The sequence below is a fragment of the Odontesthes bonariensis genome, chromosome 7, assembly GCF_027942865.1.
Source record: "Odontesthes bonariensis isolate fOdoBon6 chromosome 7, fOdoBon6.hap1, whole genome shotgun sequence".
Lineage (NCBI taxonomy): Eukaryota > Metazoa > Chordata > Actinopteri > Atheriniformes > Atherinopsidae > Odontesthes > Odontesthes bonariensis.
Window position 1 is genome coordinate 18,146,892 of NC_134512.1, and position 72,089 is coordinate 18,218,980.

The window sequence follows — 72,089 nt, forward strand, 5'->3', positions numbered from 1 at the left end:
TAACCGAAAATTCTTTAGGGTTTAGTCTGGGAACATCGTCTACTACATGCTGCAGACTTTTAGCAAATTAGAATACAGTGCAACGGTCTGGAGCCCATGATTTGTTCTTCTCTCTAAGTGCACACAAGTGCAGCGGTTTACTGAAATATGTGCGAACATGAATGGAAATACAGTATATTAGGCAAAAATAGATTTTGTGCAATTATAATAAGAGCGAGAGTCAATATTTGATATGATCACCATTAGATTCAACACAGCCTGAATCTTCTTCGACTAAATTTACTGTAGTTTCTTTCAACAGTTTCCAGGAATAGTTTTCCAGGCTTCTTGAAGGACATCCCAAAGTTCTTCTTTGGATGTTGGCTGCCTTTTCTTCTGTTCTCTGTCACGATGATCCCACACTGCTTCAGTGAAGTTGAGGTCCGGGCTCGGGGGACGACTCATCACCCCATAAGACCTGTTGCAACTGATTTTCAGTCCACTTCTCGTTTCATTTGGAATACTTTGTCCTTTTCTCCCCGTTTCCCTTCCTTAAGAATGGCTTCTCGACAGCGGGTGGGGCTTCAGTGATGAGGCGGATGAAACTGAAGAAAGGGGAACAATTTAGCAGCTTTGCAACAAGCTGCTAGTAACAAAGACACAATGTACAGTTGGTTCTTTGCTAAGTTGTCTCATGTAAAGACATAATACTGGTTAATTCCCATGGTTAGATGTCTTTTTTTTAATGCTTGAGGGATTAGTTTAATCAATTTGATTCAATTCTTGTTTAATCAAACTCCTTCAAATACAGTGTTTTTTTGTTTGTTTTTATTTCGCTCATAAACCTTTTACATTTTCTCTTGATCCACTCTTTGTTTTATAAAGTAAACCCCACTGTGCTCTTGCCAGATCAATTCAACCCCAATAAAACAACATTAGTAATCATTCTGGCTTACTTTACAAACTGCAGCTTTTTCAAAAATATGAGAAAACATCAACACTCTGTAACAAAGGTTCTCCGCAGAAACATGCCACTTTACTTTCTCTAGATCACCCTTTAAAACATCTCAACTTGTCTCCTCGCGAATCGTCTATAAGTCAGAAAATCCGACAGCTAAATGAGAAAATTCGGGTTTCTTGTACTCATCCAAATGGGAGCTCTCTGAGCCAGAGTGGTCCATTAATTCCTCACACCCATAAAAACAATCAACCGAGCAGCACAATGTTGAGAATCTGTACTTGGCCGTGAATATAAAGCAGCAAGTGAGAATTTTCATCTCTGTGGTGCTTCAACTTGAATGAGAATGTTTAGATGCTGTTTGAAATATTAAAATACACACATATGAAAGCCTTAGTCTGGGGGTATTCAACATGGGAATCTAATATTTGCTGATGTATTATTTTTTACACCATATAATACATACAAAACTTGTACGTATCATAAAATGTAGGTTTGGACTGCTGTCCCTGAATAAAGGCAAAAAGCTGTTTTAGCGGTGACCGTTTCCGCTTTGAACGACAGCGTTTGTGACGGCGGGCTGTCACCTTTAATGACCGAATGGGAGCAGGCCAAAGACAATCTATCAACACTGGACACAGGAGCATTGTCGAAAATGATGAAAATTTGCAACCGCAAAATAATTTCCTGAAAAATTATTTATTTCCAGAGTAAAATAAACGATATGTTGCCATACAAAAAGTGTAAGAAAAGGGACAATAAGTCAAAACTGTGACTGCAGAGAAATCGGTAGAGTGACATGACGTGCGCGGAGTCATTTTAAAATACAGGAATCAAGCCAGTGCTCTTCATTTTCTCTCCCGTTTTTGTGTCTGCAACCTTTAAGTCAATCATACGGCCTAGTCTGAAGACAGAGTTTCTTTTTTCGCTCTGCCCACAATGATGCAACACTCTCCTCAATATGAATATTCCAAAAATCCTCTGTGACATCAGACGCACACATAAAAATCCCAGACAATTAGATTAAAGATAATTTATACAGTCCTTTCAAGCACAATCTAATGAAAACATCCTGGGCCTAATGAAACAAAACATATTACTCCTAATCTCATTCACATGAATGTTGGAGCATAAAAAAAATATATATATTTTTTTCTTTACTCCTCCACTCAGTGTAGAAGCAAGAGGTAAAAAGAAAAAAAAAGAAAAAAATTGGATTCGGTTAATCCCTTATTAAGACATATTAGGCTGGGTGCACTCTGCATATGCAAAAAACAAACGTGGAAATGAAACAAATTGCTACAGTGAAAATCAAACCTGCAGTCTGACACATTTCTGACGAGTCATAAACACGGACATTTCAGACACGAATTGCACGTTTGCACCTATGAGACGAGACCTCACAGTCTAGTCTAAGCAAGTATCAAAAACAGTGTCTACAATCCAGCAAGAGAACGAGAAAAAGAAACATCTAATAGGCCACTATTATAACCCAGTTGGGGCGCTTCTGGTCTCGCTTTATGAGAAACCTTTCTGCATTGAAGTGAAAATGCAGTGGCTGACCAACTACTAGTTTGTAAACACTTGGCAACTTTTAAACAACTGAAGAATCACTCAAACATTTTTTGCTGTATACCATAAAAGTCCCCCATTTCTTTTGAGATGGACAGACGGAACGCACAGTGCTGACTGAGGGGACCCTGCCACGGCTCACACACAGTGATGACAGACCTAAAAGAATATGGCAACTATAGCTGTGGTACCGTCACGTCCGTTAGCGAACAACCAGGAGTGGAGCCACACTGGACTGTAGTCGTCTTCTACCACCGAGTCAACACAGGAATTCACCGGCAACACTGGACGACACCTCGCTGATAAACAACTACAATGGACCCTTTGGAAAAGCAGGTGGAGCACAGTGCAGGGCACGTCTCCTGTGGCCTGAAAAGGCCATCATTCTTTCAAGAAAAGAAGAATAAAATACACCTTGGAGAGGATATGAATGTCCACATCGTCCTCATAAAACGGACTCCATGTTTTCGCAAACCTCGTGGTCCTCTAGGTTGTATATAAATTTTGTCCTGTCCACGAGTTTGGGGCCGTCGGTGAGAGACGGGTAAAACTCGGTGGAAGTCATGTAGCCCTCGTGGCCCTTGATGTATTTCTTGTAGTTCCTGCGCAAGCAATACCACGTGGTGCAGTAGAGGAGGAAGGCCACGCCCTTGAGAATGATGGCGAGGCTGACGTAGAGATGCCTGTAGGCTACGTTGTCGTACAGCAGGCAGGCGCCTCGATCGCCACAATCTGAGCTCCAGAAAAGGCAAGTGGAGTCAATCCCAGCACCGAAGATCAGGGGAGGGGGGATGAATCCTGGAAAACAGAAATACTAAATGAACCAGTGAACTCCCAGGTAACCAGATTGAGATTTTAGAATTGCATTACTTTTCTCCGCTGCTCAATTTACAGAGTCATAAAAGGTAATGGTGTACGGCTGATCGGATTTATTCGTCATCAATGAGGAAATACATACGCTAACAAAACACACGAGGTTGTGTAATCTGGATGACCTTATCAACTGAGTGCCACGGCGAGCTCCGGACTTAACCGGAACTCTGTTTGTGTGAGAAACAGCATCTAAATTTGTTGTGTAATCTGATAAAAAAATAAAATCCAAAATGAATCTTACCGAGGAGTCGAAGCAAAAGGAACAGAACTCCAAGAGCGTACGATTTCAGTTCAGGGCTCACGGACCTTCAGGAGAAGCAGAAGGGGAAAAAATACGATTAAAAAAAAAAGAAAGAAAAAAAGAAACGTTTGAAATGCCCAGCGTGACTGATCTCGCTAAATCCGATACCTGATAAGGACGATGACTGAGGGAGTCTGGGCCATGGCTCCCACCAGGCTGCAGACACAGATCACACACAGGAAGATGAGGAAAGCCTCCTGGCAGCCCGGCGTGGGACATTTCCCCGGAACCGCAGTGGCCTGCTCGCTTTCAGCAGATACACACGCGCATCCTGTCAGGTTCTGAGAACAGAAAAAGATTAGATTATGTTGTGCTCTGTTACGTGACTGTATATCTGCACTTGAAAATGACAGCTGTGTCTGTGAGTCAGCAGTAAAACGATAAACTGAGCTGAGAGCAATTCTCTCTCAATGTAACATGAGTATGGGAGAAATGAATCTCAGTCAACATGCAAACTTTAAACAAAGACACCGAGGCTTTATTGTCTGACGCACGCTTGTTGATGGCGCATCTATGAAGTACTGAGACGAAACATTTTAGGTTCAAAGGGAAATTCGAACTGTGTAATTAATCAGGCTATTGTGATCGATGTTAGGCACCAGTGGCATGCGAAGGTAAGGACCTGAGAGACGTTTGACACCTTTGGAGAGTGTCCTGCTCGGCTGCAGCCGGCAAAGCAGGCGGAAAGGTAGGTAACATGGTTGGAGCCGCACACGGGGCTGATGGAGGAGGTGACGCAGTTGCAGTGACTGATGCACTGGGCCTCTGGTTTCTCTCCCACCCGCAGTGTCCTGAACACAAAAGCAGCAAAAATTCACAACTTTCTTTTCCTCTGCGACGACTGCATTCATTAAAGATAAATAAATAAGTAAAGGCACATTCTTTGCCATTCATGAGAGGATCTCTTGTTCATTTTTAAGATCTCCATGGAAACGGCACTGCACGGCCAACTTGCCCTGGAGATGATTGAGTCCAAGGCGCCAGATGATAAAGACCCAAAGTTAATATTTCTAAAGGGCCACTGACACAAAAATGCTGCTGTCTCATTAATCTCGAAAAAATAAACACTCGGACTGGGCGCTGAACCTGAACACAACTAAGAACCGGCAGACGATGTTCTTTAACTCAAGATACTACACGGAGAAGGGACTGTGGACTTGTCAAGACCGGTATTGTGTTCCATATAAAAGAGCTGTGCTCGTCAGTTCCTCTCCTCATCACTGTGCTACAGACGAATATTTCTGCATATTTCTGATGCAGAAACTCTGAGGCAAAACAAACGGAAACAGACAGCTTATTGGGCTCACATCTGCCTCTGTTGAATCCGATAATGTAAAGTGAACCTCTCGTGTGAAGAAAACAACAGACGTGTGTGTTTGTCCACGGCAGACACGTGTGTAAAAGGTTGAGTCGTTCTCTATCAAATCTACATTTGTCATGAAGACTTACGGCAGCAGGAAGTTGTGATCCTTCCATACATTATGGATAATTCTACTGATTATTTTCCTTAATAAGATGATATAATCACTGTTTCGTAGGCTGGAAGGATCATGGATATTATTTGAGACATCGCACGGATGACTAACAGACTGACAAAATGGTTGCCAAATTTATTTTTTATTTGACTTATTGACTCTTTGATGTCACAGCAGCTTCGGTTGAGATAAAATAAAAGATTTCATCACTTAAAAGGAAAACAAAAAGGCAAGGTACTGAATGCTGACCATGTGGTTTTCTTTTTACTTGTTATTTTGTTATACAGTGATTCAAATAACTAAATATTGTATTCAATCATTAACAGTAACTGTTTGTTGTCCTTAAAGTGCACTGGTTCCAGTAAATAAAAAAATTCTGTTTTACAGTCTGACGTTAGGTTTTTCTCTGGTTGTTTTCCTTTCTTATTAAAGTTTTAATGTATATATCCAAAATTGTTTCATTTTGACTAAAAGTGGCAAACACGGTATATGTAGGAAGCATTTCTAAAAACAAAGTAACAGTTGAAAGCCACTGAGATGCCTGGCTGTGTAACACTTTTTACTCTTTTATTGGACTGGTGTCTGACTCAATAAAGTCCTTCACATTCAGTCCACGAAGCCCTAAGGAACACAAGGCTACTCTGAATGGAAAACCTTTTTATAGACTCCCTGATATCACACAAAGTAATTTGAATATAGAGAAAGCCAACTGTGCCCCGGAGAACAGAAGCAATCCGAATTTGTTTTTATTTTTTAAATTTAAACTGCATGCAAGTCACCTCCACTAAGGTCTTCTGGCCTTGGGAGCCACATTACTTTTCACTGCTTTAGTGGTGTTAACTGCTTGTAATGAATTCATTCATTAGAATAATCGATCCACTGTGAACAAACACAAATCCAAGGCATGGAAACACACTGTGTATAAAATTATATTACATATAATAATTTAGTCAGTCATATAGTGTATCAAATGTTGAAAATGCAGTGTTTCGGTTGTGCTGAAACTGCACACGATTGGTTAGAGGTTACACAATGGCTTTTGTCCTGGAAGTTAACTCTTTGCCAAACTAGAAAAAGCATGCATTACCAAACCAGCCATCAAGGAGGTTAAAGGAGACAAGATAACATCGTGAGATAACATGATGGGAGCAGCGTTCATTCATCGGACTGGTATCCTGAGTTATTGAAGAATTTAGTTAGTTTATGCTGGTATCAGTAGATCTAACCTGTATCCATTGTTAAATACAGATGCTGAGTTTCTTTCTTACTCATTGCCATATCGGACTGTCACTCCTGCAACAGGACCCGTGTCACAGCCCAGGAACAGGAAGGAGACGTAGCAGGCGGTGGAGATCAGGTTGACCAGCATGGCCATGCGGATGGCTCCCAGCGCTGAGAGGTTCAGCTTCTTCACCAGCAGGCCGCCCATGAAGATCCCCAGACAAGCACATGGAATGGCTGTCATACCTTAACCATAAAGTCGGCCAAAACATGTTAATTACGCAGGTAAGCATTAGGGGTGGGCGAAAAAAAATTGATTCATGTACATATCGCGATTTTTAATGGGATGATTTTAAAAATCGATTTTTCGCCCCAGAATCGATTATATTACGTCATATCCGTGTCCAGAAAAACTTCATCAATTCATTGCATTAAGTTATGTTAAAACTAGCCCACATTTGTGCTGTGTGGACATTTGAATTCATTTTGTAACTGTAAACTTTAAAAAATGCTGTACATGTTAAGTACCTCTTTTTGTCTGAGTTGAAATAAATGTCAGCTGCTGGACTGACTGACACAGACTGATGTGCATTGTTTATAGGAACGACATTCATTCTAGAAGTGTACGATTAAACTTGTTTGGTTTTTTTTTTAAGGAGGAAGAAAATTGCAATGACTGATTATTTGGAATCGCAATACTTGTAGAATCGCAATTATCAAGAATCGGGATACAATCGAATCGTGACCAAAGCATATCGTCCCACCCCTAGTAAGCATGCAGATGGACGTGAGCAGGCATGTGTGCTGTTTGCTCTGAAAACTAACCTAATAGCTGGTTCGCTGAGCTGGTGGTGAGGTTGAACTGCTGCTCGAGGTATTTCCCTAAGAAGGCTGCGAAGCCTGCTACGACGGCGATCTCCATGCAGGCTGCCAGGGTAATGCAGGTGAAGACAGGGTTTGACAGCAGGTGCTTGGTCACCTTGGGGATCACTGATGATACAGAAATGAGGAGAGATGAGCATCGCAGTCCAGCCAAACTGGTCAGCAGGACAGACGGGATTCCCTTGTGGCCTCTGTTGTCTTTTTCGCGGGAGCATTCCTCATCTCACTTAATAACGGGTGTTTGGCCAGCAGTTGACATCAGTTAGAAACCGGTGATGTCACAAACATTTCCTTAAATGTATGCGTTTGAGTAAAATAGACACCTCTCAGCTAATTCCAATGACTGAAGACTTGCACTGTGGTGATTCTGTAACTTAAGCAATTGCAACTTTTTATCTTATTGCAAGCATCCCTGATGGAATAAAGTCTTGCACTTCAATGCATTTTTCTTTACGTTTGACAAAAGTGAGAGAATAAATAAATCAATAAAAATAAGCCTGCTTTCCCATTACTACAGTGGATGCTGAACTCTCACCTCTCAGCTGCTGACAGCAGGTGGGGCTGTTGGCAGGCTCATGGCTGAGCACAACTCCATTGCTGGGCTTTGGAGTCTCATAGTCTGGTGTGAGAGAGGGAGGGAGCATAACCTGCTCACTCTCGGTTCCCTCATCTCTCTCACTCGATGGTAGGGACTGAGGGAAGCCGAACATCACGACCGCTGAGCAAAAGAGTAAGGCACCACACAGAAGAAAGCCGGCCCACCAGGCCCCGATCCATCGCGGGTCATCTGGAGTGATGTCCAGCATACCTTTACAGAGACACGGACTGAGTCAATAACCACTGACAAAACACAAAAAAATATAACTCTACCAGGATACTGAACTCACTTGCGTCAATGAAGATAGCGTCCACGTAGAATTTAGTGCAAACGGAGCCGAGGATGAAGCCACAGGCAGGTCCGAACACCAGGGTGGAGAAGAGGATTCCTGCACAAAGACAAGCATCAACTTTAATGTTTGGTTTATTCTTATTCCAATGACACTTTGTGACACACGAACTGTGTACTGTGCATGCCTCTTAGATGTTGCTGAACACTTCTGGTGGAAAAAAAAGAAAAAAAAGACAAACAAAACGCACACATAAGCCACAACATAAAAACAAATTGTACTTCAACTAAATAGAGTTGATATTTGCAATGTAATGATCTTCTAGGAAACCTTGGCTCCTGACAGTGATGTGGATGCATCTCTGGCACCCGGAAAAAAACGTTGCCGATAAAGCGGACCACCCAAGGAAATGACACTCCCTCGTGGCAGCGCATCACAAATACTGCTCAGGAAGGAGAGCCCAGAACGATAAGGCATCACGTTGAAGCATCAGAAAAAACCTGGTTCACACCGCAACCCACAGGACTCGAAATATATACTGTGCTGGAGCCACACAGCACAGGACGCTTCCAGAGATCCCGCATCCAAGTCACGACAAGGAGACTACAACTACTGTTTTATACTGAAATGTGGGAAAAGCGTCAGTGAAATCATGAATTAACCAAACCGTTCGTCTCTTTCTGAGAGCCTAAAGTGACATCTCCAAATGTCCCTGCTTTGTTCGCTAAACAATCCCATCCCCCTGTTAAATGATAGGAAAACAGAAGGCCTTCATTTCAGTTCTGAGTTTTAGATGTCCTTTTAAGGAAGGTTCAGCGCAAAGCATTTCTGCTGCTGTGACAGATACAATCTGCAAGCTCAAACAGCAAGACGAGTGCAGCAGGAGCAGCAGCACACACTGACCCAGCTGATTACGCTCGCATGGTTTATTCCCCTCTTCTCTCCACCGAATGAACAGATAAACGCACCTCGAGGAAGACACCTAACAACAGAAAGCCTTTCTTTTGTCACCGTCTTCTCCAGTGGGCAGCTGGAGATAAAAATGTGGAGCTTGATCAAAAATCCTAATCAGAGAGCTGTCAGCGGGGCACAAGTCTGGCCCTGAGACTAAGACTGCAGGCACATAATGAAGACCCAAAGCTCAATTTGGAAAAAAAAAAAATTCTCCCTGACAGCAATGCCTCCGGAGTGTGGTGTTGTTAGACTGTGTGTGGAGGGCCAGACTGTATCAAGCGGTGCCAAACCAGATCGGAATATATGTTTGACTACTGCTGCACAGAAGCAATGCCGGTTTCAAATGACTAACAAAATAAAATGAAATCATCTGTACCAACTCTGCTTCCTGCTTTGTCCCCCTTGCGGCATCAGCGACCCCCTTTTGACTGGCTTCAGGCTGACCTGAACATCACAGCTATCAGTAACTCCAGTAAAATGTTGGGATGCCAGGGGCAGCCGATTAATGAAGCATGGAAACTGTGACTAAGCCCTGTGTCTCTCTGCTGGTGCAAGAGTTAATTCATGGTCTGCTTCCTGTCTTGACCACCCACATAGGAAGGGAGTCAACGCAGTCATATAAACGTAACTGCATTCACATCGTAGTTTATTCTTCACATAAAGGAAATGACTCCAGAGATTTGTGAGGTGGGGCTCAGTACCTAGAATGTGTTATAAACAAGCTCTTTTAAGATAACGGAGGGGGGGGGACAAAAGAAAGTCTTTCATGTTGGGATGGGAACGCGCTTTTTCTCATAAGCACACAACTGAAAGAAGTTTGTGGTTGACAGTCAAACCAGCACGGAAGTGAACAAAGATACAGACACTTCCATGAGGCGCCAGAGCTTGACGTTTTTTTTTACCTCTTTCCTCTGGTGGCTATTGAGATTTTGTGATATAAAAAGAAGGCAGAAAACCGGTAAAGACTCATTTCCTCCGCTGTATGCAAAAAATTGTGAAACATAAAAACAAAGTTTCTTAAATATTTAAATGAGCTCCTAAACTCTGTAAACAAACACACAAATCACACACACACACACACACACACACACACACACAAACACATTTAGGCACAGGAGAGGGTTGTGTTAGACTAGGGAGTGTTTACCATAGAAACTGTGCAGTTTAACAGCACTTTCATAAAAAAAGAAGAAAAAAAAAGGGCTGCAGTCTTCGTGTGACGACCACATTTTCCTTTGGTGTTGCAAATGAGGCCTGCGTACTCACAGTTTCCTTAGAAACCGAGTGTTGGCAGCTCATGGCAACAACATCACAACTGCTTTCACCACAGGAAACCTCAGAGAGGATATTCAGTTAGTGAAATCACCTTCCACGAGGTGAAGGCCCAAGCTTGCTAACAATTCTGCGTCCACTGAGAGGATGAATGTTTCCACTGAGAACCGCTCCTGCCCCATGTCGCTTTTGGAAAGGCTGCAGCCTCGCATGTGAAAAAGATCAGGGAGCTCTGAGGGAGCATGTCCCCATTATCAGTCTGCTCCTACTGAGCAGGAAACAAGTCGAAGGCCATTTCTAAGTTGATGCAAATCTTCACATTAAAGTTTAATTAAAAAGAAAAGTGTTTTTACTTTACTAAAGGTCAATGTCAGCAGAAGAAAAGCACAAAGTAAATTAAGTCTCACGGAGGGATTAAGTGTTTTTGAAGTGGATCTTGTAGTCAAGACATAAGCAAATTAAGGAGCATTTTACATGAGCCGAACCTGTGCTAAATGCCACATTTCCAAGATTCACTTTCTTTTATGGATTTAAAGAAAATAAAATACCACATGTCTAGTGAGCTAGCTTTAGGGTGTTGGGTGAGGTGTGGTTGCTGTGAGCTGACAACACTCACATCAACACACCTTTAGATCACAGTGAAACTTAAAGCCATTCACTTTAAGCCAGACAGTAACACAAATGATGGACGGATTAAATGTGGAATGATGTAAAGAGAGAAAAACTGTATGACTGCAGATGTGCGTCACTGACGCGTGTCATCCACGTGTGCAGCACGTCTTCTGAAAGTGCAGCTGTGCAGGCTTTTTTTTTTAGGTTTTTAAAAACATTTCATCTACAGTTACCCAATCTTGTTCTTACTTCAGCAGACAGTGGTGTGCAGTCAAACAATGTCTTTATGCCGCTAACTAACCAGCTAAATAAATGATTATTTCACTGATTATTTTTGATATTTCAAGTTATTTCAATATCAAATTAAAAATCTCAAATTGCGTGACTTGATCTTGGTTCAGTTATTTTTTCCACAGCACAATCATGAAATCGAAACCGTTTTCAAAAGAGGAGCAAAATGTCTCAACTGTAAGAACTAAAAAACCACATGGGTACCCACAGGGTAACTGAGTCGTTTGAAACTGTCAAATGACTCAGTACACACAGACGTAGAGCTGCGGGAAACATTATTTCTGACCATAAATGAGAGCTGATTTATCTGATGACTACTCCTCCACAAATGCAGACAATATATCATCTTTTTTCAGAAATTTCTCCTCCCCATTTCCCCCCGTGCAGCACTTACAGCATGGTTTCTACCGATCTTTTTTTTCCAAAACCTCACCGTAGCCTTTACCCTCAGGTCTTATCTCTGACCTGAGGGTAAAGGCTAAGTGAAGGGACACTTTTCATGTTTTCCACATTGGGATTAGGCAGGAAAAAAGAAAAGCTAAATTAAGCACATTAAACCTGCATGAGGGACAATACATAACTGAAGCTGGGTGTAATCTTTGTAATATTACTTTTCCCAAACAGCCTTTAAATCCCTTTTCCCTGCCAGCGGTCCCGTTACAAGATAAGTACAAAACAAACTAATTTGTTGATGCTGCACCTTACTCAAGCCTTTTAGTAGACTGTGAATTGTGTTCTCAGGGGAGGATGTCGGCAGTAATTCAATCACAAAGCTTGGATCTAGTGTTTTTGTCTCACTCTAATTTACTTAGAAACCAATAGAAATGGCTAAAGACCCACCGTCTATGAGGCTTTTCCTCTCCAAGATATTAATTAACCACCAGATGCTTCGCAGAACCCATGCACTGGAGCTGAAAAGGTCATTAAGAGTAAATATCAAACATAAAAAATGCCTCCAGGTTCCCTTAAAGAACACTAAACTAATAAGCATTTTTAAAAAGTCTGCGCTCGCAACGTGTGGCGTCTTTATCCAGGCCAAAGGGTTGAAGTGATAAGCCAAAAAGGTTAAAGAGAAATGCTCTTTAGTTAATTTCCTGCTCTCACTGTACAGAGGGGATTCCTCCTTCACCTCCTTTAATCCTGCTCAAGTTGGCTTGGTAATCCTCTGAGCTAAATAAGAGCAGAGGGACAGTACAACGTGGAAGGCCAGACAACAGCTCGTGCCACTTTCACAAGAGGCCAGTCTGACGCTGAGGGTGAGCTAAATGATTACTAAAGATAAAGCTAAGAGCCAGTTTGTCGGCATCTCATCTCTGGGGCCTGAAAGCTGAGTTTATGTCACGCGATCGATAGTGAGATGGAGGATGCGTCTTGGGTCAAAAGGACTGCATCAAGCAGGCCCAAGTTACATTAAATGTGACTATAAAGTTTAAGGACTATGAGATTTAAAGAGCTTTTAAACAAAGCCCTCTCTCCTCCTCTGCCATACGTCAGGTCATGAAATTGGCTGAGTAAAAGGGTAAAGACATTTTTAAGACTGAAGAGCCTGGAGAGAAGCTCTTAAAAGTGGCCAGAGGTGCCGGGCCGAGCGTCGGTCATTTTCTGCATGAGCAAACGCACGTATTACTGACACCGTCGAAAATAAAGGAGTCATGCATTTGCCAAAGAAATTCAGCAAAGTCACACACCACAACTATCAAAAGTATGCTGCTTCCTCTACTGGACAGGAACAATAAGCTGATGTTTACAATAACAACCAGTTCGTTTGTGCAGTTGCACCTTATTTCAAAATGTTGTCTTTATTTACCAGCACGGCACATTCACAGATCATTTTCCATTGTTTAGAAGCCACGTCACCTCTCAATTCTGCTTCTTTCCAGCTCCATGTTTTGCATCCAGGACCTCAGAGTATAACATCTTTTTTTTTTCTGTCCATTTGTCTGTTGAGCTTTTTTTTTTGCCATATGAGTAGCCGCTTCTTAAACCCATCCTCCTCGCTGAAAGCTCACTTTGATCTGATTGGCATGCTTTGTGAAAAGCTTCCTTTGTGAGCAGTACCTTTTCAAGTCGCTGATGCTAATGTTCCAAAGGCAGAAAAATAGTCTCCACTTGTTCAATCCAGATTCTGATCCAGGCCCAGAATCAATGAGTTCAATCAACATTCACCACGGCAAAAATTACAGGAGGAAGTGTCTGTTTGTCAAATGTTACTTTGATGACCTTATCAGTACAAGGGTTTAGTTTTTATTATCGCAAGCAAAACACGGTTTCCATTTAAACGTACATTAACAGCTGCATATGAGAGAGGTGCAGCAATACGCTGGCTGAACTGGGTAATGTCTGGTAAAGGTAATGTATCCAGTAAATTGTTATTTCCCGGTTACAAAACATCTGTAGTACCTTTGTGCCTCTCTCACTAATTTGTTTTTACAGGCCGGTGTTTTGTGGGAACATGTTTGCATGCCTGGAGCAGGTGACCATATGGTGAAACCTCCGACTAAACTAAACTAAGGTCAGTACGACTTTAGGAGGAGAAACAAAAGCAAAACAACAACAAAAAAAATACAAATGTTATTATCTGAATGTGGGGAGAGGCTTGAAGCAAGAAATTTGGGCTCATAGAGAATTCTTTTTACATACTTTCACTGTATCATTTGAAACACTAGCTGTTCTGGACACCAACATCTAACACTGTATGACAGGAAATAAAGAAAAGTATTAGGGGTTTCTTTCCATGAGTGGTGGCGGAGGAACTGGTTTCAGCAGGTTAAACATCCGTGTCAGCTGACCTCGTTTCACTGCATTTCTTAAGAAAGCTGGTGATCGTGTTGCTAATCGGCCTTGTTGTTTCTATTTGGTACTTTCTTGGTACTACAGCACCAGAATCTCTACTCAACACTAAATCTTTATAAGGAGACACCTGTTGGAAGTTTTGGCTCGACATCTTAAACTACAAACACATAACTGAGTACTTTTCCCAATTGGACATCTAAGTCCAATTGGACTTAGACCACATGCTGTGAAAAAGACAAATGTGTATTTTGGTTCTAGTTTAAGTATCTGTGGAAAACTGATGGGTTGTGTACTGTTAGCGTGCAAGTTTAATATCTCAGCCAATGAGATTAGCTGCTGGTGTGATGGGGAAACAAATGCTATGGCTCGCTTTGGAGGGCTGTGATAAATCGACTTTTGAGGAACTTCTGGCACATTTCCCCCAGCAGATACAATCTTTTGTTCAACTTTTTATTGTTCCTCACAAACACAGCAGCTTCATCCTCTCGTTGCCAGACTACTGACTACAATTCAGACCAAAAGTGCTTCTGATTCATGGTAAAATGTAACAGACAAAAATCTGTGGGCTGAAGGGCGTACTGTTAACAGGTTTAAAGAGGAAGTGTATGGCGGCCTAATGGCAACATACATTCACCTGTTATCAGTTCCGCAGTCTGTTGAAATGTGTGAGACATAATCGCCTGTCATATTTCGTGCTCATTTACTGTATGTGATAATCTAATGTACCACAAAATGACTGCATTTACAACTTGACCAGTGATGACCACTAGGTGTTTATCTCTCGCTCTTTTTTCTTAATAATAAAACCTGGGTGCATCAGCTGAGCGATGACCAAAACTGTGAAAATTACATAGAGATTAAATTGCATTTAGATATCAGGCTTTCATAAAACTATTGAAACTTTTGTTATCATAGTCTTTCTGGTCCAGATTCCTGAACCTACAGGACGTTATCAGCTCTGAATTCGTAGCTCTGAATTTCAGGAAAGAATGAGTGGATTTGTTGAAACTCAGGATGAAGCTGAATAAAAGACGGATGAGCGTACGGTTAAGTGGTGTCTTATGCTTCTTTCTTTAAATCCTTATTCTGCTGTTGCTTCTTCTCTTCTTCTAAAAGTTTCTTCTGATGATCAGGCACTCTGAGGGGAAGTGAGAAGAAATATTGACAATTTCCAAAGAGTGTCTGAAGCAAGCCTCCACTTCTTTCTTCAGAAGACACTACGAACACTCAAAAGTCAACAGAGTGTTGCTTAGTGGCATTACAACAGAAAGCAAACTAATGGACAGGAAGTGTACTGGCAAAGAGACGATGGATGCCTTTACAGGGATCAAATATGCTTGAACTCTGTAAACATTCAGAGTGACACAAAGGCCAAATGTGAGACACATCATACAAAAATGAGTTATGTAAACTCTGTCGCTCTCATGCTGACAGGGTGGGAGCAAGTAAAAGTCACGCCACGGTCTCTTCTAAGGGTAAAATCTATTTTGATGAAGTACAGAAGAGATTAAGGCCACCAAATTTTCAGTGATCCATAAGAACTAACAGCATTAGAAAGCAGCTTGCCCCATGGGAAGCAAAGGCTTGACCCACCTTAGTGGCATTCAGAATCAACGTCACTTCACAACGTTCTTCAAGGACTGAATTTTTTAAATGTTCTCTCAGAGGCTCCTCTGTCCTATAACCAAAATCAATGTGAATGACATGTTAGAGAAGGTATATCACCGGCTCTGTGTGCATTTTCTTTTTTACATTTTTTTTTTTTTTTTTACATCCCTCTGAACAATGAGTGGCACAAACTGAAGCAGCTTGTTGGTGAGCTGTATATTACAGTAACCCTGTTGACTCCACACAGTCATGACCTAAAAAACAAGCCAAAGCTTTAAGTAGGCTCTCAACTCGCATTCAAATGCCATTACATCAGGATCATCCTTCCTTAACTTCCGCTTACGTCAAATCTTTTACAATTTCAAAACCGGCTCTTCGCACATGGAAAGTTGTAACGTAAAATCAAAAGCAGCCCTTTCTTTCCTCTACAGGTTCATTTGAACCGAAGCAGACGTGAGCTGAAGCGGTTTCACTGATGCCATATGGTTGCCATACAAAGACTCCAGCCTGAGGACACGTTTAATGCTATTAGCATTTTGACCCTGAGGATGAGCAGCGGGGTTACTGCAGAGCACTGTCCAGCCTTCACTCAGCTGACAAGCCGGCTTTTCATCAGGTTCTGTTCCCTCAACGCCCTGTCACGTTTAGCTGAACCCAGAGAGGTTGGCCTGAAAGGGAGAGTTTCATTTTGGCTGTTGATGAAGGTTTTACAGCCTTATATCAGAAGCCCATTGTAACGGACTAATAGGAGTCCAATAGACTGCTGATAAAGGTACATTTTTACTTAGCCATTTGACTTTTACAGAGTTTACTGTGCGTGCAGTTGCACAGTGGTAACTTGCCACTCAATTATCTCGAGGGATTTGATATAAAATACACCACTGGCTTCCACAAACACCAGCAGCCTCACTGTTTTACCCCTAAATGTCAGGAACCAAAGGCTCCGCCGTCAACATCCTGCTGACAGACGGCACAGGACTCTCACAGAGTCCATTTCCACGCTCCACGAACGCAGAACTGATTTGGATGCATGAAGGGGACTTACACGGTATCAAGTAGATGGCTTTAATGCTGATCCTGATCAGATAGTGGTCAAATAGACTGGGAGATCCTACTGACCACAAAAACAATCCTCACTTCCAGGCACACTGTTTATATTTATCTATTATGTCAATTCCAGCTGTAACATTTCAGAGGTGGGGGAAAAAAAAGGACCCTCTGAGCCAAATAAATCTCTGTCCTATTTTATAATACAATGTCTGGAACAGAATAAACCCTTAAGTAAAACACTCTAAAGCAGGATGGAAACAGACGAAGGTTTTACGGAGAGAGAGACACAAGACAGAACAGTAAAAGTAAAGGCCTGCCATAGATGTAAATGCTTTTATAATCTAAAAAAATCCAGATCTGGCCTTCATATATTATATAATACAGAGTGAGGCCTTTTTTTTAAATTTTGTGGGAGGAGCACACTGTTTCAGCATCTTCATATCCCTGTGTGCATCTCTGTAAAGATGAATACTGGATCCTGAAAATACATGTTTAGTTAAGGTCAAGACATCAAATGGGATGTGAGGGGAATTAAAAAGTGAATGAGTGTTGAAAAAGAATGTGTTGTAATTAGTCAAAAAAAATGGCAAGACCTGGATGCTCAGGTCAAACAGTTTCTCTTTATGAAGAGTTCAGTACGTCTGCTACAGGCCTCCATATGTATCCTCGATGGAAATCCACAAACATGTTGTTTGTTTGTTTTTTTTAACCAATCTGGTAGCATAAAATTCACCCTAACTGAAATACTGCTTGGTTGGACGAGGTTACTAATCAACATGTGTCATAGAAAATTGAGATCAAATGCAGTTTAAAGAAAATTTATGTCATTTTTAGGCTACTCTTGTACTTTTACTTATACTGTAAAGCACATGTAATGACATATTTACGAATCACTATCATGAAGATAAAAAAAAACAACTTTCACTTTACTAATAGTTATCCATTTGTTTAATTATCACCCTGTCATTGTACAATGAACGCAGTTTGTACTGAGGCTAAAGGTCCTCGCCGCAGCAGGACCAGCTTTGAGTCCAGGTTTGTCCCTTCACTGCAGGCCATCCTCCACTCTTTGCCCATATTTGCTGTCCTGTCTAATCTTACAAAAAAAAAGGGGGGTTTGTTTATGAGAAGAACTTCCCAGAATGTCCTTTTCCATTCGGTAAGGAAGCGACTTTTCATTTCCTCTGTAGTCTTTCTGTAGTCTTTACACACCTGGTTCCAATTGAAGAAAAAAAGAGAATTCTTTTGGTAAAAAGCTTTTTGTCTAGTTGTAAAGAACATTTGTATAGCTCCAAGTCGAGAAACAACATTGAAAATGTTCTTAGGTAACACACATATGTTCATCAGCCATGTTCTTGGCATTACATGTAATACTCCACGTGGAGCTTATATTTCGGACAGTCATGACGAAAGGTGAAGCTTGCTAGCATGAGCAGTCTGCTTGTGATCGCCTTCTTCTTCCATCTTGCAGGTTAATGCATTCAGCTACTTCAACCTGACATGCAATAACCAAAATCTCTGAGTCCTATTAGCCTTGTGTCATCAGTTTCAGGGAGCAGGAGGAGCCCTCATCACCCTAAATGGTGCCAGTACGAGACAGCGCTGACTGAAGTTCATTCTCTTTTCTTTCATGGATTTAAACCCACACTTATAATTAATATAGCAACCATCATTGTGTGTAACGAGACATTAAACTGTGTAAGTCAGAGTAAGATGATCATTGATTTCAGTTCACTGCTCCTGCAAATAACTGCTGCTGGGCTTTGAATCATATTAGTATGCAAGCATCGCTTACTGTTATAATCATAATGATAGCCTTTCTGTGCCATAAGTTTATGCAAACAGGCATGTTTCCAAACAGGGTACTGATGTGATGTTGGCAGATCAGAGGTCTTGTTCAGACATCCAACCCTGTGAGCGCCGGGTCAGGAGACGAGGAGACACACAAAGAAACAGAGGGAGAAAACGACGGATAGATGGTGTGTGGGAGTTAATGGAGCAGAGCTAGGCCCTGCCACACAGTGAACTGTTTGTGATCAGCTTCAGATGTCGGAGCTGAGGCGAGGCTGCACACAGCCTTCCTTGTTGAGCAGCGGGTCTGGTAGGATGAAGGCCAAGGGCAAAAGATCAGTACAGATATGCTCTCTGCTGGAGAGCTGCAGCTGTTCCATTGAGGACGAGGAGCAGGGAGAGGTTTGGGACTGTTTGACAGCAGCTGGTAATGGCTTCTTCTGCAGGTGGTTTGGCCTAATCATCAGGGTAGAGATGCCAGGAGCCTGTTTTCGCTTTTCTCCTGGAGCACAGGAGAAGTGGGCACATAATACAAAACTGATTGCATTACATCATGTCTGGCACCGATGAAAAATGGAGCACAAACTGCGTGACATCCTGAGGAGGAAGATGTGAAGAGGAATCGAGGTTGAAGACGGGATGAGGGAGGTGTTGGGAGAAAACATTCAGAGGGGATTGTGTGATAACTGATCTTATTATGTTACCAATTTATTGGTCGATTATTTTCTTCATTAAATATTTTGTCAGTAAAATGCAAAATAAGGTTAAGTATCACAAAAGTTCTTGGCTCAAAACTTATTATTTTGCATTTACATAAAAAAACAATCACAGATCAAACATTTGGCAATGACATTTAACCTAGAAAGTACATTCAATTCAAATTTATTTAAAACAAAAAAACTGCGAATGTGTGACGCCAATAATCATCAATACATTTTGCAATCTAAGACTTAAGAGAATTTGGAGTGAATGTGGCAACAGGATACAGCTATTATAATATAATTCCTGTTAAAGGCAATAAATTATTTTCTTGCTATATTGTCTGGCCCCACAGGGCCATCACCCAAAAGCCATAACTCATTTCATAAAACAAAAAAACACACCTGAATTAAAGTTTAATTTACAACTTGATGTTTCTGCATCAGCGTAAATCAGCGTAAACTGCAGTGTGGCGGGGAAACCTTTTACCCGACACATAAAGTATGATGTGGCAGGTTTGGAGAGGGGAAACACTCCCTCTATTATTTGACCAGTGAGGGAATAAAAGTAGACTTACTTATTTATAATTGCCATCCACCTATTGATCAGAGTCCATTTAATTAGGCACTGTTACACTTCACACTCACCGATATGGGGATTAAGTTCTGAACACGCTTTGAGTAATCCTCTGGGCCCACAGAGCAACCTCTTACACACCACTCAATCACTGCGGCTTGGGATTTGTGGTAAATATAAGAGTGCTGCATCACTCTGCATCTCCTCAGCATAGGCCCACGTCTAAGGTCAGGACCTGCCATGCACTTTTAAATGAGCAGTTCAGAGTGTGTTGGAGAGTTCATGGTGGTAGCCGACTGTCAGAGATCTGTTTCAAATCAAGTAATCAGTGAATATCTGAAAACTGCTGGGGCAGATGCATCATCAACAGCAGGAACAGAGGAAGGAACAGCCTAACAACAGTCCGTTTCTGTGGCAACGGCTTGCTGATGCTGCTCTGTTTATTATCCGTCTCCTCCCACCTCTCATCTCTCTGCTCCTCCCGCCACAGATGACAAAAAACAAAAACAAAAAATCCCCTTTTTAATCAGCAGTTACAGAGCCTGACCCAGATTGCCTCAAGAAGGCTGCCTGGCAGCATGGTGAGGTCTACAAAGAGGAGGAAAAGGTGTCGCAAACATGTTCGGGCCAAAATACCAGCCAGGATTGAGGCAGGATACCACATGTTGCACCTTTCAGGCTATTGAGCCGCATCTCCACTGTTGCAGATGGCAATTCGACAAAATTTGTCAGACAGTCATGACCCATATCACACTGAGGTCTGACCTATTTACTGGCCTCTCTCAGACCGTTGATGGTCCAACTGAGGGTTCAAACATCCATCAAACTAGAAAAGTCGGTCTAGTAAGTCCAAAGCAGCAGCTGAGTTACTGTATTGTAGCATCTTGACTTGACAAACAGCTACATTCAAACAGGAGTTTGAAAAAATTGGGGCTCATGTGAAAGAATGACACTGTTGCTCTGCAGGTGCACAGGCTCGTACAGTAGCTGAGTGGGAAACAAATGATATATTTCTGGGAACTCTAGGAACGTTGTGGTGACACAAAAACAATTAGCATGAAAATTAAAAATCACAAATTTGTATTGTGAAGAAAAGCAGTGTCCAGTTTAACAGAACTATCCAAATTACAAGGCATGCTCTCTGGGGAAAAATACAGTGCTTGTTTAAACAAAGACAAGCACACTCTTATATACTGTATCGCTGCACCAGCGAACAGTCAATATAACAAAGATTGGCATGTGTTCAGGTGCCTGCCTCAAAATAAAAGATGAACATACACAGTACAAGATGGACATTAAAGGTGCTCTTTGGAGAAAAAAAAAAAAATGTGTCAAACATAAAAAATAAAAAAAATTCTACTTCACATATCAACATATCTGGAAAGGGCAATAACTGTGACATGATATAAAAAACGCATGTAACATATACAACCGAGGAACTTTATGGACGGCCAGATTTTACCGGAATACCACTTTCTAACACTAGATGGGACGTGAGTTACCACAGCCTCTTATTTGCCCTGGAGCCAACAGAAGAAGGGGAAGCAGATGCCGATGCTGTCCCATAATTGCAACCATCGCAAAAAAAGCTTGTGGCAAGTAAACATTACCTTTGCCACCACCCCTTCCCACAAAGAAACTGCCTTCAGCAGTAATAGCACAAAACAACAAAGAAATAGCCCAAACAAAAGAAAATAATGGTGTTCCCTTTTTTCCTCAGAGATTTCGGGAAGTGAAGGGCTGAAATCTGATGCGGAACTTCCAGCTTTTCTTCTGGTAAAACCTTGTAATGTTATTGTTGTGGGTGCAGCACATGTTGTAGCTATTACCTATCTGAAGCAGAGCTGAGCTGTTAGCTTTATGCGAATCAACAACAAGAAACAGCAACAAGTTCACAAGGACATCTCTTTGTGCAGATGTAAACTGTACAAGTGTAAAAGTAGATGTGTTATTGTGCCTGGCACACACATTGTCAACAGTAAGATCAAAATTAGCGCAGAGGCTGTCTTAATGTTAGTGGTTAGTCAGCTACCTAGTTGCTACCCACCAAACGTTCACATGGTCTGCTATGTTCCAAGTCAGATTCTGACCATGTTCATCAACAGAGGTTTCAGAGCTAAAGTCAACAAACCAGCTGGTGACATCACAAACGTTATGTTTATCTTGCACAAAAAGCATGTTTACATGCCATCTAACAGGCCACACGTACAGAACAATAGGGATGGTTGGGCCCACTGCAGCAAAACATGTGCTCGCATAATTACAATGCCACTGGAACAGCATCCCACAAAAACAACAGATTGACAAAGGAAGTGATTCACTTCAGATGACGAGACCATCTCACACTACTCCACTGCGGGACACACAGCAGAAATCACCCGTGTGGTAAGTCCACACTGATCCGATTTTAAACGAACAGGATTCAATCATTTTGCAAAGCCACCCCGTACGATAGTATATCTGCATAAAACTCTGCCATCAGCTCCTGCCGACTACATACTTTCAGTCCAGAAAAACCAAAAACCATAAAAGTGGAAGATTTGCTCAGCATGTTTTGCTTCCTCGCTGCAAAGAACTTCAAATGGACTAATTAGATTCTAGGAAGGACAGCTCTCACGTCAAATGTTTCCGCTGCTCAAATTTAAAGAGTCTCCCCATTTGGGGCAAGTTGCGAATAATTCACAATGACTTTCCATTCACCAAATGAGAGGACTGTGACAGTGCAAGTCTCCCACTGCTCAGCTTTTTATCTTTCTTTTTTTTTTTTTCTACTCTTCTGGCACGATGTGATACTCAGAGTATTTGGGGATAATTACTGATTAGCTCTCAGATGGCATGTTGTTGACCAGTTGAGCATGAGATAATCTCGCGTTCACTGCCCTCTCCATCCTCGAAGTCTGGGCTGAAAGTAACTGAGCAGAGGGTGGCTGGCCGCTGCATCTGGGCGTGCGGCTCCATGCAAACGCCTCTGGGTCACTCAGCTTGCAGAACAGCAGATTGTGGCGTCCTGTCACCATGTTGGAAAGGCAAGCCCACACAGCTCATTACATTGATGCAGAGAAGCAGTGGATGTTTGATGAGCATTTACTGCATTGCCATTTATCATCTCGAGATAAAACCAAACTAGTGTTGCTAGGCAAACGCAGCATGGAGCTTATGGCGGGGACGGAAAACCCCATTTAGAATCTAATCCTTCAAGATGACATTAACATGCTCTGAGTTTAAGTAGCTTATATAAACGCCCCACTGCAGCAACCGTTTGGAGTCAGAACATTTTAGCAGGACTGTCAACAAGACTCTTGAGGATGCCTCCGAGACCTCAGTCATTGTAATAGCTGCGATCGTTTTTTTTTTTAACAAACCCGAGGCTATATTTATCCCTGCACAGCTAAAGGCTACATAAAACGATTGCATGTAATAATGTAGAGAATTTCGGGTTATTCAGGTTTGAGAAAAAAAAAAAGAAGAAAAATCTGTAGTTAAACTGTAGTTACAGCGAGAGCTAAGGTCTGAAAAATAAAATACAAAACTGTAATTGGCAGCAAAATAAAGTGGTATAAAATACATTTTCTCCTTAAAACCCTCCCTCCACAGTGGAGGTTTGAGCTCTGACCGTGAAGTAAAAAACAAACAAAAAAAGGACATCTGTGGTCACAGACATGTCACACATGTTTGCTACAGTCAAACAGTTTAAATCTGTGAGCTGTTTCATACTTCGATGTTGTGCTACTGTGGCTGCTGTCTGTCACTGGTGAGTGAGCTCTAATCATAACTAGTCATCATTTTTCGCTGTAAAATATCATAAGACAATGTTTGTAATACAGAAGGTTAATACGCGTTCATCAGAGAGAAGAGATGGGTTGTCATCAGAAATGATTGTGTACAATTTAAGACGATTACAGCTGGATTGTTAGAGGTTGTTTTGAAGAACAACAGCTCAACCTTTAGAATATAAACAGGATGATTTTTAGTTCTAGCTTGCAGATATTTTTGCTCTTCGAGTGACTTTGTAATTCCTGGTTAAAAATGTCACAAAAACTATGCGACTGTGAATCTGAAAAAGCATTCGCAGTCTGCACAGAAAGTCTTCTGACTTCACGAAGGATCTGTTGAGTTTTCCATTGACGTCACCAGAGGGTTAAAGCTGGACTTTGGCTTGGCATGTATGAGAGTGAGGGGCCGTCCGCGCCAAGAACATTAACTGCAACGATAACAGAAACAATGACGATGTGAGCGTTCACAGCGCCGAGATGCAACGCTCTGTAAACAGTGACACCGAGGACAGACTGTGCCTCTCAGCTGTGCCAATGCCCCAAAATGGATTTTGATTAAATGCTGTACTGCAGTACCTTGCACTGAGAAAGACGGAGAGAAACTCACACAGTTCTACAAGCACAATAGGACAATAGGCCATTCTGTTCCAAAAGCCATCTTGTCTTGAGAATAAATCTTATTCATACTTTGGTACGTGTCACCATCAGTTTGATGACATCGGGAAAGAGCAAACTTCAGTGACTCCATCACCGCCGCGGGCTGCTTGGCAGCGTCACAGGTAATTTGACGCTTTTCTTTTGTGTAGTATTTTGGCCTAAAATCGTATCCATTTAGAGTTCAATCTCCGGTCGCGCATAAAAGCGGATGATTTCAGAGGAAAAGGGTTTCCTTTGTGATCAATTTACACACTTAAAGGAGGTAGTGAGAAAAAAACAAAACAAAGCAACATTAAAGCAGTTTGGCTTTTATCTGCTGTTACGATAAAGAACATAAATGACAAGAAGCGAACGGTGAGAAGCACAACATTCTTTGTACTTGAAATGCATGAATTAGGGGCACATTTCCAAAAATGTCCATTTTTCTTTTAGTGTTATGAAGTACGAGAGAAAACGGCAAAAACCCTAGTTTGAATATCCAGAAGCAAAAAAATACTGAGTGTTCACTGTACACCTGTCAGTCAGTGAAAGTGCAGCTCAGAGGCTGGAGTCAAACTGCACAGGCGGTTTTGCATGTCAGGGCAGGATAACCGGAGAGCTGGGAATTTATCGAGAAACATAACTTACGGCTCTTTGGACAAACTGTTACGTGATATAGATGAGCCGCGAGTAACTGCCAATCAGCACAAGTTCTCACTTTTCCACCTCACACACCTCCCTGTGCGTCTGCTCTGTGGGAGGCAGCAGCGCAGTCACATATCTTCACTGTCATGAAAAGCTGTTAGTTGATATCAGTATGTGGACTGTTAAACCACTAGGCAATTAAAGTGCCCCAGGTTACAGAACTCTACCTCCCACAAGCCTCAGAGCTTGTTTGTACACATAAAATCCAAGTGAAAAATCAATCAAGTATATCTGGCGTCATCTTACACGCTGTCGCAACCTTTAAATGGTCCCTGCACACTCATTTCACGGCCACCTGCACATGGAGAGCAATGTTTTTTTCCCCCAGCGCGGAGGAAGGCTTGTTTTGATGCAAATAAGGCCATATATATATATGTAATAAGGCGTCTATGTTACCGCAAAAAGAAATTAACCTTATTTGTGTTTAACCGAAGTTTGAATCTCTACAATGAAGCAGGTGCAGTGCACTTTATGCACCGTCTATCAATGACTTCTGGGTAACACATATTGTTACTTGACAGCATTTCAGGTAATATTTCAGACTGTCGCTCGACATCCAAAAGCAGAAGACAAAGTGTGAATCAGAGCAGCTTTAATGGGAACTCAGCTGAATTTAGATGCAGAATATATGAGAGCACAGTGAGTAGGAGAGAAGCAAATGGATGCTGAGACCAGGCAGAATGCAAATACCTCATATTAAATGGTATAACACCGTCACAATTATCATCATTCTAAAGAATATTTAGATGTTTTTTTGGCCCTTATCATCCCACTCTATCTCCTATCAGGAACTGACTTCAGCACAGGGAGGTAGCTTTAGCATGGTCTCACATTCCTGCTGGTACGCTGGAAAATTGTGGCGGAGCCCTTTCAAGGCTAGTTTGTCCAAATTTATAAATAGCATTTTGACTGTTTTTCATTTGTGTCACCGTGATTCACATCACACAGAGTGGCTGTTCCCCACAGAAGGCAAGCAAACATACCCTCGCTTCATTTAACAACCAATTCATCTTGTTTTGGTAAAAGTCTTCTTTACTTTGAACATAACTTGCCCTGTAACGTCAAACATGTGTGACCAATGTAACAAATACAGTATTTAAGATTTATTTTTGCAAAAGAACAAAAAACTGTTTGAAGTTTAAAGGGGAGAAATTGAAAATAAATAAATAAATAAATAAATAAAATCTTTGAGGCTGAAGTCGAGACCAGTACGAAAAACCGACATGACACAACCTTGTCACTTTGTTTGGGGTCACCTGGTGTAGGAGCCATACATTGATTTTGAGTTGTTTTATTTTGTATTCTATTTTTTGTTTGCACATGCATGACGTCAGCAGGAGGCTGTCGCCGGTGTCTGTGGGTGGCACTTTGGGTGTGTTTTTCCTTTAAATGAGCAGGTGAGCTCAGCTGTGAGGGGATGAGCTTGGATCATGGCGGCTGGGTGAGCTTGGGGAAAAACTTTTTGTTGACCGTAAACGTAAACGTAAACGTAAACGTAACCGTAACCGTAAACGTAAGCATAATATTAACTGCACTGTCAGAGGCATCCTTGCACGGCTTGTGAAATGCATCAAAAGGAAGTAAGTGTCTGTCTTTTATGTACAAGCTCGTGAGATGGAGCAATAAACAACACCATTTGTGCAATAGTTCTGCGTGACGCGTCTTCAGTAGTAAAACCCCATGTCTTAGCCGGCCGCGGCGTTTGTATTGGTTTTTTAGTTTATACGCCGCAATATTTTGTCAACAAAAAAAAAGTTTTGTTTAAGCGCAGATTTAAGTGTAATGTCGGGATACGCTGGATGTTTGAGATCGCCTTCCCAGTTACAAACATAGACGTGAATGCGCGCTAGACTCCCATTCATTCACAATACTGCTGCTACTACACTCATTTTGTCGTCACACTCGCCTCCGTTGAAAGTTACAGTAAACATTTTGGATTAGATTTGTTGTCAATGCATGAATGTATTCCCTGCTAGGCTAAGCGGTATATTCACATAAGGTGATGTGCTGGTTTATTTGTTTGGGACTTTTGCAGTTTTTCTTTCGTGTGTCAAGCGGGTGAAGCTTTGTGCTTGGGAGTACCGCCGTAGTTCTGGTTCAGACAGTCAGTCTGGTTCGAGACTATCGGTATTTAGGTACATAAATACCCACTGCTAGTATGCACAGAAGACTAGGGTTGAGTTAGCTTAGCTCCACTGGAAAGTTAGAGGGAACGACAACGCATTGTACATTGTTCACGTGGAAACACAGGCGCTGTGTGGTCAGTAAAGCAGCTATTTTTGTGATGTGTTTTTTGGATTAATTTTGTGATTTATAAAAAAAAAAAATGGAGTCAAGTGTTGGAAATGAAACGAGTGAGAAGAGACAAACAAAACTTACACCCAAAGCTTTTGAACTTAAATTGGAAAAGCTCCAAGAAGAGCGCCAAGCTAAAGTAAGAAAGATCAAAGGTGTAATAAAAGAAATTAATTGCCTAATGCAAAGTGCTGACAATGCTGAAAGGGTAAAATCATATCTTGGAAATATGTCAAGTTTGTTCATAGAAGCAACTCATCTTCATAGTGTTGTGATTCCTATGCTCCCGCCGGAAGAACAAGAAAACCAAAACACATGGTTTCACAGTGTTGGAGAACATAAGACTGCGTTTGTGGAGGAAGCAAATAAATGGCTGTTTGATATGCAATATGTCCCAGATGCACTAGCAGAGGATGCTGTTGCACCATGTTTGGGGTCTGTTTCAAATAACAATGAAAATATGCATAACACAGTTGAAGATGACATTAGACCAAGTGACAGTGTATCTAATGTGTCCGGGAGATCAAAGAAATGCAGTACAGGGGTGAGCAAATCTTTGTCCTCTACATCGTCAGCCAGGTGGAGGGCTGAGGCTGAAACAGCTGCTCTTATGGCTCGTCAGAAGCTGCTGAGGGAGAAGCATGCTATGGAGGAACAGCAGGAACAACTGAGGAGGAAAATGGAGGAGCAGCAGGAACAACTGAGGAGGAAAATGGAGGAGCAGCAGGAACAACTGAGGAGGAAAATGGAGGAGCAGCAGGAACTCTTGAGAAGAAAGAAGGAGGAGCTGGATTTGGATATAGAGCTGGCAGCTTCCATGGCTAAGGTGAGCGTGTTAAAAGCTTCAGAAGGGTCTCGTGTGTCACGCAGGTCTGCTAGGTCGGATGGGATGAACTCTTATTTGAAGGAAAGCAAGAGAATGCAGTTAAATGTTGATGCTGCAGCGTTTGTGCCTGAGCTCACCACACAGCCATCGACCATGAGGGCTGAAGATCTTGTTTTGCCCTCAAGTTATGCTGCTGTGAGGCCCAAGACGCACAACAAAATGGAGCTGCCCACTCTGCCCACTGCTGTGACTGCTCTGCCCACTCTGCCCACTGCTCTGCCCACTGCTGTGACTGGTCTGCCCACTGCTGTGACTGGTCTGCCCACTGCTGTGACTGCTCTGCCCACTGCTGTGACTGCTCTGCCCACTCTGCCCACTGCTAGGATTGGAGCTGGTCTGCATGCATCACCTGAAGGTGCATTACATCCATCACGTCCTCACCTTCAGCTGGACCCAGCTGCATCTGCAATGGAGAATAATTCGGAGCAGCGTTTTCTCACTGTTTTGGAGAGGCAAAATCAAATAACATCTTTATTGGTTGAACAACAGTCACTTTTCCTCTTACCTAAGCGAGATCTGCAGGTTTTTGATGGAGATCCACTGCAGTACCAAACTTTCATACGAGGATTTGAGCACAACATAGAAGGAAGGACACAGAGTCACAAGGATCGTCTGTATTACCTCGAGCAATATACTAGAGGTCAGCCCAAGGATTTGGTCAGAAGCTGCCAATATCTGCCATCTTCCCATGGATACACCAAGGCAAAGTCACTACTTCTGGAGCATTTTGGTGACCCATTCAAAGTGGCTGCCGCCTACATGGATAAAGTGCTTTTATGGCCGATCGTTAAGGCTGAGGACATCATGGCTTTACAGGCCTACAGTCTGCTGCTGCGTGAATGTTGTAACTCGATGGGAGCCACTGCAAGTGACTTGAACGTGCCTACAAATATGCAAACCATCATGAAAAAGCTGCCTTATAAGCTGCGGGATCGGTGGAGGAGTGTGGCCTGTGATATTCAGGAGAAGTTCCATCATCGAGCCACATTTCCTGACATTGTGAATTTTGTGGAGAGGCAAGTCAAAATTGCAAGTGACCCGATTTTTGGAAACATACAAGATACACCTGGGACTGGAAGAAAAGACACAAGACTGGCAAAACCTCAGGCTAGCTTAACTGCTAGAGGCAGTAGTTTTGCCACGACTGTAGCACCTGAGAAGAAATTTGATCCTGGAAACAATAAGGAGAGCTCACATGGTAAAGTGTGCCCGTTTTGTGGAGCTGGACATGGTTTGGATATTTGCCTTCTCTTGGACAAAAGGACACAAAATGAGAAGATGTCTTTTTTGAAGGAAAATAAGATGTGTTTTGGGTGTCTGTGCATTGGGCACATGAGTAAAGATTGCAGAAAACGTTTGTTGTGTAGAGTATGCAATCTTAAGCACCCCACATTGTTGCATATCCACTCCAACGCAAAACAAAAGAGCTCAACTCAAGCTAATGATGGATCGGAAGTGGCCAGAGAAGGTGTAGTGGTTTCTGTGCAGTCCAGTGGCTTGACTGGGGCCGGTAAACAGGACTGTGCTCTCTCTATTCTGCCTGTCCAGGTGAAGTCCAAAAGGGGACAGGAGACTGTCATCACATATGCATTCTTGGATCCGGGGAGTACTGCCTCATTTTGCACAGAGCGATTAATGAACCGGCTGAATCTGACTGGTAAGAAGCTGGGAATACTCCTCAGAACTATGGGACAAGAAAAGGTGGTGGACAGCTACATGTTGACTGATCTGGAAGTGGCTGGGTTGGATTCTGACACCTTTTGTGGCTTACCCGAGATGTTCACACAAAGGAGCATGCCTGTAAATCGAGGGAACATACCACACTCAAAAGACCTCCAAAGATGGCCACACCTGAGACATATAAGAATCCCAGAGATTGACGCAGATGTAGACCTTCTGATCGGCACTAATGTACCTCAAGCTCTGGAACCGTGGGAGGTGATTCGTGCAGTGGATGGAGGCCCCTATGCTACTAAGACCATCCTGGGTTGGTCTGTGACTGGCCCGCTTCGAGGAGACTGCCAGATCAGTGAACAATGTTTTCAGCCAGATATCACAGTCAATAGAATTTCTGTGGCGAGGCTTGATGAGCTTTGGGAGAAGCAGCTGAAAGTGGATTTCCCCGAGAGCCTGCAGAATGAGCAGTCTGGTCTGTCAAGGGAAGATCAGCGCTTCATGGAGTTCGTCTTGGAGTCTGCCAAGCTCACTGACGGTCATTACAGCATTGGTTTGCCATTAAGACAAAGATGCCTCAAATTGCCAAACAATAAGACAGTTGCAGTACAGCGTGCATTGGGCCTTAAAAGACGTTTAAATAAAGATCCATCCTTTTTCTCTGACTACACCACATTTATGTCGGGAATGCTGGCTAATGGCTTTGGGGAGAGAGTTCCAACTGAGCAGTTGGACCGTTGTGACGGAAGGTTGTGGTACATACCGCACCATGGGGTGTATCACCCGGCAAAGAAAAAACTGCGGGTGGTTTTTGACTGCGGTGCCACATTTCAAGGGACATCTTTGAACTCTCAACTTCTGCAAGGACCAGACCTCACAAGTTTGCTGGTGGGAGTCCTTGCGAGATTCCGCAAAGAACCTGTGGCGCTCATGGCAGATGTTGAGGCCATGTTTCATCAGGTCAGGGTGCCAGCTGAAGACGCTGACTTATTGAGGTTTTTGTGGTGGCCTGAAGGAGATTGCAGTCAGGAGCTGGTGGAGTACAGAATGGTGGCACATCTGTTCGGTGCTACTTCCTCCCCTAGTTGTGCCTGTTTTGCCCTGAGGAAGTGTGCTGAGGACAATAAAAAGTGTTTCAGTTCTGTGGCTATTAACACCGTACTGCACCATTTTTATGTTGACGATTGTTTGGTGTCTGTTGGCTCTGAAGGGGAAGCTGTGTCTTTATGTGGAGAGTTGACTGCCTTGTGCGCTGAAGGTGGATTTAAGCTCACTAAATGGATCAGTAACCGACGCACAGTTCTTGCTGCTATCCCTCAGGAGGAGCGAGCTACCGAGCCACGGCTCTTATGGCTCGTCAGAGCAGAAGTGAAAGCTACCGACCCACCGGACCCACCGCCGAGGCAGACAAGTCGGCGGCAGAGAAACGGTGGCAGCTGATCCAGGAGTCCAAGTTTCTGGGAGGCGACATGGAGCACACTCACTGGTGAAAGGTCTGGACTTCGCTCTGCTGCAGAAGGTTATCGTGGTGCTGGTGGACGATATGGCACCTCGCAGTGCTTGGATTACAGGAAGAATTGTGAATGCTGTTCCGGATAAAAATGGACTGGTTCGAAGTGTACGGATTAAAACTAAAACAAGCTGTTTGGACAGGCCGATAACCAAAGTCTGCCTTCTGCAGGAAGCAGAAGAGCAGTGAAGACCTTTTTGGATTATTTGGACATTCAGTCATAAACCTCTTTTTTTGAACTTTTGGCTTTTCTTTTTACTTTGACTTGACTTGTATGTTCACTCTGCATTTTGGTGTCTCCTACAAGGTTGTGGTGGTGGTGGTGAATTATTACCTTGCAATAATTTGGGGCCGGAATGTAGGAGCCATACATTGATTTTGAGTTGTTTTATTTTGTATTCTATTTTTTGTTTGCACATGCATGACGTCAGCAGGAGGCTGTCGCCGGTGTCTGTGGGTGGCACTTTGGGTGTGTTTTTCCTTTAAATGAGCAGGTGAGCTCAGCTGTGAGGGGATGAGCTTGGATCATGGCGGCTGGGTGAGCTTGGGGAAAAACTTTTTGTTGACCGTAAACGTAAACGTAAACGTAACCGTAAACGTAAGCATAATATTAACTGCACTGTCAGAGGCATCCTTGCACGGCTTGTGAAATGCATCAAAAGGAAGTAAGTGTCTGTCTTTTATGTACAAGCTCGTGAGATGGAGCAATAAACAACACCATTTGTGCAATAGTTCTGCGTGACGTGTCTTCAGTAGTAAAACCCCATGTCTTAGCCGGCCGCGGCGTTTGTATTGGTTTTTTAGTTTATACGCCGCAATACCTGGGTTTGAAAATATCTCATCCATTAATTAGTTCAGATATGCAGCGTAAAGTTACATCACAGACTGAGCTCTGAGGGGAATTATCCAGTCTCCCCATCCATTTAAAGTTCACGTCACGCTACATTCTGTGCACCTTAAAAGTGGACCATCAGAACTGCTTTGAAAAGCAAATCCTCATCAGTAGTTATATGGTTAAGCTAACTAAAAAAAAAAAAAAGACTTTGTCCAAAGTTTTATTTGATCCAGAATAAATCAAGTAACAAATGATAAATTGTGAGCAGTATCCTGTGAGACAGCATGCAGTTTGGAGGGTTGAACTGTGCCTTCCTACGAGACTTTTGAAATGTTGCAGATATATGCTACAGCTATAAGGCAAAAAGAAGCATGTGCATGTAAAATATCTTTAGGGCTTTACGTAACAAGTCATAACCTTGATTAATAAATCAATGTCATACTTTCAGTCTTCCCCTACATGTCCTGTCCTGCAGCCACTACATACTTCACATTACAGATTGATGAGGGAATCCTGGGCTGTTTAAAAGCTTCTAAAATCTAAAGTGACAGCTGGTTGAGCTTTGGGTTCTATGATACACAACATGAGCTTTAAACCCTCATATGTGTGTCCTGCACTGTATATTTATGCAGTGGGGGTCCTGTGGGAAGAGCCAGAATTAGCAGTGCATAGTGAAAGGTCATAGAGCAGAGGGAATGGAGATCCTGTTGATGCAATCTGTCCAATTATATTTATTTCCTTTGGCCAGCAATGAGTGCCCTCATCTAGACTTGGGAAACAATCCCAAACAGCACCGTCCCATAAAGTACAGGCGGTGCGGCAGTGAAGGCCACTGCAGTTCTTCGTTTTAAGAAAAACACGCAACACTTAACGACACGGGTTCTCGAAGGAGTCGCAGCGGACTTCACTTGGGTGTGTTTTACATGTGTTGAAATGGCAGCGAGACCTGCTGCAGCACACACAAGAAGAAGCAGACAGTCTGAGCCTCCGGAGGAGGAGGTTGTTTTTCACAGGCCTGTGTGGTATGCATGCGCGTCCCGGCCCACTCAGACCAACCTAAAGGCTGGCTGGTTGGCATTCCTGCCTCGGTCTGTAATTATGGCTCTTCTCCAGGCCTCTCTGCTCTGCTCTCTCCCTGCACCACCACCCAAATCTTACAGAGTCAGGCTTCCACTTTTCACCTGGCAATTCAGCTCAGACTCTTATTCCAGGACTAAGTCATCACCGGTGTGAAAACGTTGCTTACACAACAGGGGCAGTCGGCAGCTGTGCCCCCCCCAACCCCCCCCCCCCCCCCCCCCCCCTTCTTACTTGGGACGTTTTTAACCATGTTCTGAAACTACAATTATAGGTCACAGAATAAATAGAATTAAATTATACTTTAAATGATCTCCACTGACGCTCCGTGGTGATGCATTCTGTGTGCTTCCCAGCAAGTTGATGCACACTTTCAGATGTAGCAGAGAAAGTTTCTTTGAACAAGTGTTAATATCCATGCTGTCAGCATCTGACGTGGCAGACAAATGTCAGGGCAAGGATTCTGCTCTCAGGCTCACAAAGTGTTTTCCTCTCATTTCTCTTAAGTTTCTGCAAACTTGCAAATCGACATCAAACCTCTCAAGAAACATCTCCACAGAGGGATGATGCCGTTTTCTTTAAAGTTTTGAATGAAATATGTGGCTGAAGCCGAAAAAACGACCTCCTCGAAACGTGCAGGAAAAATGTAGATATTTGGCAACATCAACATTTGCGCTTCGAAACGCAAACTGCGATCAACGCTGCAACAACGTTAATGCTGAAGTATGCTGATGAACGATCAAGATACACCAACAGCATATGAAAGAAAATCTCTCAGAATTTCCAGACAATCTGCACCATTCATGCAAGCAAGGGCACATGACATGCCAGCAGCAGGAGGATTAGGACGATCAGCTGAGCACGACTCAATACCACATTGTTCCTCGCTGCTCACCGCTTGTTTTCCGCCAGTTCTCCTAGCAGCTTATCGGAGGAGCACAGAACCAAATCTCTGCCTACGTGCGCCTGCCAAACTTCAATCTCTGACACACTACCTCCCACCATAACCAGTTTAAAAGCCACGACACAGTGGTGCGAGAATGTCAAATTCTTCCCTTGTGCTTTGTTGGGATCTTTACTGTTTCAAACAGAGCACGAGGCCCTTCTCCGTAGGAACACCTCAATCTGTAGGACAAATAAACACAATGACTGGCAACTGAGAAAATCAGCTTTGGGCCTGAGATTACAGAGCACACTGTGGCCTTTGTTCACGGGTCACATCTGTGTGTGAGTGACAACAGGCAGCCACACAACGTGCTGCTGTGTGAATGTGTCAGGAAGGGTGTGTGCCAGCCTGAACTCATCCTACAGCCAGGCTCTCATTGTCTCTGCTCCACACTGATAACAAACATCACATACTATGCAGACGCATCTCATCCACTCCATCAAAGGTTGGTGTGGCTGTCTGGGTAGCAAATTAGAGACACAGTCAAAACAAGGAAACATGATATTATATGGATTTGTGGCTGTAGTTTCTGCACAAAAAAGACACCGACTTTGTAAAAAGCGCATGGTAGGAGGATTTTGTTACCTTCACACAGCAGGCAGAGTATTAAAGTTGCCTTCTGTGTACCAAAAACAGCACAATATACACATCACAGCAAATGCGTATCCCTTAACAGCCATTGTGCATTCAGAATTCTGCACAGCATGCACTTTAAAGGCACCCTGGAGAGCCACATCAGCAGCGTCTTGCAACTGAAAAGAGCACCAAGCACAGCCGACACCCAAATCTGGGCGGCTCTTTACCACCAAAACCACTGTATTAGAGATTAAAAGCTCCTAGATGTGCTCACCTAGCAGTGCTGGGAACAGGCCTGCGCTCACAACAAAGGAATCGCACGCATCATGCATTCTCAGCTGACTAAAAGTGTACAAACATTGGGCCTGACGGCACATGTTCATCTTTCCCCAGTTTTAGTTGCCTTGGGAAATCAGTGATGCAGCAAATAGATCTTTAATTTCCGGGGTGATATTTGTGTGTTTTCTGCACACTTCTGACCTTTTCAATTTCATTCCCCCTCTTTGCCTTAATGTAATAGGTCTTTGATTAGATTGAGTGGAATGTGCCTTTCTATCATTGACAGTTTTAAAAAAATATGTCTTACCTATATAGAGTGAGGAGTCTTTTTTCTTCACATGATCATCGATATAGGAAACCCCCAGGGGCTGCACCGGTGTGGCTCCAATGCCCAGTAGGACCTGAGCTCCGATCAGCAGCAGGTACATCAGGTTGGTGTTGGCCTTGTTGGCACACAAAAAGTCCTCCCTGTCCGCTCCCCCGCTGCTGCTGTTGCTGCAAGAGTCCCGACCGTTGTTAGTCCTCCCCGTGTCCCCTATCTCGTACGGATTAGTCAGGAACTCGGGCAAAGCGGAAAGAAGAGCGCCGAGGGCCATGATGATGCCCCCGCAGCCGATCAGACGGGGACGATGCGCTTTGGCCCCAAAATAGCTGACAAACAGGATCAACGCTAGGTTGCCTATCTCAAAGCTGCTGGCTATCACTCCGACGTCAGCACTTTGGAGGTTGAATCGCCGCTCCAGGGTGGTCAGCACACTCACCTGAAAACAACAGGAGACAAAGGCATCAAAGCAGGGTCATGGGGTGGAATCGAACTACAAGGTGACTTAGAAATATAAAGACAAGGATATAGAAGCTTATTTTCCATCGACATCAGACTGAAAAAGTAATACTTATTTAATTATTTTATAAATGCTCTTGGTCAAATCATGAGTGTTTTCATCATGACCTGTCACAATGTTTCAAAGTGTGTCTTTCCACTGCAGCAGCATGAATAGCGAGCTGTTCACACTGGAAAAAATGCCCCTCCAAAAATAAGTAAAAAAACAACAAATACAAGACGTTTTTGCTTGAAATAAGCAAAAAAATCTGCCAGTGGAACTAGTGAAAATCGGCTTGTCAAGATTTCTTGAAATAAAATGTGATATTTAGGACTTTTGAGTTAAAAGTGATCTTGAAATTAGCTTAAAAACCTCTTCAAATGAAAACAAAAGCTTGTTTCATGTGAAATATGACTCAAAACAAGATGTTTTCAAGACTTTTTCACGTAATAAGATATTCCAGACGTATTGTATTAAAACAGGTCCCTATATCTTGCTGAAATGGTACTTGTTGGGCAATTGTGTCTTATATCAAGTGTAATGAGATACTCAATGAGACAAATATACTTGGTAAGATTTAGATTTTTTCCAGTGCAGATGTTCCACACTGTGGCCCCTCCCTGCCCACAGGCCTCTGTTTCTGATTAGGCGGGCAAAGCAACATTTACCATCGCTCATCACAAGCTTCTCCCTTTCACCAGCTGTCACCAGCAACCGAGTTTAGAGCTTGCCAGTAGCTTCGAGCTGAAGCAAATGCAGCAGAAAGGTTGTTTAGGCCGCTCTGTTTGCAGAAGAGTTCAACTGAAGTTATTCAGAGGTCAGTAATGAAAAACTGCCAAGCCACATTCATTTTCAGGATTACAGACAACTAGATAACATCTGAAGTTAGACACTTGCAGGCTATGCTCAAAGCAAAGACTTTATCAAATCATGATGAATTTGTTGTAAAAAGAGGCAAGAATATGCTTTGCTTGTTATGTGGGAACAGCCTCTCTGTGTGATGTGAGTCGCAGTGACACAAATAAAAACTATTTATAAATTTGGACGAACTAGCCTTGAAAGGGCACCACAATTTTCCATGTTCCAAGTAACTCTGTGAAAGAGTTGAGATTGGGCTCTAAAGCAAAGGATATGACCAACATAAACACGCATTTCTGTAAGGAAGCCAACCCTCGGCTTTGCCGTTGGAGCAGTTTGTCATCTAATTCTAAATTACAGCCATCTAATTTAACGCAGCTGATTTGGATTTGTAAGTCTTTTTTTTTTCGTTCTTTCTTTTTAACACAGATATGATCATTGTGTCTAAACTAGGCTGAGAAAATGAAATGTGGAACTTCTGGCCCGCATGCAATGATATGAAATGAAATTGAGGTGGTACATTTGTATAAATATCTTGGTATCTTGCTTGATGACACGCTGACATTCAAAGCCCACATTGAAAACCTTGTAAAGAAACTTAAACTAAAACTAGGTTTTTTATTTAGAAATAAATTCTGCTTTTCCTTTGATGTTAAGAAGCGCCTTGTCTCTGCAACTTTTGTATCCATTTTAGACTATGCAGACCTCCTGTATATGAACGCTTCAGTTCAATGCCTGAGTAAGATTGACTCTGTCTATCATGCTGCCCTGAGGTTCATCACTAACTGTAGGGCTCTAACCCATCACTGTGAACTACATGCCAGAGTACAATGGCCTGCACTGGCTACCAGGAGACTCACTCACTGGTACACTTTTATATACAAGGCAATACTCGGACTACTGCCACCCTACATCTGCAGCCTTATCACAGTAAGGAACATTGGCTCTTATGGTCTGCGTTCCAATGACCATTTGCTACTCTCTGTTCCCCGTTTTCGTACAGAACGGGGAAAAAGGGCCTTTGCTTTTTCTGCTCCTACCTCATGGAACAATTTACCAAAGTATTTGAAATTAACGGAACTGATTCCTTTGAGCGATTTTAATTCCAGGATGAGAACACTTGAGACCGAGTCCCTTGTCTGTAATTGTTTTAATTGATTTGTTATTGTTTTACCTGATTTGTTATTTTAATGCAACGGAAATTTTAATTTTGTAACTTGTGCTGCCACTTGGCCAGGACGCCCTTGTAAAAGAGATTTTTAATCTCAACGGGTCTATTTTCCTGGTAAAATAAAGGTTAAATAAAAAATAAAAAATATGAAAAGTGTAAAATGTGTAGACATGGCTCGTTGAATGACCTATGATGTGGCACGCTGCGATTTAAAACCAGCTTTGTTGTCGTCACTGCCTAACGATTTAAAAATGCAGAATCACTTCCAATAGGTGATTACATGTAAGACTTAATGAACAACAGGTGACTAGACCAAAATTGTCCATAAACACAACCAATGTCCATCGAATTTGCTCTGTGGTGTGTTTAAATAAGTCGTCTTCTGTGACTTTTAGAAGTGAAGTGACAGCAGGTTCTTCCCTGCAGCTGCCCTGAACACAACTGCAGTGACTCCCTCAATTCAGATCAAAGTGCCGGGAAGATGATTGCTGGAAGCGCTTTGTGCGGGAGTGTTTAAGTGAAGTTCAGTGAATGGAAAACTCTGGAATGAGTCATGACTCTTTTTCTGGCCCCTGGATGGCTTTTCCTTTTCACAAATGCCGACATATCGGACAGGCAGCATTTACGTTTGGCCGGCTCCGCCCACATCTGGGATCCGATCACACAGCGCCTCATTCTGCTTAGAAAGAAGAAGCCAATCAAATCCTGTGCTCTTATGAAAAGCCTGAGTGATTGTGTGTGTGTGTGTGTGTGTGTGAGTGAAACTTAAAGCTTCTGAGGGAAAAACCCTCTGAATGAGAGGGTTCAACATGATCAAGCCCTCATCTCAGGCTTAAACCGGCAGCTTTCCAGGAGGAGTCAAACCAGCATCAACCATATGGGGAAAAACTAAGTGGAATGCACACTGGTCTGTGGTCACAGCCTCATTTAGCCTGGAATACAACTCAAGACTGTGGAAATGTGTTTCATCTGTTGCACAGCAACAAAACAAACTGCCATGCTGAGTGGCAGCCAGTCACCAAACAGAGGAGCAAGTCTTATCTGAGGACAAGGAATCCCAGCCTCCAGAAACATTTTTTCAGGACGAACTGACAGGGGCTGCCTTATGATATCAGCACACAGAAAAAAGTAGCTGCTCGCTGCTGACATTCAGTGCAGTACATTAAGGTTTAGGATTGACGGGGAAGTGCTGAAATGGCGCTATTTGTAACGTCTGAGCGGCTGTTTATAACTCCGGCTTCAGCTATTTAGAATAATTTCCACTCCGTTTCATGAGGTGTAACTTTGTGAAGGTTAACTGAGGGTTAGCTAACAGCCCTTTAACTGCGCTACCATTCAAAAGCAGCTAAAATATCAGTCTCAAGCACGCAGTTAATTCTCTACCTTTATTTAATCAATTCACAGAAATGATCTAATTGATAGAAGCGCAGTGCGAAAACTCGTTTCCTTTAAGCTTATGCATCTGCAGCACAGCAAAGCAAATTAGGGGAGAAGGGCTTGTGTCACACACCCCAATTCTGATGACCCATCCAAACAAAACCACTTCACACTTTGGTTTTTATAAACATTTACCGCTTTCTGAAGGGCGCCTGACGTCCAGCACTCTGTTAATGGCTACACCTCTGCACAAAAAGGCCCAAGGCCGACACCAGCAATAAATTACCTGGGCGTTACAGCTTTGATTTATGTCTCCATTAACCTGAACCTAAACACTGGACCCTTTGGGAACACAGCAGAAAAACGATCTCGTTGAGCGACTAAAATCGCAAAAAAAAATGATCTGACAAAATTCTGTGCTAGGATCGAGGACAACTATTAGTAGCTGGATTCTGAAAGGACATTGAGCAGTTTTGGATTCCTCGCCGACACCCAGCTGATTCAGTCCGAGCTCAGTCTGACAGGCTTGTACAGACATTACATTTAAGGTTTCGCAGCTTTGTTGCTCAAGCTTTCAAGTTTGGCTGTTGTCAGAATTGTAACTATTACCAACTAATCATACAATCTCTGCACCTGTACCTGCGCATAAGTTACAGAAAGGTAAATAAAGTATATATTGCTAAGCAGCGAGTTATAATTAAATGTTTCGAATGAAGACGTCATTCTTATCAGTTACAATTTGCAATAACATGGAGGCAAACTGCCACAACATGCGGGTCATCGATTTCTTTAAAAAGACAGAACAAATCTGACAAAAACTGGTTGCAGGAGCTCTGAATTGTCCCACTTTTTTTTTGGTCTTTTTTGTTTACCCAGAGTGAACAGCCCTGCCAGTGTGTGAGATGAGGCGGGGTTATGTGAGCACTGTTGTCGTGTGTGACAACTCGCTGTCTGAGGTAGGGAGTGGTACATGGATTTAAAAAACCCCAAAAAACGAAATATTGTGACAACACTACCGGTGGTTTTAAGTTAAATGAAGTAAGACAGATAAAGTGCTGTTTGACTGTGCATAAATCGTCAATCGTTCCACTGACAGAATGTCATCTGAAGCCATTTTATTTAGATTAATCAGTTTAGAAATTTACCAAGATGATACAACTTGCTTGATCTCTTTGCAATTTCTCACTTCTACCTTTTTTCCTATGGAGAATTGCAGAGCTTAAGCCTCAGTGGTAGAGGCCGACTGATATATTGGCTGGCCAATATCACCCCAACGATATCTGTGGTGGTTTTTATGTTCTCATATGTCAAAAGTTTTGCTTCTTTTTATTTTTTTATTATTTGCTTACAGAACACGATGCACACAGCTGCTTGAGATGTAATGTGGAAAATCACTGGAAATCATGACACATTTTTCCGAGCCGAGTTGCTCAGACTTTCCTCGCAGCTTTGTCTGCAGCTCATTTGGCAGAGTGTGCGCCATAGCTGAGCGGACGGGAGTACAGAGTCAAGATGTGTCTTCATAAGAGTTTGAGAACTTTGTTTATAAAATACATGGCTGTAAAGTTATTCAACAAAGATCCTTTCATTTCCCTCTAATCACTCATTCTATAACTATGTATACTGAACAGATAACTGAAAATAATAACATAGAGCCATAGAGCAAAAGTAAAACTTGCCAAAAATACAGCTTCAACCAGACTCTAGCTACTGGAAGACCTGACTTCTGATGTCTCCATTTCTGAAATGTCCATTAGATTACCATGAGACAAGTGCTTCTTGATTCTGATGTAAATTGTATATCACACAGAGCCACTGATTCTCTCCTTTGATTTAAACAACAGTCAAATCATCAAAGTAAATTCTTTAGAGCTGACCAAACCCTTAGAAAAGACAGGAAACACCGATACATCTGCACTCTGTTGTGGGGGTTTCACTGTTCAGTTGCAGCCCAGACACTAAATCAGGACACAGAGCATGTTGCTAGTTGTCTTGTACAGTAAGCAGCTCACGGAAAGCAAGGTAACCATGATAATTTAAGTTTTCTCCCTCAGCTGCAAGCAAACACTCGTATCTGTAAGGGCTATCACCCAGTCACAGATACCATGGTTGCCAGTTTGTCAGACTGACACTGAGCTAGGTACGTGGTGACCTGCCTGTGTAAAGAAAACTTAATGGAAATGAGCTCTGCTGCCCAGACAAATGGGGGAGCAACAAAAAGCCACATATATTTATCTAACTAAATGACTCCAAACCTCACCTTCCGCTCCAGGTTTATCTTTGAACAGGTGTCCAAGACTAATGTGCCATAAAAAAACAGCTGCAGAGCCTGAAATAAACAATAAAGAGGAGGGTCCTCTTTTTAATTTTTTATTTTCAGTGACTCATAGTGGTACCACCGTGCTCCCTGAGCAGCAGGATGAAGGTCTACTTACAAGGAAGATAAGATGTTCCACTCCAAATATGGCGATGGCATTTAGGGTTTAGTCTATTAATTGGAAGCGAGCCAGGAATTACTGCCATTCCTGGAGAATAAACATTGCTAATGTCAAAACTGAATGTCCGCAGAGGTTGACTGGGGCTCTGAAGCTCATCCCAGATGCTTTTAGGAATATCATGGAGCACTTTAGGGATTTTTACTCCACAAAAAAATCCGTATAAATAGAGCGTGCATGCTTTCACACATTCCTGTTTGGACATTTTCATTCCAATGGCATCATGAAAACGCATTTCACAACAAGACCTCACAATGATGTGTTAGTGCGAGTGACTCTGAAAGTGAAAGAGTGAGCAGAAACTAGGGAGTAGGCAACAGGAAGAATTAGTGGAGGATTCTTGACCTTGAAAGACGTGTTGGGTCAAATCAGCCAATTACGCCCTCCTCTTAATCTAATAAGATTACTGTCATTACTGTGAACCACAGCTTCACAGCCGCTCTTTACTGTTACTGCGTGGCTGGAAATGTTTGAGTTAAGGCACATTAAAGACAAATAAAAGAACCATTTCAAACAAACAAACACCTCTCCTATAGGCTGTACTTTACTAAGAATGACGCAGGTTTCCGTGTCCTCCGATTGCTCTGTAGTTTTCAGAGCTGCAGGCACCACATAGCAAAGCCCAGACCCACTTAACCCCACTCAGAATGCTGCAGCCCCAGTCAACAGTAACAGTGAGTCCTGTGTGAGCTCTGGCTGTGCAGCACTTACCAGGTATGCTCCGACGGTGCCCTGTGCCAGCATGAGAGCGCATTCCGATATCAGGAATATCTTGATATTTGAGAAGCATGAGGGGTTTTTGCGGAGGCCGTCTCCCTCCAGCATGTCCCCGCCGCTCCTGTCCGACTCCCGGTGCTTCTTCACCTGCATCCTCCCTCGTTCCCTTCACAGCTCTGCGAGAAACCCGAAACACACAGGGGAATGACCGCAGGAAGACACTGGCAAGGAAAGTGTTTCGCCTTTCCCCGGTGTGGCTACATTCGCTGTGCTCCTTGGCGAGGTTTCTCCTGATTCACCAAACTGTCCGTCTTTCATCTGACAAGCTACGAAACGCACAACCAAACTCCGCGGGGTTCTGCCTCTCGTATGCGTCTAAACATTGGCCCCTTGTCGACGACGAGCAGGAACATGTGAACTCCCTGAAGGCACGAGTGAACCACCGGCGCGCACATTTCTGTCAAAACGCATGTTTTCCACCGCGGGCGGGTTGGGGGGGTTTTCGCAGAAGGTGAAGGTTGTGCTCAGCAGCTTTTTTCTAACTCCGGCAGCTCCGGACTGTCACGGTCCTTCTCATACAACAACCGCTCTGTGTGCGCGCTCCCACTTCCCTGAGCTGCTCTCCTCCTCCGTGGCACATGCAAGGCTCTAGAGGCGCTGTGCAGCAGCATCACAACTCTTGCTCGGTTTCACTTGGAAAAACCAACACTCCAGGGGCCCGTTGCACAAAAGTAGGATAAGGGATTAAGCGGGGATATGTTGGCTATCCTGGATCAACTTATCCGTGATCCAGTTGCACAAAAGTGGGATAGAGGGAAGTGGGATATGTTCAGACCTAAGTTACCATGGAGATTTATTCTGTGAAGCTAGCCTGCTCCAGAGCAGGCTAAGTTCCAGGATCTATTTAATCTCATTCCTTATCTCAGTCAGTGGTCGCCACAATTGGAAACTAATATTTATTCCACTGCCTAGAACATATTGTTAAAACATTTAACTATACCCACTATCATTATTGAAACATTTGTGATCATTAATTGAAATCATTTTAGATAACTGATGATTTTAGATGACCACTAGATAATTTAGTTTCCCACAGACTACACATAAAGTACATCACCATATAAATATAAATACACATTAGAGAGTACCATGATGTTCCTTTATGGAACAAGGATGAATCAAAGCAAGTAAACCATCAGCTCCTTTCAAAACTGAAGTCACACAGTGCTCTACAAGACAAAAAGCACAGAATCAAAGCATGCAGTTTGAGACTAACTGTTTGTAAAAATGGGCTATACAAATAAAATTGCCTTGCCTATACAGCACAAAAACCTAACAAAAATTACTCTGCCATTGCAGGCCCAACTTAAATCAACATGCATATTAATTAAAATAATTTAACACATATTGGTCTCTGACCAGCCGACCACAGTCGTCATCCGGGAAGATGGCAGGAATGTCCCAGTCTATGAGAGCTGGCACTCTGGGGGCCCTCTCCTTTCTCAGGCAGGCCACATTCTGGAGGACAGCACAGGCCACAATGATATCACATGCCCTGTCTGGGCTGACTCTCAGGTGGTTCAGACACTGAAAGCGTGCCTTCAGTAGGCCAAATGTCATTTCTATCCGGGCCCTTGTTCTGGCATGGGCATGGTTGTTTGCCAGTTGTGCTTCCAGGGGGTCTGCAAATGGAGTGAGCAGAAAAGGCTGGCAGGCATACCCTCTGTCACCCAGCAATACACCCAGGAATTCACCTGTGAACACAAAATGTTACCATCACAACCTCATAAGTAGTGACATTCTTAACACAGCCATGATTTTAAAAGTGGTTGTCAATAGAGGTTCTGTGGCTCACCTTGTGATAGGCGCCGATAGATCTCTGAGTTCCGAAACACTCGGGAGTCGTGGACCGAGCCGGGCCACTTTGCCACAACATTACTGAACAAATAGTTAGCATTGCAGACCATCTGAAATGATAAGATGTTAAACCAATTAATGCACATCACAGGCAATGTACAGTGTTCATTAATCAACTTTATCAAAAGTAATGTTCACCTGTACATTGATGCTGTGGAAGTTTTTCCTGTTCACAAAATCCCCCTCATGGCCACCTGAGGGGGATTTTATTTTGATGTGTGTGCAGTCCACTGCACCAATGACATTGGGGAAACCTGTAATATGATGCAATGAGTATCTTACTCTGAATGTTAACATTGTAATTGTAACTGTAATTTTTTTTAAAAAAATTTCTTACCTGCAATCCTATAGAACTCCTCCTTGATGTCACGGAGTCTTCTATGCCCAGGGAAGGAGATGAAGATGCTTGCAAGTCCTTTAATTGCGTTTTTTTCACTGCTGAAACAGTACAGGCAATGTGTGGGCAGGCACATTCTTAATAAAAAGTGCTGCCATGTCCATTTTGGTTGCTTGCTTGCGCTTGACTCAGAGCGCGGATCTCGAAAACACACCTATACAGCTGTACAGCTATACAGAATCATACGCGGCGGACAGCACAGCTTTATGCCAATTACGCACACAGGCTCCACACCTCCACACGCATCGCGTCTGCAATCATAACTCATCAGGGGAAATCGCATTTTGCCAATATTTTAGAGACCCCCCAACATTTCCCAAATCATGTTTTCGAGGGGGTCTCGTGTCAGTTTCAGGGGGTCTCGGATCTCCCGAGTCCCCCGTAGTTCGAACACTGCCTAATTGTGATAGTTTCAGTGGAGTGGTGAGTGTGTATTTGTGCACTACTTACGCATTCAGGCGGTCAGCAATGGTTTGCCACGCTTGCTCCCTTTGTTTTTTAACTGTGGCAGTATTTCCTTTTTGTTTTATTTTCTCCTTCACCTCTTCATATGCTTCCATTAATAATTCTTGCTCCGCTGGGGAGGAATACGCCGCCCTTGTTGCCATGGTGAATCAGTGAATCTATGATCGATCGTGGGGTCTATTTAAGAAAGCCGTGTGCAGCACTTATCCAGGATCGCTTTCACCTGGCTTAATGAATCCGTGTCTGCTCATCCTGGATTGGCCTTTGTGCAACCAACTAAGCCTGGGCGCCCATGTTTTGGATTCCTTGAACCTGGCTAAGTAACTCATCCTGGATGTCTAAATCCTACTTTTGTGCAACGGGCCCCAGATGTCCTGTGGGGCCCCCGAGTGTGTGTTTATACATGTGTCTCTGTGTGTTCTTCGTTGTCGCTCTTGTTTAGGGATTATTTGTGTTGACACGAGCAAATAAATGGATTGCTTTATACTTAATAAATGTTGATGGGTGATTCTCTGAATTCAATATATCAAGACACTTTCACCTACATTTTTGAGGAGGCGTGTTCAAAGCTCTGGCTAAAAAAAAAAGTTGGGATGCTGTGTAAAATGCAAATAAATACAGAATCCATTTATTTGCCAATCTCACAAACGCATGATTCATAAACATAAGAAACACATCAAATGTTGGAAGTGAGGCGTCTCAAAAAAAGTTGAGATTGGGGCAACGAAAGGGTGGAAAGTAGGTGGTACTAAGTCAGTAACATGATGGGAAATGAAAAAGAACCTTAGAGGGGCAGAGTCTCTCTAATATGATTTTGTCATGGAAAACACTGCATGGGACACTTCCGCAAATCACTGTTTGTGAACTCAGTTCACTGTGCCATCCACAAATATAGGTTAATGTGTACCATAGAGGGTTAAAGCTCTATAATGCAAAGACAAAGATGCAAGCGAAGATGATACAGAAATGCTGCCATCTCACACTCCGGGAAATCCACAGAGGTATAAAATTGCATGATGGGCTGTATGATATGCTTGATTAAAAAAATTAATATTTGTATTAGTTTGTTTAAAGGCAAAAAAAACCCCCACCCACCCATAGTTGACACTGATGATAGAATTCGCTACAGTTAGACAGATGCTGTTTCCAGTTTCTATGCTAAGCTAAGCTAACGGCTCCACCTTTGTATCTTCTTTCAGCACGTGTTTGATATCATCCTTTTAATCTCACTGTGGCAAGAAAGTCACTGTTTGTATTTCTCCAAACAGTTGCTCGAACCAATTAACCAGTTGTATCAACCAAGTTTACACATGGCTTTAGTGAAACAACTGGAATGTTCTTGACACTCTTTGTCTTTGGCACTACCTTGCTAAAAATATAGCAGGAGTTATATGTTTGCACAGCATCTTTTCAACATTTATTATTGGATTAGCATGTCAGCGTGTCTGGGATGAGGTATTGCAGTGGTTATGATGTAAATCAACCACAAAATGTGATGATTACTAGGTGGGGCTAAAGAGGATAACTAAGAAATGTGTCACTGCTGCAAAAGGTTATATACAGTTTTGTATACAGCAGCAGAGGCCATGTAACGTCTGAGGTAATGAGCCTGTGATGAATTCTTTCCTGAAGAAAAAAAAAAGAGCCTCCTAAAGCTGTCTATGGGCATAAACACTGGGAGAGCACATTTAGCACATATTTTTACTTTTATACAACTTATGGTGGAATAATTTGGGGGGCTTGGGGCTGAAAAAAAAGACATCTTTAGATGCAATTTGACTATGAGAAACAGCTTTTCTAGAACTATACTGACAGACAGAAACTATTGGGACTCTTGAATTGGAAAAAAGAAAAAAGGCTTATGAATAAATAAAGAATAGAAACATTCAAGGAGTTCTTAAACGTGTATGGACATATTTTAAAGGGGACATATTATGCAAAACTCACTTTTTGCGGGCCTTTGTGTTCATATTTGGGCCTCTACTGTTCTTTTAAACACTCCAAGCGCGAAAAAAACCCATCCATCCATTTTCTGCAGGTCAGAAAGACTTTGGTGTCAAGAATAATATGCTGCTGTGAGCCATTTGGATGGCTCCCTTATCCTTACGTCACTCTAAAGGAATTTGCATAGACCTGTCGAGTCCCCACCTACTAAATTAGTTGAAGATTCGCCATCTTGTATCTTGCATCATTGTGAAGCAGAATTCACCAAGCGTTGGATTGTTCACCCACTAATAGGGAACTGGGTTTAGACCGTCGTGAGACAGGTTAGTTTTACCCTACTGATGATGTGTTGTTGCAATAGTAATCCTGCTCAGTACGAGAGGAACCGCAGGTTCAGACATTTGGTGTATGTGCTTGGCTGAGGAGCCAATGGTGCGAAGCTACCATCTGTGGGATTATGACTGAACGCCTCTAAGTCAGAATCCCGCCTAGACGTAACGATACCGTAGCGCCGCGGATCTTCGGTTGGTCTCGGATAGCAGGCTTCGGCCGGTGCGGAGAGCCGTTCGTGACGGGGCTGGGGTGTGGCCGGAGGATGGTCGCCCCTCTCCTATTGCGCACCGCATGTTTGTGGAGAACCTGGTGCTAAATCACTTGCAGACGACCTGATTCTGGGTCAGGGTTTCGTACGTAGCAGAGCAGCTACCTCGCTGCGATCTATTGAAAGTCAGCCCTCGATCCAAGCTTTTGTCGGCCGGACCAGGGTCCGGGGCGCGGTGCCCCGCGGTGTCCGAGGAGAGGTGCTGAAACTCGGGCTGGATGTGCGTGTGCGTGCGCAGGGCATGAGAGCCTGGATGTTGGGACAGGGCAGCAGGGGTGAATGCAGGTCCGAGGAGAGGTGCTGAAACTCGGGCTGGATGTGGGTGTGCGTGCGCAGGGCATGAGAGCCTGGATGTTGGGACAGGGCAGCAGGGGTGAATGCAGGTCCGAGGAGAGGTGCTGAAACGCGGCCTGGATGTGTGTGGTATTTTTCCTGGCAGCATATGCTCTCAGCCTCAGTTGGCATTGCCCCACAATTTCCACAAGTGCACCTATGATATTAAAAAAAGCTATTTGATTGTTGTGAGCTTTGTAAAGTTTAAAATGCTAGCAAATACTAAATGTTGTAAAGAGATGGCATTATGTTTCTAAAAATAACCTTATTAGGCTACATAGTTGTGGCAGACTAAACATGGTAGGCTGACAACTAAAGAGAGATGCGATGGTAACAAATAAGTATATTTAAAAAGTTGACTTAACATTTAGAAACCGCTTGCTGCATTCTTGCTGTTTGTGCAGGTGGATCCTCTTCCTCTTGTTCGGGATCGGGGTCCGACTCAGGGTCAAACATATGTGGTTGGATACCGGCTCTGTTTGCAGTCATTTTCACGCGTGAAACGCACAGGGTAAACAGTACACGCAGCCGGAGGCTTCTCATGAGCGGGGCGGGGCGTGGCCAGCAACAGCTTATTTGCATAAAAGTGACAGAGCCCTATAAACGGCTCAATTTGGGAGAGACTGAAACTGGCAAGAATAGAGCTGGTGAAATCTCTTTATGTGAGAGTGATTTTGTGCAAATAACTTCATGAACATGTTTTGTCTCATAGTGAACCCAGCAGACCTGAAAGTGACTCTGTCTCACTTCCTGAGAACAGAGGAGGGTAAGCACAAGGAGAACTATAAATGACTACAGCAAGATTTAAAAGTTGACCATGCTTCTATCTTAGACTGAGTTTTGGCAGGTATCCAAAACAAAGTGATCATGAACCGTAGACTTGCTCCTCACCAGCACACTCCCACACAGAAATCCTCCCCTCAGTTCTGCACGTTGCTTCCGACATTCAGCCTTCAGGGAGAAGGAAAACGTAACGAGTCAAGCTGACAGATTTACCACTGGCTGCCTTAATCAAACAAACCGTAATAAAGTGATAACTTCCAGCTGAGCAGCGATGCGCCAGAACCAGGACAAGTATGTAAATACGGACAGGGTCATGAGAAATGAAAACCTACCGTGCAGCAGTAGTTTCTGAAGCAAAGACTAATGTGTTGAAGATCCTGTAACATAGCTGCTGCAACCGCAGCCTGCATGTGTGTAGTTTCTATTCTTATTATTTTATTACTGTGATTCACAGCTTTTGAATACAAGTTACTCTTCATTTGTGGGGCTTTATAGACACCCTTAGAAAACTGCTGCATTGTTGGTTTAAGAAATGGCTCAGTCTGGTTTGTGATTCATTAAAGATTAATCAAGCAGAATAGCAGGTAAGCAACACAATGAAAGCATTGAAGGCACAACATACGATATATATCCCACAGGCTGTACATTACTGAACTATGTTTTGTGATAGAAACTCAACAAATACAAAGCCCAGGCCAAGATAACAGTAATTGGCATGTTAAGTTGCACTGAACAGGTAGGTATGCACAGTGCCTTGTGCCAACAAGAGGGTACATTATGATACCTCAATACTTGAGGAGTATGATTCTCCACAGTACGTTTAAATGATACATTAAACAGTTAATAGTTCAATTTGTAGTTCCTCCGTGAGCTAGCAAGCACAAACAGCTTCTTTTAAAGTTAATTATACAAATACTTCTGGACTAGATTTGACCATTTCTGCCTAAAATTCACCATTTAACCGTCCATTCGTTGGTGGATGATAGTCATATAAATCAGGACATAATAAAAGATCATCCTGTCCTTACCAGGGGCCCGTTACACAAAAGTAGGATTTAGACAACCAGGATGAATTACTTAGCCAGGTTCAAGGAATCCAAAACATGGGCGCCCAGGCTTAGTTGGTTGCACAAAGGCCAAGCCAGGATGAGCAGACACGGATTCATCAAGCCAGGTGAAACCGATCCTGGATAAGTGCTGCACACGGCTTGCTTAAATAGACACCACAATCGATCATAGATTCACTGATTCACCATGGCAACAAGGGCGGCGTATTTCTCCCCAGCGGAGCAAGAACTATTAGTGGAAGCATATGAAGAGGTGAAGGAGAAAATAAAACAAAAAGGAAATACTGCCACAGTTAAAAAACAAAGGGAGCAAGCGTGGCAAACCATTGCTGACCGCCTGAATGCGTAAGTAGTGCACAAATACACACTCACCACTCCACTGAAACTATCACAATTAGGGTACAATCCAAATCAAATGTTAATTAACATATTTAAAAACATATTTGTAGCCTACTTTGATTATGAATAAGTTGAAATTGACTGCATGTTGACAAGGACCAATGAATGGGAGGACTCAGATGCAGAGGGTAGCGTAATTCAGACAAGTTTTATTTAATAAATAAACAAAGGGGCTATGAAAATACTCTCGAACAAAAAAGGAAGACAAAACTGACTATGAAAAGTTATAACAAAAAAATCGCTCCAGATGGAGGAAGAAAAGGATCTGTAAGAAAAGCTAAACTGAAAATCTCTCCTTAAAAACTGGAGGCTGTTTTCTATGGCACTATGAACAAAAAACACTCCTAAAAAGACTGGAGGCTATAACAATGAACTTCAGATATCGCGGTAGGTTCCTTTGACTGTGAGCTATGGAAAAGGCCTGGCATGAACGAAGGATCGAAACACACTGGCAACAAGACAAAGGGAGACGCAGACTATAAGACACATGAGGGTAATGGGAAACAGGTGGACACAGGGAAGACACTCCAACATGTGACACATGAGGAAGGGCAAGTGACCTGAAACGAGAGGAGAGTTACTCTTCAAAATAAAACAGGAAATCACAAGACAAAAAACAACCCCAAAATAAAACCACCTCACCGCGGTGTGACACATGTGAGTGAAACTATCTAAATGTAACTCCATGCTCCTCCACTGTTTCATTGTGTGTGTGTGTGTGTGTGCGTGTGTTTTTGTGTGTATAGATTTAACATGACTGGGCCAAAACGGCCTCCCCATGAGCTGTCACCTTACCGTGGTGGGGGGGTTTGCGTGCCCCAATGAGTCTGGGAGCTATGTTGTCTGGAGCTTTAATTCCCCTGGTAGGGTCACCCATGGCAAACAGATCCTAGATGAGGGACCAGACAAAGAACAGCTCATAAAAACCCCTATGATGATGAAGAAAATTGGACACCGTGTTCCTTCGCCCGGACGCGGACCAGGGCCTCCCCCTGGAGCCAGGCCCAAGGGTGGGGCCCGCCGGCGAGCGCCTGTGCCCGTGGGGCTCGGTCGGACACAGCCCGAAGAAACGACACGGGTCCCCCTTCCGACAGGCTCACCATCCGTGGGAGGGGCCATGGGGGTCGGGTGCAGTATGAGCTGGGCGGCAGCCGAAGGCAGGGACCTTGGCGGTCTGATCCTCGGCTACTGAAGCTGGATCTTGGGACGTGGAACGTCACCTCTCTGCTGGGGAAGGAGCCTGAGCTGGTGCGCGAGGCTGAGCGGTTCCGGCTAGATATAGTCGGACTCACCTCGACGCATGGCTTGGGCTCCGGAACCAGCCTCCTCGAGAGGGGTTGGACTCTCTTCCACTCTGGAGTTGCCCGCGGTGAGAGGCGTAGAGCAGGTGTGGGCATACTTATTGCCCCCCGGCTGTGCGCCTGTACATTAGGGTTCACCCCGGTCTGAATCAGAGTGGTGTTTTGTTGTTGGACTTCTGTGCTCGTTACGGACTGTCCATAACGAACACCATGTTCAGGCATAAGGGTATCCATATGTGCACTTGGCACCAGGACACCCTAGGCCGCAGCTCGATGATTGACTTTGTGGTTGTATCGTTGGACTTGCAGCCGTATGACCTGGACACTCGGGTGAAGAGAGGGGCGGAGCTGTCAACTGATCACCACCTGGTGGTGAGTTGGCTCCGCTGGTGGGGGAGGAAGCCGGTCAGACCTGGCAGGCCCAAACGTATTGTGAGGGTCTGTTGGGAACGGCTGGCGGAAACCCCTGTAAGGAGGAGTTTCAACTCCCACCTCCGGCAGAGCTTCAACCATGTCCCGGGGGAGGTGGGGGACATTGAGCCCGAATGGGCCATGTTCCGTGCCTCCATTGTTGAGGCGGCCGACCGGAGCTGTGGCCGTAAGGTGGTCGGTGCCTGTCGTGGCGGCAATCCCCGAACCCGCTGGTGGACCCCAGTGGTGAGGGAAGCCGTCAAGCTGAAGAAGGAGTCCTATCGGGCCTTTTTGGCCAGTGGGACTCTGGAAGCAGCTGATGGGTACCGACAGGCCAAGCGGAACGCAGCCTCGGCGTTTGCTGAGGCAAAAACTCGGGCTTGGGAGGAGTTCGGGGAGGCCATGGAGAACGACTTCCGGACGGCCTCGAGGAGATTCTGGTCCACCATCCGGCGGCCCAGGGGGGCAAAGCGGTGCACCGTCAACAACGTGTATGGTGAGGGCGGGGCTCTGCTGACTTCAACTAGGGACGTCGTGAGTTGGTGGGGGGAATACTTCGAGGGCCTCCTCAATCCTACCGACACGCCTTCCGATGAGGAAGCAGAGTTGGGGAGCTCGGACGTGGGGCCTCCCATTTCTGGGGCCGAGGTTGCTGAGGTAGTTAAAAAACTCCTCGGTGGTTAGGCCCCGGGGGTGGATGAGGTCCGTCCTGAGTTTCTCAAGGCTCTGGATGTTGTGGGGCTGTCTTGGCTAACACGCCTCTGCAGCATCGCGTGGACATCGGGGGCAGTGCCTCTGGACTGGCAGATCGGGGTGGTGGTCCCCCTCTTTAAAAAGGGGGACCGGAGGGTGTGTTCCAACTATAGGGGGATCACACTCCTCAGCCTCCCTGGTAAGGTCTTTTCGGGGGTACTGGAGAGGAGGATCCGCCGGATAGTCGAATCTCGGATTCAGGAGGTGCAGTGTGGTTTTCGTCCTGGCCGTGGAACAGTGGACCAGCTCTATACCCTCCGCAGGATCCTGGAGGGAGCATGGGAGTTCGCCCAACCGGTCTACATGTGTTTTGTGGACTTGGAGAAGTTGTTTGACCATGTCCCTCGGGGACTCTTGTGGGGGGTGCTCCGGGAGTATGGAGTGCCGGGCTCCTTGATATGGGCTGTTCGGTCTCTGTATGACCGGTGTCAGAGTTTGGTCCGCATTGCCGGCAGTAAGTCGGACATGTTTCCTGTGAGGGTTGGACTCCGTCAGGGCTGCCCTTTGTCACCGATTCTGTTCATAATTTTTATGGACAGAATTTCTAGGCGCAGCCAGTGCGTTGAGGGGGTCCGGTTTGGCGACCTCAGAATCGGGTCTCTGCTTTTTGCGGACGATGTGGTTCTGTTGGCGTCGTCGGGCCGTGACCTTCAGCTCTCACTGGAGCGGTTCGCAGCTGAGTGTGAAGCGGCTGGGATGAGAATCAGCACCTCCAAATCTGAGACCATGGTCTTTGGCCGGAAAAGAGTGGAATGCTCTCTCCGGGTTGGGAATGAGATCCTTCCCCAAGTGGAGGAGTTCAAGTATCTCGGGGTCTTGTTCACGAGTGAGGGATGAATGGAGCAGGAGATTGACAGGCGGATCGGTGCGGCGTCTGCAGTGATGCGGGCTCTGCACCGGCCAGTCGTGGTGAAGAAGGAGCTGAGCCAGAAGGCGAAGCTCTCGATTTACCGGTCAATCTATGTTCCTACCCTCACCTATGGTCACGAACTGTGGGTAGTGACCGAAAGAACGAGATCGCGAATACAAGCGGCCGAAATGAGTTTCCTCCGCAGGGTGTCTGGGCTCTCCCTTAGAGATAGGGTGAGAAGCTCGGTCATCCGGGAGGGGCTCGGAGTAGAACCGCTGCTCCTCCGCATCGAGAGGAGTCAGATGAGGTGGCTCGGGCATCTGGTTAGGATGCCTCCTGGACGCCTCCCCGGTGAGGTGTTCCGGGCCCGTCCCACGGGGAAGAGGCCCCGGGGAAGACCCAGGACGCGTTGGAGAGACTATGTTTCTCGGCTGGCCTGGGAACGCCTCGGGGTCCCCCAGAAGAGCTGGAGGAAGTGGCCGGGGACAGGGACGTCTGGGTCTCTTTGCACAAGCTGCTGCCCCCGCGACCCGAACCCCGGACCAGCGGAAGATAATGGATGGATGGATGGATGGGCCAAAACGGATATGGCAGCAAGTCAAAGTAAAATACTAGAAAGCTGCAGGCAGCTGTAGGCGGGACCGAGGTGTGCGTACGTTGGGATGTGCGTACGTTGGGGCATGTGCTGGAGCCGCAGCTCTGCTCACACGCACGATACCCTCTGCGTACGTACGAGCACATAATAATCCCAATGCGGAGGGGTTTTTGAAAATTTCTAGGGGGCGCCACTGAGCCATTTTACTCCGCCCACACACAATACCCTTTACATACGTACGAGGTGGTCTCCATGTGATACACTCATCTGCTAGCTTCAGTTACAGTCAATAGCATTTGTCGTGTACAATCGCCCCAACCAGAAGCACTTCCTGAACTCAAACACAAGTCAGCACAGACAATGAATCAGATTATTTTCTTACATGAATTTCTCCTCGGTCCAGTTGATGCTTTCTTGTATCCTCCACGTTGCGTTTCGAACTGGGTGAGTGTGTTGAACAGTGTTGCCCATTTTATATGCTCAGTGTTTGTGGTTCCAACAAACTCCACCTTCCTTTTCCACAAGGTTTCTATGGTCCAGGCAATGGGCCATTAAACGACCATTCAAAGAAGAATCGTTTTGGAATGAATGCAGACATGAGGGCAGTTAAGTGTTGATGAGTGATCAATCAGCTTTCTGCAGGTTTGCTCCATGAAACTTGTTTGACAAAGGAAGCCTCCAGTTGGAGTTCCATCCAGTGACGTGCACAGGTAATGGCCCAAGTTGCCAGGGCAACCGCCCTTTTGCCGTCCTTGGCTGATGCTGCCCTTCCGAGGGAGGGGAAAAATATAATATAGGCAAATATGATTTCATATTTCAACATGATTTTCTGTATAATTCGTAATTTTGATTGAAGTTTCCTAAAATAAAGTCTTCAGATGCAATCATTCAGATTCACCAGACACCTGGAGATTTTGGCAAAAGGGAGGGGCGCGGGAGTTGCGGTGGGGCAAGCAGCACGCTTCACTAGAAAAAAAAAAAAACAAGCGCGCACGCGACCGGGCGACGCTTGAGCCAAGCAGAGACACTGTGGGAGTAGAGCGACTGCCCTGACGGCCTGAAAAGGTGAGCTTGAAATGTGTACATAGTGCCTAGGCTACAAGACGTGATCACAATCAACTTCTCTCAAATCCAATGTCGAGTTTAGGACGTTTAGTGACCATAAATAATCTGACAGCCAGCTACTGTGTCACGTTTAGGTAGCAAAAAAAACACCGACAGCCAGCTAGCTTGCAGTCAACGTTTTACATGGCTCAGGTTGTTTTGTGGTAGGCTACCAAACTAAGTTACAGGCAGCTGATGACATTTCGTTTTATCTAGCAAGATGAATGATGGAAATAAAGCACAATTCGAATTGCTCCACAGCAACAGTGGAGAGGTCCTTCTCAAAGCTCAAGATTGTGAAAACCAGGCTTAGAAACCAGTGTGGGCAAGAACGGCTGTCCGACCTTCTCCTCCTTGCCATAGAGAAGGACATTGAAATTAACAAGCACGAGGTTCTGAAAATTTTTGTTGACATGGCTCCCAATAGGCGCCTCCTTTTTTGAACTTTTACACTGTTAGTGTTAAAGTACACTGCTACATTGTTAACACCTTACACTGTGTACCACTACACGGTTACTGTTACACTGCTTAATATTTCAATAAAGACAGTGTGCTTATAGTGAAAAACCTGTGTGGTTGTTTTGTTGTTGCTGTTTTTTTTTTGGGGCGGGGGTTGCCCTTTCTTCAGGTTAGAGCAACTGCCCTTCAAGATTCCTGTGCACGTCCCTGGTTCCATCACACATACTTCAAAACAAGACAAAACCAAATGTACAGTTTGGTATCAAGTGTAGGAGACAGAAAAAGTGGGTGGATTGGAAATTGGCTCCCCACACTGTGAAAAGATTTAAGAGTCTGGATTCATCATACAGTGAGGCAAGAATCCCACCCCAACCTCACGCACTTTCCACCATTTTCTCCAAAGAATGTGCATAAAGTTGAAGTGCATGTCCAAATGAATTTTCAAGAGTTTCCTACCCTGCCCCCCCTCGCCCTCACTGACACCCCTATCACCACTGCGGACCGTCAACGGTTCCTCGGCACCACCATCACCCAGGACCTCAAGTGGGAGCCGACAGCTGAGGAAGGCCCAGCTGCCGGCCCAGCTGATGGTGCAGTTCTACACGGCCATCATGGAGTCCATCCTCTGCTCCTCCATCACGGTGGTCTGCCAGGGACAGACACAGACTGCAGCGAGTTGTGCGCTCCGCTGAGAAGGTGATCGGCTGGAGCCTCCCATCTATCCATGTCCTGCACGTCTCCAGGACTCTGGGGCGAGCAGGTCGGATCACAGCTGACCCTTCTCTATTTGCACCACTCCCCTCGGGCAGGAGGCTTCGGTCCATTCGGACCAGAACCTCCCGTCACAAAAACTGTTTTTTCCCCCTTGCAGTTGGACTTATGAACACTTCATAATCACCTCATAACCTGCCCCAGTCACTTTACCATCATTAAAATTGCACTACTGAAGCTGCACTGTTGTTGCTCTGTATACTGTGTATTGTTGTATACACCTTGTACATTTTAATTCATATATTTTTATTCCTTATTTTTATCATTATATTCCTATGTTACATGTTACATGTTTGCACCTTACGCCGCAGCAAATTTCTAGTCAGTGAACCCTGTTCACTAACAATGGCAATAAAACTGATTCTGATTCTGATTCTGAATTGGCCTGAATTGGACTATATCATTGAAGTGCCCTGAGATGACATTTGTTGTAATTTGGCGTTTAATAAATAAAACTGAATTGAATTGAATTGCAAGTAAAACATATCAAATGTGGAAAAAGATGATTTCATTTACTTTGGAAACATTTTGAAAATTGACATTATTCCATCTTGGAAAACACAGCTGGTGGAAAACATGACACTGGATGCTGAAAAACTGGCAGAAATGGACCTTCCAATGTGATAGTGACATGAAGTAATCAGCTGAAGCCGTCAAGAGATTAACAGAGAACACAAATCAACATTCTGGAATCCGGACTTCAATTCCATCCAGAATCTGAAGTGCAGGTCATCACAGAATAAGGTCCAATTTTCCAGTGGAGGCTTGCAAAAGCAGTCGTGAGTACCATAACATACAATTAATACATTAAAACTGACCTGGACAATAGTTATTTTGAGATTTTACAGAAAGAAAGTTTAAAAATGTAATATAAAACTGAACAAGAGAACAAAGACAAAGACTGAGACTGAGACTGTGACTGAGAACAGAGTAATGTGATGTCATCACTGATGATGATATCACGTTGATGTCACCTTTAATGTTGTTTGACATCACAAAAAATTCTTATACCCCCGACATTTTCACTCATTCTTCCCAGTTCGTCAGGAGTTTATCTGAAGATACACGTCCAGTTTTCGAAGCTTCAACAGTCATTTTGACAAGCACTTAAAACAAGCAAAATGAGTCAAACAAAAATGTCATCTGCTCCACTTCAGTGGCATGACTTTGAAGACGACGACGATCTGCCTGAGGATTTCTACACACGTACCATTCATTTTGACAGTAACGAATGTAATGAGGAACCCACCAACAAGCCAGAAAAGCTATCATCAAACTCGGACCTGTTGGAAAAAGAAAAATCCCAGGACTCCAACAAATATGACATTACTTTTGGCAGTAATGAAATTCTGGAGGAACCCACCAACAAGCCAGAAAAGCTATCATCAAACTCGGACCTGTTGGAAAAAGAAAAATCCCAGGTCTCCAACAAATATAACATTACTTTTGGCAGTAATGAAATTCTGGAGGAACCCACCAACAGGCCAGAAAAGCTATCATCAAACTCGGACCTGTTGGAAAAAGAAAAATCCCAGGCCTCCAACAAATATGACATTACTTTTGGCAGTAATGAAATTCTGGAGGAACCCACCAACAGGCCAGAGAATTTATCAAGCTCAGACCTGTTGGAAGCTCACCGAGAGCCACCGAAAATAAATATTTCTTCTAAAAAGCGTCAGCGCAAAAACAAAAACACGCAAGAAACCATTGTAAAGAACAACCAGCCTGAAGTCATCCAGGAACCTGAGAAGATATCCGAATCTGTGGAAGAAAAACGTTCCCCTTTCTATTTCTACTTCTGTGAAGACACACAGGAAGTGATTCTACTGCAACCAAAGGAGAACGTTGCATCAAAGAAGCATCGGCGCAAGAACAAAAACACACCAGAAACCATTGTAAAGAACGACCAGCCTGAAGTCATCCAGGAACCTGAGAAGATATCCGAATCTGTGGAAGAAAAAGAAACAGAAAGGGGTTCTGAAGACACACAGGAAGTGATTCCATTCGACTTGGCTCATCAGACTGGAGTTCCACAACCACACGTGGTCCCAGAACTGGTGAGTGTCGAAATGGAATTAGTCCCACAGCAAATGGATGTCTCAGAGCCACCGAAAAGAAAACGTAACATTACTTTTGGCAGTAATGAAATTCTGGAGGAACCCACCAACAGGCCAGAAAAGCTATCATCACGCTCAGACCTGTTGGATATAGAACAATCCCAGGCCTCCAACAAATATAACATTACTGTTGGCAGTAATGAAATTCTGGAGGAACCCACCAACAGGCCAGAGAATTTATCAAGCTCAGACCTGTTGGAAAAAGAAAAATCCCAGATCTGTGCTGCGGCTGTGACTCCTCATTCCGAGGTTGTCCAGCTTGTGAAGGATCCTCCCCAGGCTTCCGTAGTTCGTCGTGTCACGTGGAAGTTTCCAGTTGCAGAAACTGAGGGGATTCCCTCAAACGCCTCTGCTGCCGACGAAGATGAAGGATCAGAGGAATTACAAGACTCTTATCAACATAAAGACAAGATCAACTCTTTAAACCATCGGATGGATATTGTCAGGACAAAGCTGCTGAAGAAAAATTTCTTTCTAACACGAGAGAAAGACAGAAGAGTCGCAGCAGAGAATAGCTGCTCCGTGATGGAGGAAAAATTGAAGGACCTGGAAAACTGTTTGACGTGTGAGCGCCATCTCCGTCAAAACTGTGAGCAGAAGATCAAGGAATACATCGAAGTTATTGCAGAACTGTGTGAAACACTGAAACCACCAGTATCTGAAAGTGAATGTCAGTCAGTTCTGAAAGAGGTAGAGAGTTTGAAAGAACAACTCAAAGAAAAGACCGCCGCCAATATTGATCTGGCCTCCAAACTAAACGCACAGGAGGAGGCAACAAAAGAACTTATGAACACTTCATTGCAATCTGTCATCATCAAGCAAGAAAAAACAGAGTTGGACATCATCCATCCACTCCATTTAGCTCAGACAAGTGTTCCACCAAAGAGCAATGAAACAGAACCACAAGGGATCCCTGAGCAACCAAAGGAGAACGTTGCATCAAGGAAGCATCGGTGCAATAACAAAAACACACCAGAAACCATCGTAAAGAACGACCAGCCTGAAGTCGTGAAGGAACCTGAAGACGCGGAGGACATTTCATCACTGATCATGGTCCAGGAACTTAAGACGATTTATGCACCTGTGGAAGAAAAAGAAACAGAAAGGGGTTCTGAAGACACACAGGAAGTGATTCCATTCGACTTGGCTCATCAAACTGGAGTTCCACAACCAGATGTGGTCCCAGAACTGGTGAGTTTCATTGAATCGGAATTAGTCCAACAACCAAAGGATGTCTCAGAGCCCCCGAAAATAAATCTTTCTTCTAAAAAGCGTCGGCACAAGAACAAAAACACGCCAGAAACCATTGTAAAGAACGACCAGCCTGAAGTCATCCAGGAACCTGAGAAGATATCCGAATCTGTGGAAGAAAAAGAAACAGAAAGGGGTTCTGAAGACACACAGGAAGTGATTCCATTCGACTTGGCTCATCAGACTGGAGTTCTACAACTACACGTGGTCCCAGAACTGGTGAGTAATGTCGAAATGGAATTAGTCCCACAGCAAATGGATGTCTCAGAGCCACCGAAAATAAATCTTTCTTCTAAAAAGCGGCGGCGCAAAAACAAGAAGACGCCAGAAACCATTGTAAAGAACGACCAGCCTGAAGTCATCCAGGAACCTGAGAAGATATCCGAATCTGTGCTGGAGAAAGAAATAAACCAAGAAAGAATTGTCATCGAAATGGAACCAGCCTCTAAACGTTCGGATGACTCTGAAACATCAGATCCTTTACATCCCACAGAGGACTTGTCTCTTCAACTTGCAGTACCTGAACAAGCGCTGGACGAATTTAAGCCCTCACATGAAAGAGCAGCGCTGCCTTCAATGTGGAGGCGCTTAAAAAAGCTTATGACGCCAAAACATCGCTGGCAATATAAAGAAAACAACATCAAGAGAGAAAGCGTTTAGTATTCGCACAGAAGACTAGGCCACCTATGAAATCTCTATACATTATTAAAACAGTAACATCAATAAATGATACTTAAATATAAAATAAATAACATGAAAATTCATATATCGTTTGTACAGCTTTTCATCTTTTCATCCTGAACAACTGCACTGACTGAAAGTATCAGTGCATTGTTCTCACAACTGTTAAGAACATTATTGTGTCATTCCAATAAGAACATGAATATGCTCCCACAAATGATTATTACATTGATTTATGTGTTTAAATAAGATAATAAATTGTAAAAAAACCCAAAAAACTAAATTACACACTTGTTTGGATTCTTTTATCAAAATAAGAAACTAATAAGACACTAATAAGCATAAACTGGAATAACCTGTTATTTTATTGGTCTTTTTTTCATGGGAGTAGTTGAATAGTTTTTAGTTTTACTTGTCAATTAAAAGGTAATTTTCTTCAAAATGTATTCTTCCAAGGACAAATAAGGTTTTTTTTTTTTACATAGTTGAGGGTCTGATATCACCTTTTATTGTACATATCTATGCACTGTGCTTACATAGAGTTGATACACTCCTTTTTGAAAGGAACAAGGTTAAAACACTGCATGCTTACAGGGGGAGCCAAAACAGGTCAAAACCTTGGAGCCATGGATAGATTTTTACTGGTGTTAAAAGACGAGTTTCACTGTTTAGTGTGGCGACAGCTGGAATGTACATCAGCATATGAATTAGTGTCTAACAGGAGGACTCCACTCTGGATGCAGCAGAGGTCATCTTGAGAAAGTGGAGCCAAAGAGAATAAAACCACCAGGCTGCTTAAAGCTGCTTAATCTGACTGCTCAGGTGTTTTTTGTGTGTTTGACCCATCAGTTGGTGAAGTCACCCAAACAAACCTCCATCCTCTTACACATGAGGAAACTCTGGCGATCTGCTGTATTTCTCAAGAAATAGAAATGAAATATACACGTGATTTTGTTTAAAAAGTTAGATAAGGTATGCATGTGTAACACCTTAACTGCAGGAGTATTTGCTGGAATGAAACGTTGTAAAAAGACGTGATAAACTTTTAGTAAATTGTTCCTCGCCTTCTTTAGCCCTCATCAGAGCCATGTTTCCTGTTGCCTGCGAAAGGATTAAAGATCTTGGACTTTCTATATAACCTTGTAGCACCCACAGTTTCAGATATGCAACAAGCTTTTTATTTATTTACATTATTTATTTACATTATATTTTTATTAACATTACATTATTTGATTTTTTTAAATTTACATACATTATTTACATTCATGTGTAATATTTTTTTACATTACATTTTATGTACAGTTGTCACTGCAATCATTTTCTTGGCTCAGTGAATTACACTCTGCTTTGCGGTGGTCTGTTCTAGTTCGTTCTGGGGTCCGTTTCACGTAGCAGGTTCAACCAACTCTGAGTCTATTCCTGATCTCTGAGTTGATCTACTCTGAGATAGAAAACCCTGAGTTTTCGGTTCCACAAACGCTGATTTGAGTGAGGTTAATCAACTCTGAGTAAGTTCACCTTGAGTTTAGCGCGTGCACCACAACTTTAAAAAGCCAGCATCAATGGAGCCCCGATTCGACGAGTCACCTTGGCAACGGGGAAGAGGAGGGGCTACGTTTTTCACCAACCTCGAATTGGAAATCTTAATGCGCTCATGCGGCGAGTTTCAATACGTTTTTAGAAATAAGTGCAACACCGTTGCAGCAGCAAAAGTGTAAGTTTAAATGTAGTCCTTTGCAATCACAATAACATTACAGGGAAACTGCTTGAATGGTAGCCCATTCATTTATTTCATTTAGGTGCAATCACGCAGGGGAGAAGCGCACTGCAGCAGTTTAAGATGAATTATAAAAACATTGTTCAAACAGGTGAGACCTCGGCATGGAGGTACCTCATTTTGATCATGTTTTACACTGTAACATAAATATTAAGTGGCTATTTGACTGTGCAGTTATTTTATTCCCAACATAATGCTGTTTTCACACACATAAACTATGTCTTCTCATCTATATCATCCATCCATCCATTATCTATACACCGCTGAATCCGTCAGTCGGGTCGCGGGGGGGCTGGAGCCTATCCCAGCGGTCAATGGGCAAGAGGCGGGGTACACCCTGGACAGGCCGCCAGTCCATCACAGGGCCACATAGAGACAAACGAGACAAACAACCATACACACTCACAGTCACTCCGAAGGACAATTTAGAGTCATCATCTATATCATGTTCTGTTAAATAATTAAGCCTATTTAAACTAACACAGACTTCTACTGAGCCAACAGAAAGAAGGCAGATGCCCGTAAAACGGGTGGTGGCCACCACCTCTAACGGGAGGGCAGTGGCTGAGGGAATCCCCGGAGGGAATCCACCCCCAAGACACGAGTGCCTTTATAAAATATAATAGGCCTATATGTCTTTTTTAAGCCTATTCATACAAATATTTATTTGTCTTTTTTTTCTTTTGTCCCAACACATTCTGATGGTGCCGCTCAAAAAGATAATTGTCTGTAAATGCAAAAATCTATGCGCGGTCTGATAACCATCTCCGACGAATATTTATTTCTCTGCGCAATAATGCTGCACCTTCATCCACGGGATCGTTGTCAAAAGGACATGTTCGTGAAAAAAGTTGCCTCCTACTGTGCCTAATGGACTTATAGAAGTAGAAGAACTCGCTCTGCTGACTGAATGAATGAGGAAATCAAATGGCGTGTGTGTCTGAAAGAGGGCGGAGACAGAAAGAAACTCAAGGTTTCTTGAATAAAACCTGGTCCCGACCAGATTAGGTTCAGAGAGTCTGTTACTCCGGTAACTGACCGTGAGGTTAAGTTACCTCTCTTTGTGAAACAGGCTAGAGTTACCCCTCTTTCTCGGGGTTGAGTTACCTCCCTTTGTGAAACGGAAAACTCAGGGTTTCCCTCATTTCAGGGTTAATCAACTCAGAGTTTTCACTAAACCTGCTACGTGAAACGGACCTCTGGTCTCGTTTGGTGTGGTCTGCTTTGTCCACCTTTCACAGCGCTAATGGGAGGTCAGGTCTCCAAATTGTATTATTCTGATTATTTTTTTTGCATTTTTTTATTAGCTTCATGTGCACATTTTTTATTTACATAACATTTTTATTTACATTACATTATTACATTTATTTATTTACATTACATTATTTAAATTCATGTGTACGTTTTTATTTACATTACATTTTTATTTACATTACATTTTTTGCATTTTATATGTGCTTCACTTTTTCACAACAAAGATCTGTGAAATCTGTTTGATTTGTTGTTGAATGGAAAGTTTATGATGGTTGCGTTTCGCACTTTGTATTAAGAATGTTCAATAAAGGTCTATCATATAAATTTTATTGTGGTAGCAGCAGTTACTGGTGAACTTTCACTATACCTTTTTTTTTGCCAAACGATCTTCAGAGAATCACTTGGTTTTGTGAACAAAATTAATCAGGAAAGCCCACAGTTGCAAATATGCAAAATTGCCTAAAATGATCAAAGCCCAATTCCAACAATTCCAAAAATATTGGTTTATTCCCACCCAAAAAGGTGCAAGAAGAGCCAAAATGATTTTTTTCAATGATTATTCATATGCTTGGGTGCTACAAGGATAAAGGCAGTGGAACAAAGACTCCATTTTAATTACCAATCTGACAACATCATCTACAACTAAAAGTACTCTTCAACAGAACACAACAATTCAGTGTTGCACTAATAAGCATAAACTGGAATAACCTGTTGTTTTATTGGTCTTTTTTTCATGGGAGTAGTTGAATAGATTTTAGTTTTACTTGTCAATTAAAAGGTAATTTTCTTCAAAATGTATTCTTCCAAGGACAAATAAGGTATTTTTTTTTACATTGTTGAGGGTCTGATATCACCTTTTATTGTACATATCTATGCACTGTGCTTACATAGAGTTGATACACTCCTTTTTGAAAGGAACAAGGTTAAAACACTGAATGCTTACAGGGGGAGCCAAAACAGGTCAAAACCTTGGAGCCATGAATAGATTTTTTAATACAGTAACATCAATAGAAATATAAAATAAACTAGAAAGCTGCAAGCTGCTGTAGGCGGGACCGAGGTGTGCGTACGTTGGGATGTGCGTACGTTGGGGCACGCGCTGGACGCTGGAGCCGCAGCTCTGCTCACACGCACGATACCCTCTGCGTACGTACGAGCACATAATAATCCCAATGCGGAGGGGTTTTTGAAAATTTCTAGGGGGCGCCACTGAGCCATTTTACTCCGCTCACACACAATACCCTTTACATACGTACGAGGTCGACAGGGTGGACGTGTGTGCCAAGTTTCAGGACCTTGAGATGATGATAAGGCTTTCAAATCACAAACGCCATGACAAGATTTTTACCGCCTGGCCACGCCCATCCCGTTCAGAGTTTGGAAAGTTTCTCCATGATTCTTTCCCCCCATGTCTTAAGAGTAACCTGGCCAAGTTTGGAGCTGTTACCATTAAATCTGTAGGAGGAGTTCAATAAAATGCGAGTTGTGGGAAAAAAAAGACGTTTACGACCACCAGCAGGTGGCGCTCTAGGTGGATGTCACTATTTTATATGTGCGCGTTCAGGCTCGGTCCAGCAATCACCGAATGAAGTTTGGGACTGATTGGATAATGTATGTGGAAGTTATAGGCGACTTAATTTTTTGTGGTGAGTCATATATTTGAGGTGTCGCCACGGCCACGCCCACGCCCTTTGAGGTTTGAAAAAGTTTCTCCATGAATTTTTCCCCCCATGTCTTAAGAGTAACCTGGCCAAGTTTGAAGTCTGTAGCATTAAATATGTAGGAGGAGTTTGATCAAATGCGAGGTGTGGAAAAAAAAAGACATTTCCAACCACCAGCAGGTGGCGCTATAGGTGGATGTCACTATGTAATATGTGCACGTTCAGGCTGGGTCCAGCATTCACCGTATGAAGTTTGGGACAGATTGGATAATATATGTGGAAGTTATAAGCAACTTAATTTTTTGTGGCGAGTGATGGCGAGTGATTAAACTTTGAGGCGTCGCCACGGCCGCGCCCTTTGAGTTTTGAAAAAGTTGCCCAATGAATTTTTCCCCCCATGTCTTAAGAGTAACCTGGCCAAGTTTGAAGTCTGTAGCATTAAATCTGTGGGAAACTAAATTATCTAATGATTGCAAGTTCATCTAAAATCATCAGTTATCTAAAATCATTGCAATTAATGATCAAATTATTGACAAATGTTTCAATAATGATAGTGGGTATAGTTAAATGTTTTAACAATATGTTCTAGGAAGTGGAATAAATATTGGTTTCCATTTGTGGCGACCGCTGACTGAGATAAGGAATGAGATTAAATAGATCCTGGAACTTAGCCTGGTCTGGAGCAGGCTAGCTTCACAGAATAAATCTCCATGGTAACTTAGGTCTGAACATATCCCACTTCCCTCTATCCCACTTTTGTTCAACTGGATCACGGATAAATTGAGCCAGGATAGCCAACATATCCCGGTTTAATCCCTTATCTTAGTTTTGTGCAACGGGCCCCAGGTCTCAAAAATAGGTAATTGCCACCCCGATGAACAACAAAAACACATGACATATTACACTGTGCCATCATTTAGGATTTGCTGGCTTGTTTTGCAGCTTGTTTTGGACATGGGCATCTTGAAGTTCTTGTGTCGACCACAAACTCCTCTGTTTACCAAAGTAACCTTGAGTCAAGTGTGAGGCCACCTCTCCAACAGATTGGGTCACACAGCCAGACAGTGATAGCTGACAGCTATTGAATCATGTGGTGTACTTAGTTTTTTTTAGACACTGCTTCTGCATTTTGTCTCAGTTGTAGTTAAATAAGTAATGACATTGTTTAATCAGTGTTTGAATTAATCTAATTTAAAAACCCAGTAAAGACCAGATGATTTAAAAATATATATATATTTCCTGATATGTAAAGGATTGAAAGAGGATGTACTTTCTATTTCTGACAGTTTCCTTTTATTGAAGTGATTTTGGAAGATAGAATTTTTTGGGATAAAGTGATCGTCACAAACTTAGAAATGATTGTGCCAACCTTTGGACAGCCACCATGTCAAGCTGTACAGCACAAGGGAGCACGAAAACATGCATCTTATAGATTCAATATTGTTCCAATGAATGATCTGGTGAATAAAAAAGGTGATTTATTTAACTGTGCAGAAATTGAGTCTAAAAACAGTTTGGAGCAACAGACAAAGACATCTTTCTTTTCTTTTTTTTTTTGAAAGAAATGTTTACTTTTTTAATTGTAATAATTATCTTTATGCCATGTGAGATTCAGATCAGGCTTGTGTGTAATATTTTGCTGCTCTCTGAGTGTGTTTACTTACAGTAAATGCACAGGGACATGAGTCAGGTAGAGGGTGGAGACGGCTTGGAATGGTGCCAGAATGTATGAATGGTGAAGCCTGCACAGTATTGTTCTGCTCTCTGAAACAGATGCTATTTATAGGATTTGGAAAGAGTGGATGGTGGAAAACGGGCCCAACCCATTTGCCGGTAGACACTGGGAAAATTGGAGGTGTTTGAGTTTGAGGAATGAGTGGGAGTCCAAACAATACTGTGCTATGACGTTTCCTGTTTAGACTTTTGATGAAAGAATGCCAGCGCCACCTGCTATTCTACAATGTTTACCAAAGAAAATCTAAACTTGTCTAAAAATACATGGATATCTTCTTTTATCCTCTATGATAAACTGGAACAAAAGGTTTTTGCAGTTTTATTTTCAGTCATTACATAGAAAGCTCGATCCAAGAGTTATGAATTGACATTGTGCAGCACTATAAATGGATTCTGACCCACTACAGCAAAGCAGGAGAATAACTGGGTATTCACAGACATGCAACTGAATTGTCAAGGACAAAAACACATGCAGGGGGACAATGGCCCAGAAAAAGAGCAACATTTAGGATGATATAATCTTGTATAATATGGAATAAACTGTGCATTTGCGGTGCTGGGAAACATTGGGCTTTGGATATATGGACATAGATTTACAGCAAAACCTGTCTCATAAAATAATAATTGCATTTAAAAGGAAAGCAATACTGTTCTTTTCTTTCTTTTTTTTGTAGTCTGATTATTTAATCATTTGAATTGATTCCTGAGTTTATCCTTTATTTCTTTAAAATATATATATATAAAAAAACCCAGCTCTGGCTCTGATTGTTCATGGTTCACTGCAGTTTCGCTCAGCGCAGGGTTTTACCACCAGTAAGGCACACAGGACAAACTCTCCTTGTCTGTCTGTTACATGCAGCTGTCAAGAGCATCTCATGTCTCTGTGTTACCACTGAAAGCTCAAACACAAATTCAGTCGTGCGCCACAATCGGAAAACACCTGACACCTGTTTCAAGATGGAGTTTCAAGTCTGAGTTATGTGTCAGTTTTCAAAAAGAGATAAACTATTGTCTCTCAGTTAAAATTAGTCGACTTTGGCTTCCATCTGAAAAACTTCCTCTTTTTTTAATGTCATATTGGTTGCTATGGAAACAGTTCCTGGATAGGGGCAGCGGCCACAGTCTACGGGGAACTTTGTGCTGAGTGTATGTTCTGAACTTATCAGCAGATTAAATGTGAATGTAATGTGACTCGCAGTGAAACGCAGCGGTCATTACAAGATAACTGCTGAATCTGCTTCATAACGATGGCTCTAATAAGTGTATTGTACAAATACATTCAGAACTTTAATATTTACTACTCCAGTGCACTCTAGGAAACAGTTGATAGCAGATCTGTACTTTAAAATGTTCAGAGTAAAAGAACTACAAGTAAAACCTAAACGTTACCTGTGTCTTAATTCCTTTACCTCTGTTGGTATGCTTAGTGAATTTTGAACAGTTATGTACTTTTATCATAGAGCTGTCTCAAATTGAACACAAGTTGTTCACTTACTGGCGAGTATTAAAACATGTTATGTTATGTGCTGCTTTGAGCTTCTGAGCACAACAAACATTAAATTCCTTAAGACTAAAGAAGCCAACTTAATGCGGCCTGCTCACTAGCAACCTAGCAGCTAGCATTAGCATTGCCACATATGCTGTTGATGTATTCAGGAGGGTCTGTGTGACACAAATTTTACCATTTGAACCACTATAAATGCACGGACTGAGCATACCGGGAGAATCTCCGGCATCCAGACCTGTACAATCTACTGTAGACCCATGAAAGAGAAATGTTGGCCCAGCTTACCCAAAAGGAGATTTGAATAGGACCATGTGCTCATCTGCAGATCGAGTCTCGGTTGGTTTGCATATGTGGACGCTGAAACCATGCACCCCATATTTGCACATACAAATGGAGCGTTCAACACCGAACTATTTCACGGCCTTGAGTAAGCCATCCAGGTGCTTGAGCGCACTACATGGTGTCATTGTGAAGTCCCTCATGCTCTCAAAGTTGCAAGTGATAGCAAATTCAGGAATTCAACTGAAGACATAATGCATGCAAAGACACAATAAAACATTTCCTGGTCCACCCCCTATCCTTGAAATTAAGTAAATGCAACCTCAGATTAACAAACCTCAATGAACTAAAGAAACATAAAGAGGAGTGCCACAAAAATCCCCCACAACAATGTGAGACACTGATGAAGTCATCCATCCATTTTCTATACCCGCTGAATCCGTTGGTCGGGTCGCGGGGGGGCTGTACTATCCCAGCGGTCTGATGAAGTCATAAGGAAAACAATTCAGTTGCTGTTAAAGGTGGTTTTACAGGCCATTGAATCATGGGGTGGACTTAGTGTTTGACAAACTGCTCTCATTTAGGCTTATTGTACTTGTTCAGTAAACAGTGATAGTGTAATATGGCACATGTTATTAGGTTTAAGGTACACATTTTAAGAACTGGTGAGGACCAAATCATTTTTTCTGCAGCTGAAGAGGAAGAGCACACATCAGCCGATCGGAAGGTTGGTGGTTTGATTCCTGGCTTACTACACTGAACCCCACATTGCACTGTGAAGTCTCTGACATACTAAGTTGTGCTATATGCGTGAATGTGGCTTGTAGTGTAAAAGCGATTTGAGTGGTCAACTACACTAGAAAAGCATCATATAACCACAGTTAATTTACCATTTTGAAATCAGATGCTGATACGTTAAACCTTTGAACTGAAAGTGGGTGTACTTTATTTTTCACCATGACTTTATGTAACTTTAACCATGTTAAAGTTTTGCTAATAATGGGGAGAAAACATTTGAGTTCAATGCCAATAAATGTCCTCTTCATGTTCCATTGTTTTATTAGAGTTTATAGCTTATTCTGTAACGCCAGCATAAAATTAACAGAAGAAGAAAAATCAATATTCATTATTTAGAATATGATTAATTTTCAGCTGAAATGTCATTAATGGCACTACCTTGTAACTTGATTTCACGGTTTTGTCTTTGCTGACACCTTTTAATTGAAACCATTTCTCTGTGAATTATACAGCAGGCCTCAGTCTGGACACACAGCCGCCTCCTTCAGACCGATGTCTTGTCAGTCAAGCTTCAGGCACCACATCATCCAGCCAATCGGCACTGCCGAGCTGTGCTGGAATTTCACCTGGAGGGGATCTGCCTCCGCAGAGGACAGCACTCATCGTTTCAGAGGGAAATTCTCAGTGGAAAATTTCCAACAGTGTTGTATGGAGATCTCGTATGCATTCATAGACGTGTTTGTCCGGTAAGCAGCCAATTCAGAGGTTTTCATTATGTACAAAGAGAAACAACAACAACACAGTTTTAAAACATAACTTCAGCTGCTGGAGTGGAGCCAACGGCAATTAGATTTTGCCACTTTATAATTGTGACTCTCCTCTATTTCCACATAATACAGGCAAGAGAGAAAGACAGTGAGGATTCATCCACCGGTTTTTTAATGCTGTAGTCCATTTTCTTGCAGCTACAGAGAGTGGGCAGAAGTCAAGTTACACTTTAAACCTAAATACTGCATGAACGTAAGGGCAGTCAAACTGCATTCATTTGGGAGTAAGAAAAATGTCATGAGCCACTTCTTGTGATTATGTCTCTTCTAAATATAGACTGCTGCTGTCTGTTCCACATCTTGAGCCATTTCATGCTGCTGCAGTGCTCTCTATTTTTACACTCGTATCAATAGAGAGGACAGCGTGTGGTTTTAAAATAGAGTAATATTATCTGACAGAGGGTTTCAAACATGGCACGTGTAAATCAACATGTTCCAGTGAAGTGTATGGACCACCCTCATATTCACTACACCAGTTTCATTTGTGACAAATAAAGCCAGTGTGTATTTCCAGTTGCAAGCTAGCTTCAGAGACCTAAATAACCCGATGTCCATGTTCATATTTACTTCAAAATTATCTTTCAGAGAACATGCGATGTTAAGATAAGTTATTCCCCTCCGACATATCTAAAAGTACATGAACATATCTGTTGACATCTTGGTGAGGACATTTGAAACACCAGCCAAAATGGCATCATGGGAATCCATTCATGGGAAAACAAAATGCAAAGCTTACTAAAACCAGACAAGCCAGTCTGAGAGCAACCACCCAAAGAATGAGCATGGGAAAAAAAATGCACAAGTTTTGAGTTACAAGTGGGGCGAGGTGGAAACAATGGCCGGGCTGACTTAAATCACCCTGGAAGCCTTCCAGTGGACGTTTCAGTCAGGCTTCGACTACTCACAGTTTGTTTGGATATTTCACCTCGACCTTCACTTGTGTGTCAGAACAGTATTTGAAAACATGATCAACTCAGCCCCGAAACGAGAAATCTGTTATGTCATCAACTAGCTAAACCTGGAGCGGCCGCACATGGACTTCATTGACTCATGTTTGACATTATGATCTTTTGAGCCTCCTTTTAATTCTTTACAATAACGTGAAATCTACAAATGTCTCCCTTAAACACCTAAAAACCCTGCTGTATTGCTGCAGGATAGTCCCATATTTGTTCAACAAAGTGTGCAAAGAGAGAAGGCAAACAGATTGGAACAATACAGTTCAGTTTATTTGTGTAAAAGCTTATCACAAGACTTGTACTCTGTGTAGCTCGTGTTATGAAGTGGAAGAAAAACACCTTACGTAACTTTAAGCAGCAGTCACATGCATCTGGATTTCTTTCTTACCAGTGTGTCCAATTTGGTCCAAACTCATTTTGTTTGCCTGGAGCAGACCCTTACTGTGTGCAAAATCCACCTATGCGATCTGTGTACAGATAACGTAGCATTTAAAAAAGAGTACAAGTGTTAAAAAGAGTACAAAGTACACTGCAAAAGTCAGCGCATCCCAGTTATAAACATCTTTTGCTGTTACAGTAATAGCTAAACTTATTAAACACTAATGTTGTTTTAAAGTCTAGTTTAGTTTTCTCTGACCAGACACATCAAATAAAGATACTGATACTAACAGGGAAGAACAGCAAAGAAGATGACAATGCTTGTTAATCAGAAGTGATTCCTGTTGTTTA

At 43.1% G+C, this 72,089-nt stretch overlaps 1 protein-coding gene across 2 annotated transcripts; it reads right to left on the bottom strand.

Moving 5' to 3' along the window:
* Positions 1 to 1,617: 1,617 nt before the first annotated feature.
* On the bottom strand, positions 1,618 to 43,063 carry slco3a1a (solute carrier organic anion transporter family member 3A1a). 2 transcript variants are annotated; one of them, XM_075469823.1, is made up of 10 exons: positions 42,420 to 43,063; positions 35,294 to 35,747; positions 8,149 to 8,247; positions 7,797 to 8,069; positions 7,205 to 7,369; positions 6,427 to 6,625; positions 4,324 to 4,474; positions 3,792 to 3,964; positions 3,624 to 3,688; positions 1,618 to 3,307 (listed from the first exon to the last, which is right to left on the bottom strand). In XM_075469823.1, exons 1-10 carry the CDS (start codon positions 42,576 to 42,578, stop codon positions 2,955 to 2,957), a joined length of 2,091 nt encoding a protein of 696 aa, XP_075325938.1. In that variant the 5' UTR covers positions 42,579 to 43,063; the 3' UTR covers positions 1,618 to 2,954. The 2 variants fall into 2 exon arrangements, with proteins under 2 accessions (XP_075325938.1, XP_075325937.1); XM_075469822.1 differs by having other exon boundaries at positions 4,306 to 4,474; positions 42,420 to 43,062.
* Between the last annotated feature and the right edge of the window lie 29,026 nt (positions 43,064 to 72,089).

Excerpts from the sequence above, each read along its gene's own strand:
- slco3a1a (XM_075469822.1), bottom strand. The coding sequence starts at position 42,578 with ATGCAGGTGAAGAAGCACCGGGAGTCGGACAGGAGCGGCGGGGACATG. Across the intron at positions 7,370-7,796 it reads CTGCTGTCAGCAGCTGAGAG|TGATCCCCAAGGTGACCAAG; the intron begins GTGAGAGTTCAG and ends CTGTATCATCAG. Across the intron at positions 3,308-3,623 it reads CCTTTTGCTTCGACTCCTCG|GATTCATCCCCCCTCCCCTG; the intron begins GTAAGATTCATT and ends TCTGTTTTCCAG.